The 72,089-nt window shown below is 37.4% G+C and overlaps 1 long non-coding RNA gene across 3 annotated transcripts; it reads right to left on the reverse strand.

The window, feature by feature from the left end:
• Nucleotides 1–7,687: 7,687 nt before the first annotated feature.
• Nucleotides 7,688–34,330, reverse strand: LOC115833159. Of its 3 annotated transcripts, XR_004028604.1 has the most exons (3): nucleotides 33,928–34,330; nucleotides 11,544–11,639; nucleotides 7,688–8,118 (listed from the first exon to the last, which is right to left on the reverse strand). It is a non-coding gene; the product is annotated as an uncharacterized LOC115833159 (long non-coding RNA). The 3 variants fall into 3 exon arrangements; XR_004028606.1 differs by lacking the exon at nucleotides 11,544–11,639; XR_004028605.1 differs by lacking the exons at nucleotides 11,544–11,639; nucleotides 33,928–34,330 and adding an exon at nucleotides 8,489–9,052.
• Between the last annotated feature and the right edge of the window lie 37,759 nt (nucleotides 34,331–72,089).

Here is a 72,089-nt window from a genome sequence, read left to right on the forward strand (position 1 = left end):
AGCTAGAAAAGAGGATTTTCATTACAAGGAAATGATAAATACTTGTGATCAATATACCAATTCTCCTGATTTGATCATTCCACTATGTATGCATGGAACATCACATTGTATCCCATAAATATATACAATTATTGTCAATTTAAAATAATATAACACTTAAAAAGACAAAGAAATTTAAAATAAATACAATAACATGGTAAGACCTGTATTTAAAGTTCTGGTCCAAATATATAGCAATGATTTTGATCATTACAGATGTTACTACAAATATTCAAACTGATACCTACTGAGAAGCACTCTAGGCTAAGCGGTTTGGAAATTCTGAATCCCCCAGAATGCTTCAATGCTTCTGATGAAAGCCCTGATATCTGGGATTCCTGTTGTGAGATCCTAGGTGAATAATCCTAACTGCAGGACTAATATTGGACATACTCAGAGACAGAGTTCATAAGGCCACCCTCACTTTTCCACATCAGGTGGAAAGAGAAAAATGAACTCATTACCATTCAAAATATTTGTCTGCTTGAAGTATTTCACTGTTACCCCTAACAGTAACACCAACTATAATTTATTTGCTCCAGAGACAAAATCAGGTCTTCACATATCCTTGAGGCAACTCTATGTGTTGCATGCACACATACACACACACACACACACACACACACACACACACACACAGACATTCATTCTTTGCTCAACCTGTTCATTATTTTATTGTCTAACCCTTTCATTATTTCATTGCTCTCCAACTTGAGGACACTTTCAAGACTGTCAAGCAGTTACTGACTTCTGAGTCTTTATTATCAAGGCAAATGAAATAAACCACAGTTTCCTGCCCCTGACACTTCACCATATGGTATTGATGCAGTGACTAGCCACAAAATGCCAGATGGCCCCAAGATATCAGTTATTCAAGAATAACATCATACCCACTCAGAATACATGTATAACTCCTCCCAAAGGGTGGTACTACTATTAATTATAAATTCCTCTATCCAGTACTGAAGATTTATGTCCAAAGCCTAGGACATATTTGTCTAAATATTTGGACATTTAGAAAAGCAATATTAAATACTCATGTCATATTGTGTTGTGTCATTGAAAATACTGGTGTTAGAACATATCCCACAGGTGTCTCGGGGGTTGGTAAATTATTATCTTAAGGCTCGTGTGGAGAGGATATCCAGTAGAGAAACTCCCTGGCGAATAAAAGCATTTATAAATAGAAAATCTCCTTCCAAATGGAACTCATCCATGTTGTTCGTTTTACATAGCTAGATCAGGAATGTATTTCTATGAAGGCACTGACTGAAAGTGGAAATCTACCAACCCGTTAATTGATTTTTATATTGAATAAAATTTTTTTACCATAACTATTTTTATTACAATAATTAGGAGCAGTACAGTTCATGACAAAAATATTACAAATCTCAGATCACTTCACAGCATGAAGTTATTTTAAATGCTTATACTCTTATAAACACTTAGAAGTTAATTTTAAGTTAAAAATGGTCATTTTTAATGTTTGATATGACCAACATTCCTAATTCAGCACAACGAAATGATGGAAAACGACTGGGTCACACTGCATATGTCCCACCAAAAAAAAAAAAAGCACAATGTACAAAATGTGCATGTTTCTATTGACAGCATATGAAAATAGTTAAAATACATGTTACAGGTAAACACGTAATATTAAGAAATAGTACTAGTAAAAAAATTGGCATGCAAAGAAAATGCAAAAAAAATTTCAACATGGCAACACAAGACAGTAGAATTGGTAACTTTTGGATAAAATATTTATATTGAATAAAATATTAACATAGTATATGCTACACAACTTTGCACAAACCTTCCAAAAGTGATTTTATGTCACTGAGAAGTGACCAAGAAACCTTGAACAAGAATCAATATTGATTTTCCAGGAATATTCCAGGAGAAAAAAGTCTGGGTTGAAGTAATCTCCTTTGTAAGATGAACGGCAAGACCCATACGACCGTATTAAAATGTTGCCACTACAATCTCAGAATTGTGATTGCCAGACACTAACATTTCTGCCAAATAATCTAAATTTTGATTAGTTAAACTAAAGGAATTTGTACAGAAATTTTTTTTCCAAGACATGAAAATGAAGAATGCAAATGAATAAAAATGTACTGAGGTGCATTGCTGGAGGAAAATAGCCAAAGTGAAATGACCGATATAGGGTCTTTATCAATTTACAATTGTATAGCAAGTTGTAAAGTAATGCAATGTATTGTCATTGTCACCAATTGTTGAATTATAAATTATTTTTCCCTAAAGTTCCCACTTTCCCTTTCCTATCTATTCAGCCAATTCAGGCAAATAGTCCATTCTGAGTTCTTTCCTGAGGATGCAGGTGTGACAGGGTAGGGTGCAAAAAAGAAACTTCCCCTAAGTCTCTGATTTATATGTTTCCAAAGTCTTAAAGCTAAAAGGGGTTTATTTTTAGGGGCAAAAATGAATTTGGGAGGAACCTATCAAGATGTGAACAGGAAGAGATTTTCCCAGAAGACTCAAAACATAGGGAATAGCAGAAGAAAAACAAATTAAGGTGGTTTAGAGACAGAACATTGACTCCACTCTCCAAATTAGAATTTCAGTGAAGGAGCAAGACACCAATTTAGTATTAAAGCCAGAAAATAAATTTGGATATTTGCCCCTCTTCTTAGATAATAAACCCCAAGAAGTGATACAGCCCCACATTCCATATCAAGGCAAATAGGGTCATAGATAAGTCCCACAATAAATCCTTTGCCAGAGAATAGCATGGAAGAAATGGAATGATGCCCCAGTTTTCAAGCCTAGCATGAAAGTGCCAGAGTGATCCATTAGACCTGAAGTCCAAGGTAGACAAGAATGAGAATTGTCTCGACAGTTTACTGCATGGATTAGTGAGCAAGGACCAAGTGGCACCATGGATTGGTCAGCAGATATCTGTGTGGACAGATGGCTCAAGGACAAGATCATGCAATACCTCACACTTACATAAGTCTCCCTTGAACTTAAACACAGCCCAGGGAAAAGAGAAAGAGTTTTAGTGTCTGATATCCTAGGGAAATGGAGGATTCAAAGAAAAATTCCATTGATATATAGAAAAATAATGTTTCTTACACACCTCATTTAGTTTGGACTGAGATTTGTACCTGTTATGATAGAAAATATAATTACCATTTATATCATAAATTACAGGGTATGAGTTAGCTTCCACATATCTGATTCCCAGATTTTCCTAATATGAACACAGTTAAACTTTCCTACATGACATGTGGACCCAACATATCTTCCCTCACATATGTTCTGTAGCTTCATATATTTTGTTCACAGTGTGCATTTCACTTCTCTTTTATTCCTGATTCTCAGAACAACTGTTCTGTGCAAAGCATGACAGCATAAAGGCCTCTCTGCCCTTCAAGGCCTGTGTTCTATTACGTCTTTTATATGAACTATCATTTATTGTACATCAACCATACCAGGAACTTTACAAGGACTACCTCTTCTTCACAAACATAAAAACATTCAAATTCAGCATCATAATCCCCTTTTTACAGACAGAAAGCATGGGCTTGGAAAGGCTAAGTAACTCCCTTACTTTGGTAAGGCAGGCAAGCTTCAAAATCTTTTCTATTTCTAAACCTCCAGCCCAAGTTGATTTTTAGATGGTAACCTTTTGAATGTATTGTCCGTTCTACCCAAGTGTCTCCATAATACATACTACTTAATTTTCATTTTTTACTTTTTTAAAATCATACAACTAGGCTCTTGTCCTAGTCATTACTTGTATATTAAATTTGCCTTTTAAGCCAAATTGGAAATCATCACAATTCACAGATGAGGCATCATTTAGTAAAAACTCTTTTTCTCTATTTTTAACTTTTTGTAAAATAGTATTGCTCTCCCAGAAATATTTAAGCTTGCCATGGTCTCAAGTGGAGTTGAAAAATGAAAACACATGGACACAGGGAGGGGAACATCACACATGGGGGCCTGTCGGGGGTGGGGGGGCTAGGGGAGAGATAGCATTGAAAGAAATACCTAATGTAGGTGACGGGTTGATGGGTGTCACAAACCACCATGGCACGTACATATCTGTGTAACAAAACTGCACGTTCCACACATGTACCCTAGAACTTTAAGTATAATAATAAAAAAGACATTTTTTTCCTCTTCTAGATGCTTACACTATCTCTCTTCTTGCCCCGACAACTAAGATTCTTAGGAGTGGCTGCATTCCCTGTAGTCTCTAGCTCTCCTCCTAGTCACTCCCCATCCTGCTGCAATCTGGTTTTCTCTCACTAAGCCACTAAGGGCTCATTTTACTGTAAAGACACATGCACACGTATGTTTATTGCGGCACTATTCACAATAGCAAAGAGTTGGAACCAACCCAAATGTCCAACAATGATAGACTAGATTAAGAAAATGTGGCATATATACACCATGGAATACTATGCAGCCATAAAAAATGATGAGTTCATGTCCTTTGTAGGGACATGGATGAAACTGGAAAACATCATTCTCAGTAAACTACCACAAGGACAAAAAACCAAACATCACATGTTCTCACTCATAGGTGGGAATTGAACAATGAGAACTCATGGACACAGGAAGGGGAACATCACACTCCGGGGACTGTTGTGGGTTGGGGAGAGGGGGGAGGGACAGCATTAGGAGATATACCTAATGCTAAATGACGAGTTAATGGGTGCAGCAAACCAACACGGCACATGGATACATATGTAACAAACCTGCACATTGTGCACATGTACCCTAAAACCTAAAGTATAATAATAAAAAAATAAATAAAATTAAAAAAAAAAGAAAGCTTGCTCTTATTATCCAAAAAAGAGCATCCTGGAAAGATAGAAAATTTTTAGAAATAAGCATTCTACTCTAGCCAGGCACTATAGAAAATAACTGTATGCTCCCAACCAAAGGCCAAGTTGGGCACCTTTGCTAACTCTAATGAGGCACCCCAAGCCTCCTACCAGAGTGATATCAAAGAAAGCCCAGATGGAAGCAGAGATTTTTATGATGCCAGGCAATGAGAAGACCTCACCTTCATCCCTGAGGTGTTGGCAGGGAGGCTGGACTTCCAGCCTCACTCCTCCAGTCCCCACTAGCTTATCAACAGAGGAAGTCTAGAGGAAACTTAGAACAAGCTCCATGATAAAAAGGACATCCTTGTCTCATAGTGACAGTGGAGCCACTCCTGCCTCTCCATGCCAGGGTGATGTCACAGAGAGCCAGGGAAAAGCCTGAAGTCTCCTGCCCATTCAGCAGTAATAAGAATTGCCTATCTTCAGGAGTCAACAGAGGCTGACTTGGGAACCGGGACTTCAATACTTGTAGCCCCACCTGGAAATAAGGAGACAGTGCCCCTTTCACCCACCAAAGCATTACCAGAAGAAGACTGTTATACCAGATAAATAAGATCCAGAGTCTCATAATACCTTAAATGTCCAGGTTTCTATCAAAAATCACTTATCATACTAAGAACTGGGAAAATCTCAACATAAATGAGAAAAGATAATCAGCAAACACCAACACCAAAATGACACAAAGGCCAGAAATATCTAACAATAATTTTAAAACAGCAATTATAAAAAAGCTTCAATAAACACTTATGAATGGGTTTGAGACAAACGAAAAACAGAAAGTCTCAGTGAAGAGATAGAAGATATAAAGAAGACCCAAATGGAAATTTCAGAATTGAAAAATACTATACCTTAAAAAAAATTAATGGATAGTCTCAACAGCAGAATGGAGAGGAAAAAAGGATCAGTGAAGTTGTAGAATAGAACTTTTCCAATTTGAACAACAAAGAGCAAATTGACTGGGAAAAGAACTGAACAGAGCCTCAGAGACCTATGGGACAATCACGAAATATCTAATATCTGTGTCACTGATTAGTCCCAGAAAGGAGGGAGAAAGAGATTGGGTCTAGGAAAAGTATTCAGAGAAAGAATCTGAAGATCTCAGCAATACTAGCTCCCTGCATTTTCCACCCCACACATCCTCAGAAGCTAGAGCCTGGCTTGCTGAATTTTAGAAAACCTCTGTTAGCCTCGTGATGCAGCAGTCCAACAGCAGTCAGTGCCATACCTTAAGCCCAACTCAAGAAAACAGATTTTGGCCAGGCACGATGGCTCATGCCTGTAATCCCAGCACTTTGGGAGGCTGAGGCGGGTGGATCACTTGAGGTCAGGAGTTCGAGATCAGCCTGGCCAACATGGTGAAACCCCGTCTCTACTCAAAATACAAAAATTAGCCAGGTGTGGTGACACATGCCTGTAGTTCCAGCTACTCAGGAGGCTGAGGCAGGAGAATCACTTGAACCCAGGAGGCGGAGGTTGCAGTGAGCCAAGATTGTGCCACTTGCAGTCCTGCCTGGGCGACGAGTGAGACTCTGTCTCAAAAAAAAGATTTTGATAAAAAGTGCATATGAGTTTAAAACTGCTTTTCTGACCCTAAAAATTTCCTAGTTCACTTTCTTTTATTCTGGTCCCTGACCATGATGCAAACCTGAGAAATCTACCAGAGACATAAAGTGGAGCTGTCAGTAGGACTGCACCCCAAATCAGGCAGTCTAGGCTGTGTTTGACTGTGGAGGAGAGGGAGGCAGGTGGGGCCACTCTGACCGGCAGATTTTATATCCCGAGAAGGGGTAAAGAACTCTGCCACCATCCTGCTTCCTCTAACAAAGCCCCTGACAGAGCAGTCATGAGTAATGCTTCAACCTCGAGACCACCTAAGAATTTTGTCTTTGAACAGTTAAAGAAGAGCTGTGATTTTCAAAGTTTCTGCCAACTCTTGGATTGTTAAATGTGCATTGCCAACCGGCAGTTTGTTTGAGAGAACATTTTATTGGGACTTTTTGTTACAAAAGACAATGTCTAGGGCAGAGTCTGGAAGGAGAAGGTTGACACAAAGGAAGCTAAATAGCTAAATTGTTCCATTTAACAAATGATCAGTAAGTTCCACATGCAGTAATAATGTGTGTTGTAAAAAGGTTTTGTCTGAAATGGGTGGGAGGTGAATTTAAGGACTTGAAGAAAAGGGAAAAAAGACTGTGGCATGAGAGAGCAGACCCACAAAAATAGTAGCAGGCCAGGAGCCAAAAAAAAAAAAAAAAGCATAAAAAATATGAGTCCCCTAGAGCAGAAATGGCTGATGACCTTAGGAAAGGTGATTCACTTATTCTATTTGAGGTCGTTTCCTTATTTGTGCTGTATGACCAAGCCTTCAGGTAAAGTAAGTTCTCTGTAGCAGCCCTGAGTTGATGATATAGAGGTTTTGAAGGAAAGGTACTCCTTTCTGGCTTGGAATGAATTGGTACAGGCAGGAGACAGGTACCAGGAGGATAACAGCTCCAGAGCTAAAGACAGTGATATAGGAAATGGATACTAGGAAGTTTGTCAAATGGGAGAATATATAAGCCAAGAGCATCTTGTACCCACTTCTTTTCACTCATTGACTCAGGGAAATAAGAGAAAGGGTATTAGCCAACTGCATCACTTATTGAATTTGTGGAGGAAGGGCTCATTTATTGAATTTGTATTTGAAAGGACAGCGTAACCTCAGAAGGCCAAATGACTTGGAGCTACTTGGCTCACAAATTTCTTCTTCCTGAACATTTTTGAAATCTTGCAACTTATAGTACTTGCCATTGAGCATCCCAAAGATTTCCAAGTAGATGTGGGGAATATTGTCCCTTAGGGTATGGCATGAGTTTGTGCATGTGTTCTGCTCAGGGTTCCCTGTCAACAAATGAGACAAATACAAAAATTACATAAATCTTGCCTAGTAAATAGAGGGAAGATATTCTAAGACAATGACAAAAAAAAAAAAAAGTCAGTCAAGTTGTCCTTGGCTGGACCTAACCATCAATGAGAAAATGCATGCACAGGCTGGGAGGAAAATCATATTGCATGTTATGTGGAAACAAAACAGAAAAGTACTGGCCTTATTAGAGTACCACTTAAGAACCCTGCTGCTTAGGCTGGTGTCTTGGTTAGAGTCTTCCCAATAGCAGAGCCTAAGACAAGGACTTAGACTTGGAGGCAGGTGGTTTATTTGGAAGGAGATATCAGGAAGCTGAAATAAATGAGCAGAAGAGTGAGAAGAAGGAAAGGAAACATAAGGCTGTGTTATAAATGTGGGTTTGTTTCTGCCAGGCCCTCTGAGAAGCAAACCAAACGCCCTGCAGTCATCCCCTTCCACCTCTCCCACTTCTCGCCAAAGACAAGAGGCTGAAAAATTTCTCCAACAGCTTCCCATTGTCCTTGGTTAATGATTGCCCCAGGACAAAAATCCCTGCCTCTTCCAGTGTCCTATTTCCTGAGCCAAATTCCAGGAAAACAGGAGATAGCTGCCAGCAAGAGATGAGTCTCCGAACTCTGAGGGATTGTCCACTGACACAGTGGCTGAAATCAGAGAGGGGCCGAGAGGAAGAGATGCAAAGTACCAAAAGCATCTGCCACGGCTCAGCATTGAAAGTGGTCACACAAGTTCACATGGTGTCCTTGTTTTCAGTTCCTATGAACTTGTAAGTGGCAGCCACAGAGTAGAATTCAGACTTCCTGTCTCCAGAGAAGTGAAGATTTTCTTCATCATGCCTCCTGCCAAGAATTCAACCTTCAGCAAATCAACTCATCCACTTTTCAATTGCATCATTACGGCTAGGGTTGAAAGATAATATCTGTCACCACTCTCAAGAAGTGTGTAATTCACTGATAGAAACAGACATATAAAGAGATCGATTTTAATAGCATAGTGAGGACAATGAGAGAGGTACATACACAGGCACAAGGCACTAGAAAAAGGCAGAGATGGCTCCCTGAGCCCAGCCTAGAAAGTGGAACACGAATGCCTGAAGGGGGCGTTACAGGTGCATAGAAGAACATGAAAAAGACCATAGTAAAAAGCAAATCACCATGCTGTGTGCTTCTGTTTTTCTCGTTTGTTTCTTCCAACTGTTTTTGAATTGACAAATAAAAATTTTATATATTTATGGTGTACAACATGGTTTAATTTTATGTGTACACTGTGGAATGGCTAAATCAAACAAATTAACATATGCATTACCTCACACTCAGTAATTTTCAAGTATACAGTATATTGTTATTAATTATAGTCATCATGATATACAATAGATCTCTTGAACTTATTCTTCCTGTCTAACTGAAATGTTCCTCCAACTTTTGGAACTGATGATAGCTTTTTCTTCATAGCTTTTAGGTGTAATAACTTTCATGTTTCATCCCATGAAGACAGACTATTTCTGTCTTTCTTATTTCTCTACTCCCACTACAAACTTAAGAGACTTTCCATATTTGGTAAATGATTTAAAGAATGAAGGAAGGAGTGATTTTTATAATCTCTTTAAATTCTATAACCTACAAGAATATTAGAAGCATTTCTTATTAGAAAAGACAGATTCATCAATTGGTGGCAAACATGAAACCCAGGAGGTTTCATACTGTATCTCTAAGACACTTAATATTTATCTTCCCTGAAACCATAAGGAATTGATGCTCCAGAAAAAAAATCATTTTACATGTGTTTTTGTCATCTAAAAAGTATGTTTTGAGTAGTTTATTTAGAATTATTTGGATATTTATGAATATTAAGGCTTTATTCATCACAAACAATATGGAAATAACGGGAAATATGAGAGTCCCTTTGCTTCTCTCTAAGTTATTAGCCTCTTCTTGAATATGTGCTCATGGTGCCTGGTGCCTGCAAGTGCTTTTTGTGAAGGTGGGTGGTTTTGATGCCCTGCTCATGACATTAGTTGAACCTGACCTTGGCAAGTACTGTTGACAGCAACAGTAGCTTGTCTACATTCCCAACTCAACAACAGCCATGTGCTTTAAGGTTAGGTTTTTTATTTTTACTTTTAATTTTGTATACTTTGGTAGCATTCAATTTATATGTCTGAATTATTTTTTAATTTACATACAAACTAGTATATCAGTTACTTATCCAAAGGAATAATTCTTGGTCTATTTTTAAAGCATTTTTGTTGAATTGGTGATAGATTGGTTCAGACACATCTATAGTTAAGAGGCCTTGGTTTAGTTCTGAATTACAGCAGGAAGTTGCAAAATACTATATAAGTTCAGGAAAGTAGTCTATTTTCATGGAGCAAATTTCAGCTAGCCGATTTTTCTAGAACAGTCAACTTGAAGATTTCATCCTTTCCACAAAAACTAATTGATTATCTACTATGGGTCAAACATTGTGCTACATGTTTATTCCAAGTATCAATAGGTTCAAAATTAAATTTGCTATTTATATTACATTGGAAAACATTTTGAAGCTTCAAAATGTATGCTAGGTCTATAAATATACTAGAATGAAGGACAGCAATCAGTCAGCATGAAACCATTCTTTTTGTATTCTATAGCTAACTGAACAAGAAAGGAAGAAAAGTGATGTCTGATTTTGCTAATATATTACATACCTATGAGCATCAGAAAAGAGGTCTAATAGTTATATTTATATATAGTTATATTCAATTTATAAATCAAAGATTTATCCTGGGAAATTGATTTCTATTTGAACACAAATGTATTAATAAAAATTCTGACATAAGTAGAATAGTTTCAAATTTACCAGTATCTTGACATGGTCCCTTTAACCACTCTATTTTTGATTATTTAAATTAAAATGATAAAGAAAAAGGGAAAAGAGATAGAATATTGGGAAAATACCATTGGAATAAAGACTTTTGAACAGATTTAATTTAAATGACTTTAAACCATTTTCGAGAATTATTCTGGTCTGATTCATTAATCTAATATTATTATAAATGATTACATTAATTTTACTAAATCCTTTTTATCAACAATTTGATCAACTTGGTAGATAGATGAAGAAAAACACAAAAATCAAATCTAACTAAGTTCAAAGTTGTGATCAGAACCTAGTCATGTCAGTTATTTATAATCATAGAGCTTTGAGCTTAGGAAATAAAAATATAGTTATGACCTTTAAAAATTGTTATGGAAAATATCCTGTCTCACCAATTTCTCCCTTCTTAGTATTCCCTATAGCCATTTTTTTCTACTTTGCATTATTTTAAGCTTTTATGTTTTAAGTATAGATGAGCCTTTTTTATTTACCAAAAACTCTCCTTTCTGCCTCAAACACCTTTTTCTCTGTGTCTCTTTCTCTCGTTCACTTTTACATACACACATGCCACACATGCAGTCTTCTTATTTTCGGTCCCATAATCAATGAACTGTGAAACATTTGTTCTTTGTCACTTCCCTTTTTCACTTTTTAGAAAAGGAATATTATATCTGTTTCTACATAAGAAAGTCAGTGGAAATTTGAAGTAAACTTCTAGATGACTATCCATAGGATACATTCTTTTAATATCAAGAAAACCAAAGCACATGTCAATTTTATACCCTTAATTACTCAAATTTTGCCTTCACTATACTTACTCCAAATGATACTTGTGAAGAAAAGGCAGCATTTGGAGCCTTTCTTCTCAATGATATTGAACATACCTTTTATCGTGGAGCTGCTGGAGAGAAACAGTAGAATTCTCCTGTTGTTGAATCAAAATCAAATTCCATTTTCCAGAGACTGTTTCGTATTTGTTCCTAAAATAATGACAGCTCCTCACATCCAAATAACACACAGAAAAAAATATACATGCAATTGCCAGGAAGAACTAAAAATTTTTTCAAAACCTTTCTGGGTTCTCTAATTTCTATTTAGAAAGTCACTGAAGCGACAAGACTTCAAATAAGGAAATTCCCCACTGATTGTAAGTTTTGTAACTTATACTGGATTGGAGAAGCCTGAAGAAGCTGGGATCCCTGGGGACGCACCCTAAGAGGTTATCTCTTCTGCAGTAGTGACTTTCCTCTCTACATAGAGAATGTTCTTTAGGACTGACAAGCCCTGATGAAAATAACCTGGATTTTAGATATCATACAAAAGTGCCATGCAAATCCTCTTCCCTTCTATTCTTTCTATTCCTAGCTTCATGGAATCAACCTATTTCCAATCATTTTTCTCTACAATCTTATAACTTTAACTATAAAAGGAGACACCATCCCATTGTTTATTTTGTGTTTACTTAGAAACTTCTATGATTTCTAATTATTTACAAAGAAAAGGAATCACTCTTTTAAAATATGCAGAGTGTAAACATAAAGAACAATGAGCGAGAGAAAGGAGACAGAATATCAAGAAATGCACAGCCGGAATAAAAATATCTTGAAAAGAATGAACCTATCTATAATTATGCCCACTTCTTCTGTAGTTATTTAAAGATTACCCCATGAATTGAAAGAGGAAGCTTAGGTGATTCATTACAGTAAGAAAAAGAATAATAAAACAGAGTTATGCTAACTTCCTTTTGGGTCTCCCACCTTCTACATCTCAACTACTACCTAAATGTATATCACAGCATCATTAGCCTAGTCTTGTAATTCACAATGGCCATCTTCCCCCACTCTGGGAAGACTTGATCTATTTAAAATGGGCTTCAGCCTTTCCAAGTTCTACCTCTTTTTACTGAATTCCTTGGTGTTTCCAGTATAGAGACAACAGAGGAAATATGATGGGTTCAAAAGCCAGATACATATTTTCCCAACTGTAACTTCTATGAATCCCACAATCCCCAAAGTATAAAACCCACATTCACATCTTGTGATCCTTGCAAGTGACTCCCATCTGGGAATAAGGTATGGGTAAAGATGAATGAGAAGAACTTAGCAAGAGTCAGGGCTGCACCTTCACATGCTTTAGAGGCAATGCCAATCATTGGTATCTGGTCACATATTTGGTATTTAATACACTTATTTTTGTTTTTTGGTTTTGGGCTTTTTTATGATTAATTCATTTTATTTTTTTTTAATTTGTCAATTTTTTATTTAAATAGGTTTTTGGGGAACATGGGGTGTTTGGTTACATGAATAAGTTCTTTAATGGTGATTTCCAAGATTTTGGTGCACCCATCACCCAAGCAGGGGTACACTGTACCCAACATGTAGTCATTTATCCCTTGTCATCCCCTACCTTCTCCCCTAAGTCCCCAAAGTCCAATGTATCATTCTTATGCCTTTGCATCCTCATAGTTTAGATCCCACATATGAGTGAAAACAATGGTATTTGGTTTTCCATTCCTGAGTTACTTTACTTAGAATAATAGTCTCCAGTTCCATCCAGGCTGCTTCAAATGCCATTATTTCATTCCTTTTCATTGCTGAGTAGTATTCCATGGTATATCATTCAGGCTGGTTCCAAATTTTTACAATTGCAAATTGTAATACACATATTTTTGATAGAATAAAGAAGTGAAGAAATGAAAGTACAGTAACAACACGTCAAATAAAACAGATACCTGGAGGCAGAAATATGGCATCTTGGAGACACATTTTTTTTTGGATAGACTAAGATAAAACATTGATACTGCTGACTTGTCTCAGCTGTAAGTCAGCCACTTCTGGCCCTCATCTCTCTCTTGGCAAAATTTCTGCTAACCTTCATTAGTTTTCAAATTTTCTCTTGTTAATGACTTCAAATTTTTCTCATTATTAAATAATTTAGTATAGTGTCTGATCAAAATCCTTCTTTGAATTGTGATAGAGAAATCAAAGCAAAAAAATAAAAGTCATTTGCAAAATCACTGTGGTGACTCAGCTGTCGAAAATAATTCAAATTGGACTTTCGATATACTAACATATAGCCCCAAATAGTATCAAAATTATTATTTGACCACCGGAAGAGGCCAACTAAGTATCCCTATCCATAATAGAATTTAAGTCATTTCTTAACCAGAAAATACACAAAACAAGTCTATGTACTGAGATTGAGCTGTATACTAAGTAGGAATAAGGGAAATTTAGTCCTTTTGTTCAGATCTATGAAAAATTGCTTCCTTTTTGTGTGGATCTGTTCCAAAAAGTGTTTTATTTGACTTTACCAAATCTACCATTTGTTTGAGATTTAGTCTGGATCTTTTCAAATGAAAAACATGAAAGTTTAAGAAAGCTTTGCTCAATACCACACAAAGCAAAATATGTCTTCAACACAGAATTTACTACTCAAGCATTTTTTTCTAGTTAACTACACAAATCAGATTTACTGGATTTTAATGAAAGTAATTATATTGAGAATTAACAACATTCTTCAAATTGTGGCTCATAAAATGTTTGCTAAATATCCCATTTAATACTTCAATTGAAAATTTCCTATTCATTTCTTAACCAGTTATGGAGAAACACATTACATTATATTAAGTTCAAGTGCCAAGTAATTAACAAAATAAATAAATAAACATTTGTTTAGTATGTCTGTTTTATACGACCCTCAATATTTAATCACTTAAATCTCACTTCTAATTATGTCTATTAATATTATTAAACAAACTTTAGCCTGACAATAAATACAAATTCCCAAGTAAGTATTAGACCACTCTAGGGTATAATAGTATTTCTAATCTGATGTTTACCTATGTTTTGTTTTTCATCTACAACAGTGACTTTTTTTTTAAGTGGACACAGTAGTTAATTGTGAAGTATTTGAATTTCACACAAGAAATATAAATGTGGGTGCTGACCTCAAAGCACATAGAAGCTAGGGATGACAGGGTTTTCACATAGTTTAAGGCAGATTCTAATCTGAATGGTACAGCCAAAAAATAACTTTTTTAAGGGTAGAAGTCTTTGTTGACTGAAAAATAGTTAAGCTCAAAAAAAGGGTGAAAGTCGAGCTTATCTACTGAAGACAATGAGACAACGACAGGAATTCTAGGGGTCCCATATTTGCAGATACGGAGGTTGGGTACAAGTTAAAAGGTCACAACACAGATGTAGATGTGATGCTTTTCATCATCAAGAGCATGGCAAAAACTCTAAGTAGATAAAACTCTGTGAAGGGATTGGTGTAAAAAGGAGAAGAGAAAGCTAAGGACCAATCCTTGAGAAACTCCAATGACTGTGATGTGGGAGGGAAAAGCGGGACCCGTGAAGAAAAGATTGAGGATGTTGTGGTGACACATAATAGAAGACTAAGAAGTTTTTCAAAGACGAGGTTCTCAAGAAAATCACATGCAGCTGAATGACCCAAGAGGTGGAAGATTTTAAAAGGCCATTTATTTTCACTAGCAATATGTCACCAATGAGCCATTTCAGGAATCTATGTTCCAGTAGGCTAAGATTCAATTTCAAAGTTTACAAATAAAACGAAATGAAAGAAATGACAGTAAGCGTAGACTACTCATTATAAGAGTTGATCATGAAAAGAAATAAATTTTAAGTTTATTAAATAAGCATCAATATCCAAAGAAAAACGTTGATTTGTTTAAGGCAAGTGATCCCTGGGCATGACTGGTAACAAGAAAGAATTTAAAAAGGAAAGACTGAGGACCCTAAGAAGAGTGGAGTGTGGCAAGGTGTGGGAGCAATGTCTGAAAAGCCACAATCAAGGATGTGTCCCAAAGCAGAGAAGAAAGGTTGACTTTAAAAATTAGAATAAAAATAATACTGGTTAACATTTATTGGGCAGTGATTATTTGCAAAGAACTGTTTAAATGCTGAATGTACATTATCTCCTTAAATACTTATGAAAACCTTACAAGGTAGATATCATCATTCCCACTTCCCCTACAAAGAAATTGAAACTAAAATAAATTAGTTCCCCATGATGTCCTAGAAAGTGTGAGGTGGTGTCCAAACACAGACCTATCTGACTCAAGCTCATGCACTGAAAATTTCTGTTTCTGATTCATTGCTCAGTGTCATAAGGTATAAGAACACAATTCTAACTTTGTTTGAGTGGTAGAAGTTATGTTCTTAAAGCTAATATACTAACATATAATTTGAACACTCACAGCTTCTAATACTGAAAATACACATTCTTCATCCAATGTTTGCTGTATAGTGTACGCTCAGAGGGGGCTCTGAAAGTGGAAAGGGATAAATTCTTACTCCAAGGGCAATTCCTTCTAATGAGGAGAAATCCCTTGATTTCCTTTGGTGGGGTACACAAACAGAGAAAGACATTAAATAAGATTTATTTTTATAATTGTATTTCAAAGAGAAAAAAAATCTCTTCTATTATGCCACCTCTTTTGTGAATATTGGAGTGGTGTATAAACCTTGAACTTACATCTCTCTTCTGAGCCAACTCTAACCACACTAAGTCCTATCACCATGAGGAGCTTGAGGAACAAACATTATTAAACTGAAGAGAAATGTTATCTCAATCATCATTCTGTTGCTAAATCCAAAAGATTCTTTTCAGACTTTTTCACTTCTCTGTAGAATAGGAAGCTGCTCCTCATCCCTTCTAGTCGTTCTCACCTCCCTTTGTTTTATTGACTATAGTCATTTAATAAACCTACATGCTTTTCACATACTTTTCACAACCTCCTCTTCCTCCACCCACCCTCTAAATGTTGGAGCTTCTTTGCTCATCTTCTCCTTTCTCTTTCTTCACACTGTCCCTAAAAGGTCTCTTCCTCTCTACTGACTTGAACTACCACCTCTATGCTGATAAGTTCCAGAAGCATATCTTTAGCTTGGACCTCTCTGCAGAGCTCCAGATACATATGTACAATCCTAAACCTCCCTCTCTGGGTGTCCTGTAGAGGTACCCCATCATTTTCACAATAAACTGTTCCTCCTGTATAGCCATTCACTTGATCACTCAGTCAAGACTTAGTTATCATCTTTGAGGGTGTTTTCTTCTTTATTCATCTCCTCTTCACATTCAATTCAACCAGTAAATTCAGTAAATTCTGTTCTAAGTATTCCTCAAATCTTCTCTTCCTCTTCATCCTAATGATCACTGTCTTATTTCAGGAGTCATCTTTTCTTGCATGGACCAGTTTTTAACAGAAAACTCTGGTGTCCCTGCCTCCAGTCGTGGTCACTTCCAAATCTGATCTGCACATGGCCTCCAAAGTGATATTTCTAAAATTCAGATTTAATCATATTACTCTTATTCATAAAATCATCAACATCTTCCCATTGATTTATAGAAAAATCCAACCTGTTAAGGGTGCTATAAATGATGCCATACAAGGCTCCTACCCTTTACTCTCATCCTCAATCACTCCCGTATTCTCATTCTGGGTCCCAACTTTACAAAAATGATGTGTTGTTTCCAGAATGTGCACACTCCCTGCCCAATGCCTGAAATATGGCTGCCCTCCATCACTGTGGGTTGCCTGTTACTCCCCCACCACAATTACCTTCTCCAGAATGCCTTGTCTCATCCTGTCAACCCAGCTTAGGTGCCTTCTCTATAGCCTCTTAGAGTCTATACTTTCTTTCATCGTAACCTGCTCGGTTGATTACTAACAGGTTTACCAGTATCATTAGAATCTCAGTCACTTAAAGGTAAATAATGGTATCTGGAAGCAGTAGAGTATATTAATTAAGAGAAGCAGATTTGAAACAAAATAAACTTGGATTTGACTCCTGAAACATCCACTTACTTAATAATTGTTTATGTGCAGAGGGGGCCAGGCAGGTTCATGTCTCTGAACTCTAGCCTCTGTATCTATAAAATATACCCGATCATTCCTTCTTTTGAGTGTTTTTTCTTTTAGGATTAAAATGAAATAGTACATAGTAAGGCCTTGACGTAGTACTTGAAGCATGTTAAAGTGATATTGTCTTATCCCATTTTGCCCAACATGTAGCCACCTAGCTACTACATCGTAGGTATTTAGAAAGTACATACATTTGTTACCAGTGCCCCTTAATAGCAGTGCCTGATGAAGTCATAATGCAATGGAGAGCAAATAGAACAAGTGGAGTCTTCTGACTCCTAATGCACTTTACTGATTCTAGAAAGAATAAATGAGAGGCTATGCAAAACCTCAAGCTCAGCTAAGGAATATATTTTGTTGAAGGTTTGTGCTTCCATTTTTATGGTGATTGGAAAGGGACTGAGCTAGAAAGGAACTGAGCTAGAAAGGAGCTCAGTTCCTCTCCAATCATCATAAAAATTTACATTCCATAGTATGCAACATCTTGTCAGGAAAAAGAAACATAATCCTTCAAATGCAATCTTTGCTCACAATTATGAGATACTGTCTTTATGGGTCTAAATCAGAAATACTGTCTTCTCACAGACTCTGGATGTGATCTGTGCTCATCCTTAATCCTTGGTAAAGTTCCAGAATGGCTCTGGATCCTACTGACATCTATTACTAAGGATAATGCATGAAGGAGATGAAGATATCTGTTCTCAATAAACAGAGAAAACATTACTAAAGAAAATGTAGATCAATTCCATATATCCTTATCCATAGATAAGGAAATGCAAGATATTAGAGACCTATGAAAAATTGCTGTTCAGACATAAAGATGAATCTTTTTATTTCAGATCTTTACCACTTAAGTTTAGCCTAGTATTTTTTAAGGCCAATGAAACAGTTGGTGAAAAAGAATAAATGCATTTGTGATCTCCAGTGTGTTCTCTCCATTCTAGCAGAAAAAAAAAATCCAAAAACACGTGTTCATACAGCTACAAGTACAAGGCTTTTCATAAGAAATAAGATTTGAGGTCTAGACTAATTCATTTTATAGCTTCACAACTGAATTTTGTAATGTAGCCACAGGACCATACACAGCAGAAGCTTAGATTAATCCTTTCCAAAAATAAAAGGAAAAAATCCATGTGAATCACTTCTAAATGCCTCTGTATTGCAAATGAATGATGTTTGGGTGTGCATTTATACTACTTGTCTAAGGTAAGACCTATTTAACAAGATATAGTTTATACCTCATTAAAGCAACATCTACTTCTCTTGCTTGGTTACTGGTCTTTCACAGCCAGTCCAATTGGCCAATATAAAATACATTTACATTCTGAAACCTAAGTTCCACAAGAGAAAGAACATTTTTCTTTTTAAGTAGATGTATTTCATTATCTTTAGAGTTTATATTATATACATGACATTACCCCCATTTAATTTTTGTGCTGGTCAGGGATTATTCAGTGATGAAAAAAGTTTTCCCAAATGAGGGCAAATAAAAACATTTTTTTTGGAAGACTATAAAGGACAACTTCATAGACATTCACAAGTGAAAAATAAAATACACCCAGACCTCTTATAAATATATTGGGAACTGGAAAATCAGAAACTGAGATCATCTCTCTTAATTCGCATGATTTCTCATCTCCTTCTCACTAGTACAATTTACCTCCTGATTTCTGGTACAATCCATTGAACCCATTGTTTTCACTCAATGTGAGTAAATGTCATACAAAAGTTTGCAGGAAGACGCTGCTTCAGGCCATTTTCTCTAAAAGAGAATTGTAAGTACAGAGGTCATTGAAGTTTCATGAACTTCTTTATCCTTTTTGATCAAGTAGCAGATTACCTCTAACTAGTCCACAGCTTCCACATGGAAGATGGACAAACATATAGAAATGGGGAAGAAAGAAGAACCAACACACTTGTCAGCAAATTCAACCAAAGTCAGCCTCTTTTCAATGGGCTCACGGGAAATGAAGTGTTTCCTGGGACACAGAGGAGGGAGAGAAAAATCTCCCGTTATTGGGGATTGAACCATAAGAAAATGTTGTTTTGTGGCCCCAAATGGCCAAACACCAACATAGTATGTGATCCAACTAAATCACAATGGTATAATCAAACAAGTTATTCTGATTATTACCAATAGAGACACTAAAATTTTGGCTGTGTATCAAACCATCTTGCTTTTCACATCTTCTCAATGTATTTATTTTGTAGCACATCTGGAACAATCCTTTTATTTATTAATGAAGATCGTCTCAATTGCCAAAGTCTATATTTTTCTTCCACTTAATAAAAAATATCCAGAGTTCCCGGTTATGGGCTCATTAGAGATTATTCTCTCTTAATCATATTTCATTTAAAAAAAACTAGTCAGTTCATTGTTCTAAAAAAAAATGCATGTTCAGAAAAAATACAATCACTGAAAGCCCAAATTTCCAGTACAATTTAATAACAAAAAAAGGAGGGAGTCGAGTAGGATAGTCACATGGTTCCTGTTATCCGCCCCCAAGCTTAAGAAACAGGGAGGTCTAAAATGTAGAGTGGAAGAGTAAAAACAGCATGACCTGCTTTCAGTTCCAAGTTCTTCCTTCTACAGATTGTGCAGTCTTAGGCATGTTGATGAATCAAATCAACCTCTCTGGCTGCACATGGAAACTGAGGAATGAAAATACTTCTGAGGTAGGGTTGATGTGAGCATTTGTTGAGACAATGCCTTGATTTGTTGAGCTTCTGCTATGTGCCAGCACTTTACTACAACAGAGATGCAATAGTGAAGGAAAAGAGAAACACAAGCCCTTTAAGACTTCTTGGCATTTCTGATCTGGCAGGTGGACACAGACAATAATCAAAGGATTATATGAATAAATCCCAATTATGGTAAATTCTCTGAAAGAGAATACTGTCCTGAGAATGAGGGGTGGGAAGGAGAGGGGCAAGTAAAGAGAAAAGATTGAATGGCCAGAAAGCATATGATTGGACCAAGGAGAAGACAAAAGACCTGTATAGCTAAATGAGGAGAAGCCAGATGTGAAATAGGGCGTAGAAATTAGGGTCCAGAAATTAAAACTTTATCTTAGATTTTCTGGGACAATAATTTTTGAACTTTACTCAATAAAATGACAAACAATTCAATATTTTTAAAGAGTAATGAGATGATGAGGCTTGAAATTCAAAATGCTAGCTTTGCTACAGTGCAGATAATAAATTAGAAAAGGGTCAAAAGGATGCAGGAAGCTAATCTATTGATCCAGGTGAGGGACAGGGCAGCCTTGAATCATGTACTGGAAAAATGATGTTTTACTTTCTAGATTCCTCCTCTCTGAGCAGGGCGTCTCTGAAAGAAAGGCAGCATCCCCAGTCAGTGGCTTACTGATAAAACTTCCAACTCCTTGGGACAGAGCACCTGGGGGAAGGGGCAGCTATGGGGGCAGCCTCAGCAGACTTAAATGTTTCTGCCTGCCAGCTCCAAAGAGAGCAGCGATCTCCCAGCACAGCGCTCAAGCTCTGCTGAGCTCCTCAAGTGGGTCCCTGACCCTCGTGCCTCCTGACTGGGAGACACCTCCCAGCAGGGGTCAACAGACATGTCATACAGCAGAGCTCTGGCTGGCATCCGGTGGGTGCCCCTCGGGGAGGAAGCTTCCAGAGGAAGGAACAGGCAGCAATCTAGGCTGTTCTGCAGCCTCCACAGGAGATACCCAGGCAAACAGGGTCTGGAATGGACCTCCAGCAAACTCCAGCAGACCTGCAGTAGAGGGGCCTGACTGTTAGAAGGAAAACTAACAAATAGAAAGGAACAGCATCAACATCAACAAAAAAGATGTCCAAACGAAACTCCATCCGAAGGTCACCAACATCAAAGAACAAAGGTAGATGAATCCGTGAAGATGAGGAAAAACCAGGCCAAAAAGGCTGAAAATTCCAAAAACCAGAACACCTCTTTTCCTCCAAAGGATCACAACTCTTCGCCAGCAAGAGAACAAAACTGGACGGAGAATGAGTTTGATGAATTGACAGAAGTAGGCTTCAGACGGTAGGTAATAACAAACTCTACTGAGCTAAAGGAGCATGTTCTAACCCAATGCAAGGAAGCTAAGAACCTTGAAAAATGGTTACAGGAATTGCTAACTAGAATAACCAGTTTAGAGAAGAATATAAATGACCTGATGGAGCTGCAAAACACAGCACGAGAACTTCGTGAAGCATACGCAAGTATCAACACCTGAATCAATCAAGCAGAAGAAAGGATATCAAAGATTGAAGATCAACTTAATGAAATAAAGCATGAAGCCAAGATTAGAGAAAAAAGAATGAAAAGGAAAGAACAAAGCCTCCAAGAAATATGGGACTATGTGAAAAGACCAAACCTGTGTTTGATTGGTGTACCTGAAAGTGACAGGGAGAATGGAACCAAGTTGGAAAACACTCTTTAGGATATGATCCAGGAGAACTTCCCCAACCTAGCAAGAGAGGCAGACATTCAAATTCAGGAAATACAGAGAACACCAGAAAGATAAGTCTTGAAAGAGCAACCCCAAGACACATAATCGTCAGATTCACCAAGGTTGAAATGAAGGAAAAAAGTTAAGGGCAGCCAGAGAGAAAGGTCGGGTTATACACAAAAAGAAGCCCATCAGACTAACAAGGAATCTCTTGGCAGAAACCCTACAAGCCAGAAGAGAGTGGGGACCAATAGTCAACATTCTTAAAGAAAAGAATTTTCAACCCAGAATAGCATATCCAGCCAAACTAAGCTTCATAAGTGAAGGAGAAATAAAATTCTTTACACACAAGTAAATGCTGAGAGATTTTGTCACAACCAGGCCTGCCTTACAATAGCTCCTGAAAAAAGCACTAAATATGGAAAGGAAAAACCAGTATTAGCCCCTGTAAAAACATACCAAATTGTAAAAACCATCGACACTATAAAGAAACTGCATCAACTAATAGGCAAAATAACCAGCTAGCATCATAATGACAGGATCAAATTCACACATAACAATATTAACCTTAAATGCAAAAGGGCAAAATGCTCCAATTAAAAGATACAGTCTGGCAAATTTGATACAGAGTCAAGCCCATCAGTGTGCTGTATTCAGGAGACCCATCTCATGTGTAAAGACATACATAGGCTCAAAATAAAGGGAGGGAGGAATATTTACCAAGCAAATGGAAAGCAAAAACAAAAACAAAAACAAAAAACAGGGGTTGCAATCCTAGTTTCTAATAAAACAGACTTTAAACCAACAAAGATCAAAAAAGACAAAGAAGGGCATTACATAATGGTAAAGGGATCAATGCAACAAGAGGTATCTATCCTAAATATATAGACACCCAATACGGGAGCACCCAGATTCATAAAGCAAGTTCTTAGAGACTTATAAAGAGACCTAGACTCCCACACAATAATAGTGGAAGACTTTAACACCCCACTGTCAATATTAAACAGATCAATGAGACAGAAAATTAACAAAGATATCCAGGACTTGAACTCGGCTCTGGACCAAGTGGACCTAATAGACGTCTATAGAACTCTCCACCCCAAAGCAACAAAATATACATTCTTCTCAGCACCACATCGCACTTATTCTAAAATTGACCACATAATTGGAAGTAAAACACTCCTCAGCTAATGCAAAAGAACAGAAATCATAACAAACAGTCTCTCAGACCACAGTGCAATCAAATTAGAACTCAGGATAAAGAAACGCACTCAAAACTTCACAACTACATGGAAACTGAACAATCCGCTCCTGAATGACTACTAGGTACATAACAAAATTAAGGCAGAAATAAATAAGTTCTTTGAACAATGAGAACACATGGACACAGGAAGGGGAACATCACACTCCAGGGACTGTTGTGGGGTGGGGGGAGGGGGGAGGGATAGCATTAGGAGATATACCTAATGCTAAATGACGAGTTAATGGGTGCAGTACACCAACATGGCACATGTATACATCTGTAGCAAACCTGCACATTGTGCACATGTACCCTAAAACTTAAAGTATAATAATAATAAAATAAAATAAAAAGAAAAGAAATGAAAAAAAAATAAGTTCTTTGAAACCAATGAGAACAAAGATACAACGTACCAAAATCTCTGGAACACAGCTAAAGCAGTGTTTACAGGGAAATTTACAGCACTAAATGCCCACAGGAGAAAGTGGGAAAGATCTAAAATTGACACCTTAACATCACAATTAAAAGAACTAGAGACCAAGAGCAAACCAATTTAAAAGCTAGCAGAAGACAAGAAATAACTGAGATCAGAGCAGAACTGAAGGAGATAGAGACACGAAAAACCCTTCAAAAAATCAATGAATCAAGGAGCTAGTTTTTTGAAAACATTAACAAAATAGACAGACCTCTAGCCAGACTAATAAAGAAGAAAAGAGGAACAATCAAATAGACACAACAAAAAATGATACAGGGAAGATCATCACTGATCCCACAGAAATACAAACTAACATAAGAGAATACCATAAACACCTCTATGCAAATAAATTAGAAAATCTAGAAGAAATGGATAAATGCCTGGACATATACACCCTCCCAAGATGAAACCAGGAAGAAGTCAAATCCCTGAATAGACCAATAACAAGTTCTGAAATTAAGGCAGTGACTAATAGCCTAACAACCAAAAAAGGCCCAGGACCAAGGCAGTGATTAATAGCCTAACAACCAAAAAAGGCCCAGGACCAGATGGATTCACAGCCAAATTCTACCAGAGGTACAAAGAGGAGCTGGTACCATTCCTTCTAAAACTATTCCAAACAACAGAAAAAAAGTGAATCCTCCCTAACTCATTTTATGAGGCCAGCATCATCCTGATACAAAAACCTGGCAGAGGCATAACAAAAAAAGGAAAATTTCAGGCCAATATACCTGATAAACATCGATGCAAAAATCCTCAATAAAATACTGCCAAACTGAATCCAGCAGCACACCAAAAAGCTTATCCACAATGATCAAGTTGGCTTCATCCCTGGGATGCAAGGCTGGTTCAACATCTGCAAATCAATAAACGTAATCCATTACATAAACAGAACCAATGACAAAAACCACATGATTATCTCAATAGAAGCAGAAAAGGCCTTCGATAAAATTCAATACCTCTTCATGATAACACTCTCAGTAAACTAGGTATTGATGAAACATATCTCAAAATAATAAGAGTTATTTATGACAAACCCACAGACAATGTCATCCTGAATGGGCAAAAGCTGAAAGCGTTCCCTTTGAAAACGAGCACAAGACAAGGATGCCCTCTCACCGCTCTTATTCAACGCAGTATTGGAAGTTCTGGCCAGGGCAATCAGGCAAGAGAATGAAATAAAGGGTATTCAAATGGGAAAAGAGGAAGTCAGATTGTCTCTGTTTGCAGATGACATGATTGTATATTTAGAAAACCCTATCATCTCAGCCCCAAAGCTCCTTAAGCTAACAAACAAGCAACTTCAGCAAAGTCTCAGAATACAAAATCAACGTGGAAAAATCACAAGCATTCCTATACACCGATAATAGACAGAGAGCCAAATCGTGAGTGAACTCCTATTCACAATTGCTACAAAGAATAAAATACCTAGGAATACAACTTAAAAGGGATGTGAAGGACCTCTTCAAGGAGAACTACAAACCACTGCTCAAGGGAATAAGAGAGTACACAAACAAATGGAAGAACATTCCATGCTCATGGATAGGAAGAATCAATATTGTAAAAATGGCCATACTGCCCAAAGTAATTTATAGATTCAATGCTATCCCCATCAAACTACCATTGACTTTGCTCACAGAATTAGAAAAAAACTTTAAATATCATATGGAACCAAGAAAGAGCTGGTATAGCCAAGACAATCCTAAGCAAAATGAACAAAGCCGGAGGCATCATGCTACCTGACTTCAAACTATACTACAAGGCTACAGTAACCAAAACAACATGGTACTGTACCAAAACAGATATTTAGACCAACAAAACAGAACAGAGGCCTCAGAAATAACGCCACATGTCTACAACCATCTGATCTTTGAAAAACCTGACAAAAACAAGCAATGGGGAAATGATTCCCTATTTAATAAATGCTGTTGGGAAAACTGGCTAGCCATATGCAGAAAAGTGAAACTGAACCCCTTACTCACAACTTATACAAAAACTAACTCAAGATGGATTAAGGACTTAAACGTAAGACCTAAAACCATAAAAACCCTAGAAGAAAATCTAGGCAATACCATTCAGGACAAAGGCATGGGCAAAGGCTTCATGACTAAAACACCAAAAGCAATGGCAACAAAAGCCAAAATTGACAAATGGTATCTAATTAAACTAAAGAGCTTCTGCACAGCAAAAGAAACCATCATCAGGGTGAACAGACAACTTGCAGAATGAGACAGAATTTTTGCAATCTATCCATCTGACAAAAGGCTAATATCCAGAATCTACAAGGAACTTAGGCAAATTTGCGAGAAAAAAAAACAGCCCCATCAAAAAGTGGGCAAAGGATATGAACAGACACTTCTCAAAAGAAGACATTTATGTGGCCAACAAACATAAGAAGAAAAGCTCATCATCACTGGTCATTAGAGAAAGGCAAATCAAAACCACAATGAGATACTATCTCATGCCAGTTAGAATGGCAATAATTAAAAAGTCAGGAAACAACAGATGCTGGAAAGGATGTGGAGAAATAGGAGCGCTTTCATACTGTTGGTGGGAGTGTAAATTAGTTCAACCATTGTGGAAGACAGTGTGGCAATTCCTCAAGGATCTAGAACCAGAAATACCATTTGATCCAGCAATCCCATTACTAGGTATATACCCAAAGGATTATAAATCATTCTACTGTAAAGACACATGCACATGTATGTTGATTGCAGCACTGTTCACAATAGCAAAGTCTTGGAACCAACCCAAATGCCCATCAATGATAGACCGGATAAAGAAAATGTGGCACATATACGCCATGGAATACTATGCAGCCATAAAAAAGGATCAGTTCATATCCTTTGCAGGGACATGGATGAAGCTGGAAACCATCATTCTCAGGAAACTAACACAAGAACAGAAAACCAAACACCACATGTTCTCACTCATAAGTGGGAGTTGAACAATTAGAACACATGGACACAGGGAGGGGAACATTACACTCTGGGGCCTATCAGGGGTTGAGGGCCTAGGTGAGGGATAGCATTAGGAGAAATACCTAATGTAGATGACGGGTTGATAGGTGCAGCAAACCACCATGGCATGTGTATACCTAGGTAACAAACCTGCACATTCTGTACATGTATCCCAGAACTTAAAGTATAAAGAAAGGCCTGGCGTGGTGGCTCACACCTGTAATCCCAGCACTTTGGGAGGCTGAGGCGGGTGGATCATGAGGTCAGGAAATTGAGACCATCCTGGCCAACATGGTGAAACCCCGTCAGTACTAAAAAAAAAAGAAAAAAGAAAAAAGAAAAATTAGCCAGGCTTGGTGGCATGCACCTGTAGTCCCAGCTACTCAGGAGGCTGAGGCAGGAGAATCGCTTGAACCCAGGAGGCAGAGGTTGCAGTGAGCTGAGATCATGCCACTGTACTCCAGCCTGGGCAACAGAGCGAGATTCTGTCTCAAAAAAAAAAAATCCTCAATATATTACTCATCTTTTAACATCTTTTACTCTTCCTTTTTTTAAAAAAAAATCTCTATTTCTCTATGTACGCTATAGAGAAAACATTTTTGCATTTTCTTCAAATCCCCTAATTCTCTTTTTAATTATGCCCAGTCAAGTTATTATCCTATTATCCTGTTGAATTTATTAGATCAACTATAAGAAAAAAAACTGATATATTGATGGGTTGGGTTGAATGTGGAGAATAAAGGGAAGGGATAAGAGGTAACTCAAAGGTTTCATGCTTTGGAACTAGATACAAGTTTGAAACACTGAAAAAGAACAAGACGTGTGATAGGAGGCCTTGGAGATTGTGATATTTTGGGGGACATGTTGAAAATGGGATGTTTCTGAGACATACAAGTGGAAGAATCAAGCAGGCACCTAATTATTCATGTCTGGAGCTCAGTAGGAAAGCCAGTACTACAAAGACAAATTGTGAATTCTATGAAGTCTCTGTATTAACTCAGGCTTTACATGAAAGTGTAAAGAGATTTCCTAGCAGGGAGAGCATAGAGTGTGGAGAGAGACAAAGATTGAGCTCGACCCGGGGAAGGACTGAATGTGCAAAGGAGTCAGAGACAGAGCATCTGGGGAGGTAAGAGCAAACCAAAAACAATCATGATAAAAATTCATCATTTTAAAAAGGAGACTGTGGCTGCAACCACCACTAACATTTCTTCCTCTGCTGTCTCCATGTTGTAAAAGGAACATAAACTCAGATTGCCCCAGAGCTGTGGTGGGCAGTCCAGGAGTGCCAAGCTGGGCTCTATAGCCAGCACTCAAGTGGGAGAGGAGCCTACACTCAGAGTATTGAGAGGGGCATGGCTGCAACTGTGAGAAAATATAAGGAAGCCACATGACTGAGCAAGAGCCCACCAACTGATCAATACACCTAAGTACCACCTACTCGATCACACCTCAAGGCTTCAACACCAAAAATACCTCATTAACGGACTCCTTTGAGAAACGAAAGACAAAAAGCCGGCTACAAATAAAGACCCTGCACAAAGGCTCAGCTCCATGAAAAACATGCAGAAAAGAAGTCTATTGACTATAGCAATCTACACTACAGTTAAAGGAACATCCACATGCAGAGATGAAAAAGAACCAATGCAAGAATACTAGTAACTCAGATGGTCAGAGTGTCATATGTCCTCCAGATGATTGCACCTGTTCTCCAGCAAGGGTTCTTAACCCTGTTGAGCTGGCTGAAATGACAGTATTCAGAACATAAATAGAAATGAAGATCATCGAGATTCAGGAGAGTGGCAAAGCCCAATCCAAGGAAACTAAAAACCACAATAAAATGATACAGAAAATGAAAGATTAAATAGCCAGTAGATATAAGAACCTGACAGAGCTGACAGAGCTAAGAAACACACTACAAGAATTTCACAACACAATTACAAGTATTAACAGCAGAACAGACCAAGCTGAAGAAAGAAAATTAGAACTTGAAGCCTGATTCTCTGAAATAAGACAGTCAGACAAAAATAAAGAAAAAAGAATGAGAAGGAATGCACAAAACCTCCAAGAAATATGGAATCGTGTAAAGAAGCCAAATATACGAATCACTGGCATCCTTAAAAGGGATGAGGGGAAAGCAAACAACTTAAAAAACATATTTTAGGATATCATCTATGAAAACTTCCTCACCTGGCTAGAGAGGCCAACAGTCAAACTCAGGAAATACAGAGAACCCCTGCAAGATTCTCCCCAAGACACATAATCATCAGAATTTTCCAAGGTTGAAATGAAAAACAGAACGATAAAGACAGCTAGAGAAAAACGGCAGGTCACCTGCAAAAAGGGAACACCATCAGGATAACAGCAAACCTCTCAGCTCTAACCCTACAAGCAAGAAGAGATTGGGAGCCTATATTCAACATTTTTAAGGAAAAAATCTTCAACCAAGAATTTCACATCAAGCCAAACCAAGCTTCCTAAGCAAAGGAGCAGTGAGCTGAGATCACGACACTGCACTCCAGCCTGGGTGACAGTGAGACTCCATCTCAAAAAAAAAAAAAAAAAAAAAGCAAAGGAGAAATAAGATCCTTTTCAGATAAGCAAATGTTGAGGGAGTTTATTACCACCAGACCTGCCTTACAAGAGATCTTGAAAGCACTAAATATAGAAAGAAAAGACCGCTACCGGCCAATACAAAAACACTTAAATACACAAACCAGTAACACTATAAAGCAACAACACAAACAAACCAGCATAGTAACCAGCTAACAACACAATGACAAGATCAAAACCACACATGTCAATACTAACCTTGAATATAAACAGGCTAAATGGCTCCATTTAAATGGTACAGAATGGCAAGCTGGATAAAAAGGCAAAATTCAATGGTATGCTGCAAGAGACCAGTCTCACACATAATGACACACACAGGCTCAAAATAAAAAAAAAAAAAAATGGAAGCAAATCTACCAAGCAAGTGGAAATCAGAAAAAATCAGGGGATGAAATCCTAATCATAGACAAAACAGACTTTAAATCAATAAGGATTAAAAAAAAAGACAAAGAAGGGCATTACATAATGTAAAGAGTTCAATTCAACAAGAGTTCAATTCAACAATTTAAATATCCTAAATACATGTGCACCCAACACAGGGGCATCCAGATTAATAAAGCAAGTTCTTAGAGTCATACAAAGAGACTTAGACTCCCACACAATAATAGAGACTTCAACAGTCCACTGAAAGTATTAGACAAATCATTGAGGCAGAAAATTAACAAAGATATTCATGACCTTAACTCAACATTGGACCAAATGGATCTGCTAGACCTCTACAGAACTTTCCACCCAAAAACAACAGAATATACATTCTTCTCATCACCACATGGCACACACTCTAAAACTGACCACATAATTGGACATAAAACAATCCTCAGCAAATACAAAAAAATTACACCAAACACACTCCTGGATCACAGTGCAATAAAAATAGAAGTCAAGACTAAAAAAAAAAAAATGCCCAAAACCATGTAATTACATGGAAATTAAACAACATCCTCCTGAATGACTTTTAGGTAAACAATGAAATTAAGTAAGATATCAAGAAATTATTTGAAACTAATGAGAACAAAGCTACAACATACCAGAATATCTGGGATACAGCTAAGGCAGTGTAAAGAGGGAAGTTTATAGCACTAAATACCCATGTAAAAAAGTTAGAAAGATTTCAAATTAACAAGCTAACATCACAGATGAAAGAATTAAAGAAGCAAGAGCAAATCAATCCCAAAGCTAGCAGAAGACAAGAAATAACAAAAATCAGACCTAAACTGAAGGAAATTGAAACCAAAAAAACCTTAAAAGATCAATGGATGAAGCTGGAAACCATCATTCTCAGCAAACTATCGCAAGAACAAAACACCAAACACTGCATGTTCTCACTCATAGGTGGGAATTGAACAATGAGAACACATGGACACAGGAAGGGGAACATCACACACCGGGGCCTGTTGTGGGGTGGGGTGAGCAGGGAGGGATAGCATTAGGAGATATACCTAATGTTAAATGACGAGTTAATGGGTGCAGCACACCAACATGGCACATGTATACATATGTAACTAACCTGCACGTTGTGCACATGTACCCCAAAACTTGAAGTATAATAAAAAAAAAAAACTGTGCTGGGTGTGCTACTAAACACCCAATCTTGCAAGACCATCATTAAAGTCTCACTTTCGCTGTTAAAAAAAAAAAAAAAAGATCAATGAATCCAGGAATTGGCATTTTGAAACAATTACTAACATAGGGCACTAGCTAGACTAATAAAGAAAAAAAGAGAATAGATCCAAATAAACACAATTAGAAATGATGGAAAGGATATACCACTGGCCCCACAGAAACAAAGATAACCATCAGAAACTACTGCAAACGCCTCTACACACACACACTAGAAAACCTAGAAGATATGGATAAATCCCTGGAAACATACACCCTCCCAAGGCTGAGCCAGAAAGAAATTGATTCCCTGCACAAACCAATAATGAGCTCTGAAACTGAATGAGTAATAAATAGCCTACCAAGAAAAAAAAAAAAAGGACAAGATGGATTCACAGTAGAATTCTACCAGATGTACAAAGAGAGCTGGTACCATTCCTACTGAAACTATCACCAAAAATTGAGGAAAGCGGACTCCTCCCCAACTCATTCTATGAGGCTAGCATCATCCTGATACCAAAACCTGGTAGAGACACAATGAAAAAAGAAAACTTCAGGCCAATACCCTTGATGAACATTGATGCAAAATCCTCAACAAAATACTTGTAAACAAAATGCAGCAGCACATCAAAAAGCTAGTCTACCACAGTCAAGTAAACTTTATCCTTGGGATGCAAAGTTGGTTCAATGTACACAAACCAATAAATCTAATTCATCACATAAACAGAACTAAAGGAAAAAAACATGATTATCTCCATAGATGCAGTAAAGGTTTTTGATAAAATTCAACATCTCTTCGTGTTAAAAACTCTCAATTAACTAAATATTAAAGGAACATACCTCAAAATAATAACAGCCACCTATAACAAACCCACAAACAACAGCATACTGAATAGGGAAAAGCTGAAAGCATTCCCCTGGAAAACTGGCACAACACAAGAATGCCCTCCCTCACCACTCCTGTTCAACATAGCATTGGATGGTCTGGCCAGAACAATCAGGCAAGAGAAAGAAATAAAGCATATTTAAATAGGAAGAAAAGAATTAAAAGTATCCCTTTTTGCAAATGACATTTTTTTATATCTAGAAAACCCCATAGTCTCAGCCCAAAATCTCCTTCAAATGATAAACAACTTCAGCAATGTTGCAGGATACAAAATCAATGTACAAAAATCACTAGCATTTCTATACACCAAAGACAGCCTAGCTGAGAGCCAAATCAGGAATTGAATCCCATTCACAATTACCACAAAAAGAATAAAATATCTAGGAATACAGCAAACCATGGAGGTGAAAGATCTCTACAATGGGAATTCCAAAGTGCTGCTCAAAGAAATCAGTGATGACATACACAAAAAATATAAAAACATCCCATGGTCATGGACAGGAAGATCAATATCATTAAAATGGCCATACTGCCCAAAGCAATTTACAGATTCAATGCCATTCCTGTCAAACTACCAGTGACATTCTTCACAGAACTAAAAAAAAAAAAAACTATTTTAAAATTTATATGGAACCAAAAGAGAGCCCAAATGGCCAAGGCAATCCTAAGCGAAAAGAACAAAACTGGAGGCATCATGTTACCCAACTCCAAACTATACTATGGGGCTACAATAACCAAAACAGTATGGTACTGGTACCAAAACAGACACATAGACCAATGGAACAGAATAGAGAGCCCAGAAACAAGCCCACACACCTATGACTGTCTTTGACAAAGCCGACAAAAACAAGCAATGGGGAAATGACTCCCTATTAAATAAACGGTGCTGGGATAACGGGCTAGTCATAAGCAGAAGATTGAACCTAGACTCCTTTTTTACATCATATACAAAAATCAACTCAAGATAAATTAAAGATTTAAATGTAGAACCCAAAACTATAAAAACCCTAGACAACTTAGGCAATACCATCCTGGACACAGGAATGGGCAAAGATTTTATGACAAAGACAGCAAAAGCAATCATAACAAAAGCAAAAATTAACAAATGGGATCTAATTAAACTTAAGAGCTTCTGTACAGCAAAAGAAACTATCAACAGAGTAAACAGACAACCTACAGAATGGGAGAAAATGTTTGCAAACTATGCATCTGACAAAGGTCTAATATCCAACATTTGTAAGGAACTTAAACAAATTTACAGAAAAAAGCAAACAATCCCATTGAAAAGTGTACAAAAGACATAAACAGATACTTTTCTAGAAAAGACATACATGCAGCCAAAAAGCATATTTTAAAAAGCTCAGTATCACTGATCATTAGAGAAATGCAAATTAAAACCACAATGAGATATTGTCTCACACCAGTCAGAATGGTTATTATAAAAAAGTCAAAAACTTACAGATGCTGGCAAGGATGTGAAGAAAAAGGAACACTTATACACTATTGGTGGTAACGTAAATTAGCTCAACCATTGTGGAAAGCAATATGGTGGTTTCTCAAAGAGCTAAAAGCAGAACTACTGTTGGACACAGCAATTCCATTACTGGGTATATACCCAGAGGAATATAAATCATTCTACCATAAAGACACATGCATGTAAATGTTCATTGCAGCACTATTCACAATAGCAAAGATATGGAATCAACCTAAATGCCCAACAATGACAGATTGGATCAAGAAGATGTAGTACACATACACCATGGAATACTATGCAGCTATAAAAGAGAATGAGATAATGTCTCTTGCAGAACATAGATGGAGCTGGAGGATATTATCCTAGGCAAACTAATGCAGGAACAGAAAACCAAATACCACATGCTGTCACTTATAAGTGGGAGCTAAATGAGGAGAACTCATGCACACAAAGAAGGGAACAACAGACACTAGGGTCTACTTCAGGGCAGAGGGTGGGAAGAAGGAGAGGAGGAGAAAAAAATAACTATTGGGTACTAGGCCTAGTACCTAGGTGACAAAATTATCTGTACAACAAACCCCCATGACACGAGAGTTTACCTATAAAACAAACCTGCACATGTACCCTCGAATCTAAATTAAAAGTTTAAATAGTAGAAAATCACAAAATTTAAAAAAAGAAAATAGCCATACTTACCATGCTTATGGATTTGCTGATGTTCATACTTCTTAAGGGTAGAATATTTTCAACAACTGGGAGAGGAATGGGACCAGGTAGGAGCTTCCCTTTGGCATAGCTTCCATTCCATAGAAAAAGAAGAATCAAACAAGAAGGACGAAACACCCAATGAAGCGATCCATTGATGTGCTTTGTGTAAACGCAATGGAAAGCTTAGAGTCCAAATATTTTATGAGCACAAAGTGTAAGATAATCACCAAACATAGACTAAGCCTTTGAACTTTGGATAAATATTTTTAAATCTTTGATAGACTTTAATCTACTGGCAGAAATAAAAACAAAAATCAATTTGGTATTGATCAATTTCTAAGTTTTCACTGGAAATTTCAACTAAAGGTAACTCATTTTTATAAAAATATGAACAAATTAAAACCAAAATTAGTAGAAAGAGTGAAGTAATAAAGCTCAGAACAGAAATAAATGAAATAAAGATTTTTAAATAATTTATAAGATCAACAAAACAAAGTTATTTTTTGAAAAGATAAACAAAATTGACTAACATTTATCTAGAATAACTAAGATAAAATTGAAAAGACTCAAATAAATAAAATCAGAGATGAAAAAGAAGACATTTTGACCAACACTGAAGAAATACAAAGGATCATAAGAAGGTATTATGAGTGGCTATATGTAAACAAAACTGAAAACATAGAAGAAATGAATAAATTTTGTTACACATACAACCTACTAAGGTTAAATTATCCTTTCTGATTTAAAAAAATTGAATATTAAGGGCAAAAATTTTGTAGAATGTCCGGGACATTTTTCATTTGGATTAATTCACCCTGAATTAAAATAACAGCAACTAAAAGTCATCTGAGGATTCAGTGATAATTTGAATTGCATTTTAGCTCTAAAGCAATTAATTTTCAAAACTGTCAGTTTTAGAAGGAAACACTATCAAATGGACATGCTGCCTAGGATGGTGCCTTTAGAAGAAGGTGCTGAGTAAACATATGATGAATTAATACATGCATTTTGAAATTGATAGTTGCACAGACTATGTATTGTAAACTGGAGTGTTATAATATGGGAGCTCAATGTATTCAGTTGAAATTCCTGACTTAGCTATGTATTGTTTGTATAAACTTGAACATTTACTTAATTTTGTTAAGCTGCAGGTCCTACTGTAAAAATAAGGGTAAACATTTAAGTACCTCTCAGGATTTTTTGAGAAGTAAGTAGGTGGCCCACAATAAATAATTTGCATTGTTTTTGGTCAGCAGTAGGCTTTAAAAATCAAGTACTATTATTAAATAGTAAAATTAAGTAAATCTGTATGCTAAATATTAATTTCATGCTTCAGTTCATTTTATTTTGTAATATTTGGATTTTAATGTGTCAACTAGTCCCCAAAGGAGTGGAATACAAAATTTGAAGTCTTCTTTGAGTAAATGAACTGTATAAATCTCAATGCCAAGTTTGTTTTAAAAATTGAATTGCTGTGCGACCGACAAATGTCTTGCAAATATCTTTTAGTCTTTCATTTTCCCCGTTTCAGTGTTTTCACTCCCTCCTCTCTCTCCTCTCTGGCTCCACTTACACACATTTTAAGAAATAAAAGCAATATATTAAAAACGAGGCTGGGTCCTGCAGGGAGGGGTGCTGCTGAGATCAGGTAAAATGACTAAAAGGGATGCCAAGTGCTTTGCCAGACACATGTTGGTCATTCACCAACTGACGCAAAACTCAATGCAAGTGGTTGAACTCTTAGCCACAGAACATACTGAGACTCTACTGCTGATCTTCCTGTGGTAAGACACAAAGGGAAGCCCAAAGAAGAGAGTTACATGTTCCCTCCCTGTGAAATTCATCCCTTTTCAATAATCCCTTGGGGAACTGCCCAGCCCCTCTTCTGTCCAGTTTTTGGTCAGGCAAGACCTTCTTTAACATTTATAGAGATTTACTGTCTCAGATACTATTCTAAATGCTTAAGTATATGAAATCATTTAACCGTTAACACAATCCCATGTGGAAGATCTAATTACTACCTCATTTTACAGATGAAGAAAATGAGGCACAGAGAGGTTAAGTTTCTTGCCCTGCATCACAGTGAAGTGGCAGAGCAGAGATTCAAACCTAAGCATTCTGATGCAAGGATTTGTGCTTTCATCATCTTACCATCTCTGCAAAGCCTTCACCAATTGCCTCAAGCATATTGTACTGTAATTCCTCGATACTCACTTGGAATACATTTGTTTTCATAAATGTCTAGAACATCACTGTCCAATAGAAATAAAATGTGAGTGATAAATGTGAGCCACATACATAATTTTGAATGTTCTAGTAGCCACATTTTAAAAAATTAAAAGGAACAAGTGAAAATAATTTTAAAGCTATACTTTATTGAACCCAATTGTGATGTTTAGTTTTATGTGCCAACCTGGCTACCCTATTGTGTCCAGTTGCTTGGTTGAACAAAAGTCTAGATGGCACAATAAAATATTTTTCAGATGTGATTAACAATTAAATCTGTATAGTAGATTACACTCCATATTGTGGGTGGGCCACAACCAATCAGTTGAAGGCCTTAAGAGCTAAGACTGTAACATAGAGGCTCGTGTGGTGGCTCATGCCTGTAATCCCAACACTTTGAGAGGATGAGGCAGGAGGATCACTTAAGCCCATAAGTTCAAGACCAGTCTGGGCAACATAGTGAGACCCTCCCATCTCTAAAAAAAAAAAAAAATGTTTTAAATTAGCCAGGCATGGTGTCACGTGCTGGTCGTCCCAGCTATTCAGAAGGCTGAGGTGGGAGAATCACTTGAGCCTGGTAGGTTGAGGCTGCAATGAGACATGATTGCACCACTGCACTCAGCCTGGGCAAAAGAATGAGATCCTATTTCAAAAAAAAAAAAAAAGACTGTAACATAAAAAATTTACCTGTATTATCTTTGCTAGGACTTTGTATTAGTCCATTTTCACACTGCTATAAACAACTGCCTAAGCCTAGGTTATTTATAAAGGAAAGAAGTTTAATTGACTCACAGTTCCACCTGGCTGGGGAGGCCTCAGGAAACTTACAATCATAGCAGAAGTTGAAGGGGAAGCAAGCACCTTCTTCACAAGGTAGCAGGAAAGCAGATGTAGGGGACTGCCAAACACTTTTAAACCATCAGATCTAGTGAGAATTCATTCACTATCATAAAAAGAGCATGGGGAAACTGCTCTTTGATTCAATCACCTCCCTCAACACAGAGGAATTACAATTTAAGATGAGATTTGGGTGGGGACACAGAGGAAATCCATATTATTCCACCACTGGCCCCTCCAAAATCTCATGTCCTTTTCCATTTCAAAACCAATCATGCCTTCCCAACAGTTTCCTAAAGTCTTAACTCATTCCAGCATTAACCCAAAAGTCCAAGTCCAAAGTCTCATCTGAGACAAGGCAAGTCCCTTCCACATATGAGCCTGTAAAATCAAAAGCAAGTTAGTTACTTCCAAGATGCAATGGGGGTACAGTCATTCCTGTTCCAAATGCCAAAACAAAGTGGCCATAGGCCCCATGCATGTCCAAAACTCAGCAGGGCATTCATTAAATCTTGAAGCTTCAAAATAATCTCCTTTGACTCCATGTCTCACATCCAGGGCATGCTGATACAAGAAGTGGGCTCCCAGAACCTTGGGTAGCTCCACCCCTGTGGCTCTGCAGGATACAACCCCCACAGCTGCTTTCACAGGCTGGTATTGAGTGCCTGTGGCTTTTCCAGGAGCAAGGAGCAAGCTGTCAGTGGATCTACCTTTCTGGGGTCTGGAGGATGGTGGCCTTCTTGTTATAGCTCCACTAGGCAGTGCCCCAGTGAGAACTCTGTATGGGGGCTCCAACCCCACATTTCCCCTCTAAGTTGCCCTAGTAGAGGTTCTCCATGAGGGCTCTGCCTCTGCAGCAAACTTCTATCTGGACATCCAGGTGTTTCCACACATCCTCTGAAATCTAGGCAGAGGTTCCCAAAGCTCAACCCTTGTCTTCTGTGCACCTGCAGGCCCAACACCACATGGAAGCTGCCAAGGCTTGGGGCTTGCACTCTGAAGCCACAGCCTGAGCTGTACCTTGGCCCCTTTTAGGCATGGCTGGAGCTGGAGAAGCTGGAATGCCGGTCACCATATCCCAAGACTACACAGAGCAGCAGGGCCCTGGGCCTGGCCCATGCAATTATTTTTCCCTCCTCTGCCACTGGGCCTGTAATGGGAGAAGCTGCTGTGAAGATCTCTGACTTGCCCTGGAGACATTTTCCCCATTGTCCTGGCTCTTAACACTCAGCCTCTTGCTACTTATGGAAAATCCTGCAGTTGGAATGAATTTCTCCCCAGAAAGTGGGTTTTTCTTTTCTACCACATGGATGGGCTGCAAATTTGCCAAGCTTTTATGATCTGCTTCCCTTTTAAGCATAAATTCTGATTTCAGATCATCTCTACATGAACACATATGACTGTACACATTCAGAAAAAGCCAGAATAGGCATCTTCAATGCTTTGCTGCTTAGAAATTTCTTCTGCCAGACACCCTAAATTATCTCTCTCAAGTTCAAAGTCCTACAGAACTCTAGGGCAGGGATAAAATGCTGCCAGTCTCTTTGCTAAAGCATAGCAAGAGTGACCTTTATTCCAGCTTCTAACAACTTCCTCATCTCCATCTGAGACCTCCTCAGCCTTAATTTTATTGTCCATATCACTACAATTTTGGTTAAAATCATTCAACAAGTCTCTAGGAAGTTTCAACCTTTCCCACATCTTCCTGTCTTCTTCTGAGCCTTCCAAACTCTTCCAATCTCTGCCCATTACACAATTCCAAAGTCTCTTCTACATTTTCAAGTATCTTTATAGCAGTGCCTCAACTCCCAGTACCAATTTCCTATATTAGTCCATTTTCACACTGCTATAAAGAACTACCTGAAACTGGGAAATTTATGAAGGAAAGAGGCTTAATTGACTCACAGTTCTGCATGGTTAGGGAGGTCTCAGGAAACCTACAATTATGGTGAAAGGCAAAAGGAAGCAAGCACCTTCTTCACAAGGCAACAGGAGAGAGTGGTGGTGGGGAGTGCCAAACACTTTTAAACCATCAGATCTAGTGAGAACTCACTCACTACCACGAGAAAAGCATGGAGAAAACCGCCGCCATGATCCAATCACCTCCCACCGGGTCCCTCCCTCAACATGTGGGGATTACAATTCAAGATGAGATTTGAATGAAGATACAGAGCCAAACCATGTCAGGCTCCCATAACAAAACAGCACAGACTGAGTGGTTTAAACAAGAGAAATGTATTTTCTCACAGTTTTGGAAACTGGAAGTTCAAGATCAAGGTATTGGCAGGTTTGGGTTCTCCTGTGGCTTTTTTTTTTTTTTTGGCTTGCAGACAAGGCCTTTTCTCTGTTCAAGAACATCCCCGGTGTCCTATTGTATCAGCCCCCCACCCTTACAGTCCCATTTAATCTCAATTGCCTCTTTAAAGGCTCTCTCTCCAAATACAATTTCACTGGGGGTTAGAACTTCAACATATGAATGTGGGGAAGAGACACAATTCAGTTCATAACACTGCCTGAGTTACCAGCCTGCCTAGTCGGCCCTGTGGATTTCTGACTCAAAACTGCAACATCAGCTCTTACCTTAATCTCCAGGCTGCTAACACAGTCTACAAATATCAGAGTTGCCAGCTTCCATAATTACAGGAGCCAATTCCTTAAAATAAATTCCTTTCTCCTCTCTCTCTGTCTCTCATTCTTTGTGCGTGTGTGTGTGTGTGTGTGTGTGGTATATATGTAACAGGATATTATGTATATACACATGTATATACACCTACATATATACACACATATATTATGTGTATATACACATATGTATGTGTATATGCATACATATGTATATATACATATACATGTGTGTTTACATATACGTAAGTATATGGCACATATGTGTGTATTTATATATACATAATGTGTGTGCATTTACATGTACATATATGTATATACACGTGTATGTGTGTATAAATAAATGTATATACATGTGTGTATGTGTATGTATCCTATTACATATATAAATTAAATATATAACATTTAATTATAATCTCCTATTAGTTCCACTTCTCTGGAGAGCCCTGATACACCAGTGTATCTTAAATGTTATTATTCCTACATGTCATCAATATAAAAATTATTAATGAGATATTTTATGTTTTATGCATACTATGTTTCTGAAATCTTGTTAGTATTTTGTGCTTTTAGCACTTATCAGTTTGGACTGGCCACATCTCAAGTGCTGGATAATCACATGTGGCTAGTGGCCATCATATAGGGCAGTGAAGGTCTAGAGCAGACAGGCAAGGTGAAGCAGAAAGAAGAACAAAAATGAAGACAGACCAGGGTTTTAACTCCACCCTGTCACTGAGGCTCAGTGAATGCTAGCTATAATTTCTATGCTCCTAACCGGAGAACCTCCCTGAGCCTTGGTTTTCTCATACATAAATGAGGGATAATAGTACCTCTCTTAGAGAGCTGTTATAAAGATTCATTGGAAAGCCCCTCACAGAGTGCTTGGTAAAGGGTAGATGCTCAATAAATATCAGGCACTTTCTTTTCCTCTTAGTCTTCATATCTGTTTTCCTGCCACCCCTCTTCAAGGAAAAAGTCTGCTTATTTTACCTTTGTTTCCCCAGCCTGGCCTAGTGGTAGTGCTCAGTAAGTCACTGTAGAATTAATGAGTGGTCTTAAGTTACTATAGTGGAATATATCCAATTGCTAATTTAGATTTTCCTTTAATAAATCATCCTTTAAAACACTTTGGCAAGACTTGCAAGTTGTGGAGCTGTTGACATTGTAGCTGGTGGTCCAGTGGAGAGATGGTCCAAGGTTTAGTTCGGGGATTGGAGGGAAGAGCCTGTTAAGGGAAAGGAAATGTGGCAGCATCACAAACAAAACAAACCAGATGGGATGAACCACAGGCATCTGTGTCATAAGAGTACAACAAAAATTTTTAATTCAGTTACTGAAGATAAATTTGAAAAGTGTTAATGAGATGTATCCTCATGAAAGGAAAAAAATAGGAAACACATTCACCCTGGGTCACAAAAATCTAGTTTAGATGAAAAGAATTTGTCCTGCCAGTGAGTACATTAAAGATGTGATTCATTTGCAAAAGTAAAATTTCCTGGTAATATGACATATTATGAAGGCATATGATGTATCAGTCTGGGTTCTCTAGAGAAACAGAACCAATAGGAGATATGGAAATATGATATATTATATGGAAATGGCTCCCATGAGTATAAAGCTGACAAATCCCAAGATCTGAAGTCAGCAAGCTGGAAACCCATGAGAGCTAATGGTTCCAGTGCTCAGGCTGGCAGGCTTGAGACTTAGGGCAAGCCAATGTTTCAGTTAGGGTCCAAAAGCAGGAAAAAAAAAAAATGTTCCCTCTCAAAGGCACTCAAGCAGAAAGAGCTTCCTTTAACTCATGGGAAGATGAGCCTTTGTCCACTTCAGGTTTTCAACGAACCAAACCATGTGGGCCCACCCACATTATGGAGGGCAATCTGCTTTATTCAGTCTATCAGTTTAAATATTAATCTCATGCATCCAAAAACACCCTCACTGATATACCCAGAATAATGTTTGATCAAATGCCTGGGCATCCCATGGCCCAGTTAAGTTGATGCCTAAAATTAACCATTACACCTGATAAATACTCATGACAGATTTCTTTCAGAGCTTACCAAGTCAGTAAAATTTGCTTGCAACAAATAGGTCTCCTTTTCTCCCTACTTTGCTTCTTCTCAAGTGAATTATTTTCTTTCCCTCATCCTCATACAAGCTATTGGAGAAACACTTTGGAATGGGAACTAACATCGGCAGCACACCACCACCCCATGCCATGCTTATTACCAGGTACTCATCACACTGTGTCCCCGCCAGAAGCTAGAGAACAGGAGAAGTCATCCAAGTGGCAACAACCTTGGGAAGCCATTGCAGCCCTAACTCTCTTGCTCAGCCTTGTCAATTCAAAAACTCAATCTCGTCAGGGTGTCAAATTCGGTCAAACTTGGGAATTATAATTCATGGAAACTCGATTCAAGAGACTTCTGTACAAATAAACAAAAAGCCATCTTATTAATTACAACAAGAAATACAATTGCCAAGGGGGATCTCTAGCTAAAGCATCCCTTTCTTGTAAAATTATATCGGAAGTCAAATTAGAATTGAAATATTAGGTTAGGGCAAAAGTAATTGCAAATAATTGCGTCTTTTGCCTTTCAAAGTAATGGCAAAAACTGCAATACTTTTGTACCAACCTAATGTTGATTGCTTGACTTGAATCTAGAGTAAGTGGAAGGTTGATTTAAACAAGATGCTCAATTACACCAAGCGAAGAATGGCTGATGCTGCAATTTCAACAATCATCAGACAGGAAAAAACTTGGAACCCAATTTTGCTAGATTTTTCTGCCATAATGTACCTCATAGATTCTTTGTTTTATTTTTTCATATGCCAGGTGAACCAACTCCCTATCTGTATAACACATTATTTGTTTCACAAATATTTAACAAGTTGCAAGTCAAATCTTACAGGCCCATAAACTATTTTATCTCATTAAGATGACCCATCTTGCTGCACTCAATTTCCATAAGCTTTCAAAGAAAATCTCACTGTTTGACTTTCTTTTCATTAATATCCATTTAATTCTTACAACAATTCTGTTCTGGTAATCAATTGCTGATTAATAAGTGATCACAAAATGTCATTACTCAAAATAGTAAGCATTTTTATTAATATCATTATTATTCTCAGCATATTCTCAACATCATTTTCAGATCAGGTTACTGGTATAACAGACATTGGAATATTATAACATTTTTAAGTGATGTTTTGAAGCCCTCTTGACCATTCTTGGAAGAAGTAACTTTTCTATTCTCTACTAAACATTCTTCACATTTCATATTGGCTACTGCAGATATGCAGACATTCTTTTTATTCCTCAACACTTAAATACTCATACACCTCTTCTGTTCTTAGAAATGCAGGGAATAACTGCTTCATTGGTTTGTTGGACTATTCCATCTTAAAATGTTAATGAAAGTTAAAACAGGTGATATCCTCTCTTAGACAAACCATTCTTCAATGCCTTAACCTAAAGGAGTTGGTATATTTGAAATATAATCATCAAAGCAAGGTTGGTAGAGAAAAAAAACTGGTCTGGGAAGAGGAGATTTGAAGGTGAAGAATTAATTTATTCATTTAAAAAACACATATTACCAGGCATGGTGGCTCACCCCTGTAATCTCTGCACTTTGGAGGATGAGGCAGGGTGGAATGCTTGAGCTCAGGAGTTCGAGACCAAGTTCGAGCAACATAGCCAGACGCTGTCTCTACAAAAAAAAAAAGAAAGAAAGAAAAGAAAAATCAGCCCAGCATGGTGGCACATGCCTGTACAACTCAGGAGGCTGAGTGGGGAGGATCATCTGAGCCCAGGGAGGTTGAGGCTGCAGTGAGCTATGAATGTGTCACTGCACTCCAACCTGAGTAACAGTAGTGACACCCTCAAAACAAATACATAAAATAAAATTTAAAAACACGTATTGACCCACAAGACATAATTATTTGTTAAGAATGACCATTTGGTGACAAGCAGCCCAAGGAGGTAAATTTACTCTTAATAAGTCTTTTTTAACTTTTTTTTGAGACAAGGCCTTGCTATATGCCACCCAGACCATAGTGCAGTGGCGCAATCACAGCTCACTGCAGCCTCCACCTCCCGGGCCCAAGCAATCCTCTCACCTCTCAGCCTCCCAAGTACCTGAGACTACAGGCATGCACCATCACACCCAGCTAATTTTTGTATTTTTTGCAGAGATGGGGTTTCGCCATGTTACCCAAGCTTGTCTCAAACTCCTGGACTCAAGGGATCTGCCCACCTCAGCCTCCCAAAGTGCTGGGATTATGGCGTGAACCAACTCACCTGGCCTAAGTTAACGATTTTTAAAATCACATTAATCTTTATAAAGGTCTTATAATCCCTGGCAAAGTTCCCATGCTACAAGTCCAGCTTAATAAAAAATGAGACGGCCATTTAGGCATCTAGCCTTAGACCTCATACCTCATGATACTAATACTTTAAGGCTCTCATAAGGGGAACTCACACAAGTCTTAATACTTCACAGTTACTAGAATGCTGAGACCTCAGATGAAATTTTTTTATTGTGGCTTTCTACAGAAAACCATGAAGTACAAAAATTTGCTTTTAAGCTACTGTACTCATTTATTCAACACATATTTGTCAGGCGTTGCTATGTGCCAGGAACTGAGGTGCAGGGAACACAGCCAGAGCAAGCATGACCCCTGCCCTAAGAAAATTTGCAGTTTGAATAAATGCTCTCAGACCTGCAGTCATTCTGGGACTTTCCACACTTTCCTTCCTTTCTTTTCTTCTTTCTTTCTTTCTTTAGTGTTACCATCAAATTGCTACTACGGTGTAATACTCAAGAGAACAAATTCTAGAATTAAAATGCTAGGGTTCATAACCTAGTTCCACCAAGAAAAACAATTTTAAAAGAGTCATAATAAATAAATAAATAAATAAATAAATAAATAAATGCCAGAAGAAATCAATACTTAATAATTGAATAATTATAAGTATAATAATTATTATTTCATCAATGCTCTTACGTGAAGCAAAACTCTGACAGTAGACACTCTAAAGTTCCAGAGAAACTCTCAAAGAGCATTTTTTTGTTTTGATACCAACTACATTGCTTTTCCTTAAGAAATGGTTTTTACAATATTCTCAGACCACAATCCTTCAATATTTTAAAAATCATTCCATTAAACTTTGCTTTTCTATCTCCCTTGTGAACTCTTGGCCAGTGAGACATAGTTTCATTTTCACTTTTTCAAAATGATAGTATGAAAAAACAGAAGTGAAAGTATGAATCATAATATAATCAGGAGTTCATACTGAGATACCCATTTATAACTCAGAAAACCACGGGGTATTTCCAAACTGATGTCATTCATAGAAAGAATACCATGTGTTGTGGAAGAATAAGAAAAATTACCTAAACCAACTGGGGGATTTAGAATACATGTGGGATATTCCCAGCTAATTATTTTCATTAAAAAAAGTTTTTTACAAAGATCAACTATGTTTCAAATACTTACAGTGACAGTCATCTTGGAAATTACAAACTGGATTCTGGTTATACTTTTTAATTATGATCAGTGAGACAAAGGACATGGAGATTTTACTTTAGAGCACATAATGCCATTATAACTGCATATAACTCAAAGTTATTTATATAGCTCAAGGTTTTATATATATAACTAAAGTTTTATTTTCCTTAAAGAGTTATATAAATACTAAAATAGCCATGAAATCCCATGTAGTTGTTTTACTTATAAGGAAGAATTTTTATAGGAAAAACTGTGAGCCCTGCTCAAATTATTAAAATTGGGCCGGACACAGTGGCTCATGCTGTAATCCCAACACTTTGGGTGGTCGAGGCAGGCAAATCACTTGAGGCCAGGAATTCGAGACCAGCCTGGCCAACATGGTGAAACTCCATCTCTACTAAAAATACAAAAATTACCCAGACATGTTGGCTTGCGACTGTAATCCCAGCTCTGAGATCACGCCACTGCACTTTAGCCTTGGTGACGGGGTGAGATTATGTCTCCAAAAAAAAAAAATTATTATAATTTATTATTTTTATTGTATTATTTTTGGGGGGGAAATACATATAAATCCCATTTTTCCAACCAAACAATTAAAAATGATTTTTCCCTCTCTCTACTACATTCCACTACATTAAAATTTTTTAAGAACTTAAAAATGTTACGGTATACATGGCATAAATTAATGATCTTACAGAGATGAAACCTTTCCCAGGAAATATTCTGTTCTAGGTTGCATACGCTGGCTTGGAAAACACTTTGGCTGTGTTAGTTCTGCCATATTTGCTCCTATAATGGCTGCTTTGTCAGTTGTTTTGACAGATCCTAATATCCAGTTGTAAAGACAGGCCAGCTATACCTCTTTTCAATCTGAATGTCCCTGTTGCCTAATCAGCCAACATCCCTGACATGGAAAAGTCATGCCACTCACTAATCTTGGTAATACCCTGGTATGTTCTTTGGTTTCTGAGACCTATCCAAGAGTCCAGTGATAGACCACAATCTCCTGTCCTAACACCTGCTATGAACTGCTTTGTGTTCCTGAATCTTTCAGTGGGGACACAGGTGAATCTGCCAGTAGGATGGTCTGGCCCCATGTAATTTAGAAGTAGATTTTAAAATGTATCAGACAATCAAGTTTCTCCGCATTCTATATACCAAGAGGAAGTCCACATGGATTAAAGACAAAAGTAACCCTTAAAAATTTTAGGAGAAAATGTAGGAGGCTCTCTCATAACATTAAAGTTAGAAAAGATTTATCAAAATACAAAAAGGTATATCAGTTGTAACAAATGTACCATTCTGGTGTGGGATATTGAAAATGAAGGAAATTATGCCTATGCAGGGGTGGAGGTAGGTATAAGGGAAATCTATGTATCTTCTACTCTATTTTACTATGAGCCTAAAACTGCTCTTAAAAAATTGAGTCTATTGAAATAAAGAAATAACAGAGCAAACCATTAAGTACAAAAAAAAAAGAATAAATTTAATGACATTATCATTTTAAATTTCTATATATTCAACACTATAAATCAAGTTAGAAGGCAAGCAAGTGACAGAAGATATTTACAAGACATTTGAAAAATAGTTGCAGTCGAATATTTTAAAAATCCTATAAATGAGGAAGCTATAAAAAGCCCAGTAGATAGATAAATATAAACCTTCAGTTCACAGAACAGAAGCTCTATATGGCCAACAAAGATATGTGGAAAAAAGCTGTCACTTGCTGGTAATAGAAATATGCAAATTAAGACAAGATACTCTTTCATGTCCATCAGATTGGAAAATTTTCAAAAGTCTGACAATGACAAGTAATGGTAAGGAAGTAGGGGAGACAGGAAACTTACAAATTCTTAATGACTGATAATTAATGAACATTGACATTTCACTAAGGCAGTGTAGCATACATTTGCAAAGAAAAATATAAGAGGTTGAAAGAGTACACTGGTATGATTTGGAAAACATTTTTGCACTATCTAGTAAAGTTGGAAATTCAGGACTCAGCAAGTCAACTTCTGAAGCATAAAATCCAGAAACACTTTTGCACAGGGACACAAGAATGCTCCCTGCAGCACTTTCTTTCTTTTTTTTTTTTTTTTGTAATTCCAAAATGTCTGCCATTGGGAGAATGGCTCCTCTTAGTTTCATCTGCCTCAACACTAAGCATCCACTTTCTCTTTAGGATCTTTCCATCCCTTTCTTCATGTAGTTGGAAGTAGGGCACTGACCCTATCTACTTGCTCCCACTGACATTCCTCTCTCCTCCTCCCTACACTCCCCTATTCCCATGGGGTTCTCTTCCTACCTTGGAAAGTTCACCTTCCATCCTGTTTCTGGCCAAGACACATCACCTAGGCCCACAAATCGTCCTTAATGTTTCCTGTCCTGGAAATGTTGCCTGACTTCTTCAGATTTAAGGAACTGAAAATTAACAGCCAGAAACATTACCTATCTTACAGTTCCCAGGGCCAGTTACGTTCCTGAATGAGGAGGAACAGGCAGAGAAAAATGTGTATAGAGAGAATAAAAAGCATAGATTAATAACCTCAAATATTATCTTACCATATTCTTCTCCTAGCAAATCTTTGGACAGTGACACCCCCACACGCAAATTGGTGCTTGGTTCTGTGGGTAGAGGAAGAAAGGGAAGCCTGGACATCTGGTGAATTTCTTGGCTCACCTGAAAGTTTCTGTTTATACCTGGAGTAGATGCACCCTCTTTCAACAATATCCCTTTACTGCCCTCATCCTCCCCACCTTGGGAACTTGGCACAAGTATGGGCAGAACTTCCCCTGAACATAATTAGGGAGAGAGGTGCCCTGCCAATAAAAAAGACAACTGTACAGGGGAGGGCCCTGTCAATAACTGCAGGTGACTTGGCTGTTCCAGCCATGTTTTCTTCCTCCTCAGTCACCATCCTCCTCCAAATCTCTGTGCTCAAAAAGTCAGAGACAGCCACTCATTTGCGTTTAGGGGAGTGGAGTGAATCTGGCTGTCATATTGGTGTCCAGCCCTTCTCTCACCCATCATCCGTCAACAGGATGGTGTTCCTCTTCTTTTCTTCTCTGTGCCTTTCCATTTCTGATATAATAAGTGAATATACAAATGAGTGTAAAGTCAAAAATCCTCCCATACCCCCCTTAATTTACATATGTGAAGAACTGGGTATGTACTTGACCCCATTTTCTCTTTGGTCAGCACATAAGCTGTTTTTAGGTGTTTTTTGTTTGTTTATTTGTTTTTTGTTTTGAGATGGAGTCTCACTCTGTCTCCCATACTGGGGTGCAGTGGCACGATCTCTGCTCACTGCAACCTCTGCCTCCCAAGTAGCTGGGACTACAGGCATGCGCCACCACACCCAGTTAATTGTCATATTTTTAGTAGAGATGGGTTTTCATCATGTTAGCCAGGGTGTTCTCAAACTCCTGACCTCAAGTGATGCACTTGCTTCGGCCTCCCCAGGTGCTGGGATTACAGGTGTGAGCCACCATGCCCGGCCCCACGTTTTTAGATTTTGATTTTTTTAATTTATTGGTATTATTCGTTTCACTCTGATTTTGCTTTTCTAAATCTCACTGTGTATTGTGAACATCCCTCCCATTTGGGACATTTATGTGTCCCAATACATCTAAATATGATTCTCTTTAAGAGCTGCATCACTTTCCATTGCGTGTGTGTGTGCAAGAACATGCACAAGTGCCATGATTTAATCCATTACCCATTGACGGACATTCAGACAGCTTATGATTTATTGTTACTACAATGATACAAATAGTATTATGTCTATACATGTTCTATATCAAGTGTGATTTTAATATGTAAGAATTCAATAATTTGAATTCCTGTGTAACGTATAGATGTTTTAATTCAAATAGTTGCTGCTAGATTTATTTTCCAAAACAAATTGAGGAATTCACCCTTCTCTCAAAAAAGTGAGGGAATGCTTATATCCTTGACTATTTGCCAGCATTGGTTGTTATTGCTGGTTTGAACATTTGCCAGTCAGACAGGTTAAAAAAAAAATATATTGTAATTCCAATTCAGTATGAGAATAGAGTAAGGGTAATGATGTCAGTCCCAAACAAAGCAAACAGTGCCCAAGAGCCTGAAATATTTGGTTGTACACTGGTATCTCTTTCTCTGCTTGACCCTGGCTCAAAACCTACATTCCTCCATACAGAGGTCTAAGAAAGTTGGAAGGATCCAGTGTTTTCCTTAGTAGTGTTTTCTTTCAGTTCAACAGGATTATGTCAACTGTTATTACAAGGAAAGGCCATCGACACACCAGTGTAGAAAGGAAAAGGTGGGTCCACTGACTAAAATTAATAAAAGGGCAAACACACATAGAAACAGCTTTAAAACCTAACAGTCACAATAATACCAAGGAAACTGGCAGGACAGGGCTAGCCTCAATGCTTATATACTCAGGGTATCTCCTGAACTTTTACCGCCTAATTTAAGAAATTAACCACAAGATAGCCTTGCAAAGGTCTAACAGGGGTATTGATATCAGAGTGGATTTTAAAAGTGTATTAACTATAATCTTACTTTTAGCCTATTTGATTCTACTTATTTCAGAATTATTAATGACATTTGTGGATATATATATACACAATCTGGACTCTCAGACTATAAGCTTAAAATCAGGAGACTCTTTTATATATTTTTATGATGCCTCAAATCTAGCATAGTATCAGGTACAGAGTATATGCCCCGAGTCTAGCAAAGAGTCAGTACAGTTCTGTAAATGTTGATTGCAGAAAATGAAAGACCATCAGCATAATAAACCACTGGAAATACTGACACAGATCTGTTGACAGATCAGTGCAACGGACTGTATTGTGTTCCAATTCATACGTTGAATTCATATGTTGAAGCCCAAAGTTCATATGTTGAAGCCCTAATGCCTTATGTGACTGTATCTGGAGATAGGGTCTTTAGGAGGTAATTAAGGTTAAACAAGGTCATAAGGGTGGGGCCCTAATCTGATAGTACAGTGGCTTATATGAAGAGGAAGAGAGAGAGAGACCTCTCTCCTTCTCTCCAGGCATGTGCACCTGAAGAGAGGCGATGTGGGCACACAAAGAGAGGGCAGCCATCTGCAAGCGAGGAAGCAGGCTCTCACCAGGAACCCAGCTGGCTGGCACCTTGATCTTGGACTTCTCAGCCTCCAAACTGTAAGAAAGTAAATTTTTCTTGTTCAAGTCAACCGGTCTATGGTATTTTGTTATGACTGCCCAATCAGACTAAAACAATCAGAAACCCCATAACAAGTCTAATGCTTTTGATTGGTTTAATGACAATGAATGAAAAAAAAGAACAATTACTTTTTTCAAATCATTCTGTAGTATAGTCATCATCCAAGAATGAATTATAGCACAATACATGGCATGTATGAATTTAAGAATAAGGACTAAACCAAAGGCTTGAGAATAGAATGTAACAAAGTAGGGAAGTGAGAAAAAAATATTAAAATGTGCCATAAGTCACATTTAACAACAACAAAAAAAGATTTTGTTCTATGTGGAAACTTTTACTCAGCCTACATATTATTTGACTCTAAATTTGATTAGCTGTGATAAAGTTCGAGAAACATTTTAGCCCCATTTTCTTAGAGTTCATCAAAGATTGCTAAAAAATCACCTAAGTGTTGCTCTTAAGCTGTAGCCCCAATACGTTTTTCTAAACTGGAATACAGAAACTCATCCAGTGTTTCTTATGAAGCACAGGATCCCACCAAGAAAAAGAAATGTCATTTATTTCTCATATTTGTCTCATATTACATTTTTTATAGAAAGTTGGTTAGAAATTTGCAACCCAAAATTAGCAAGAAAAGTCTATGATAACCTCACCCTCACTATAGATTCCTTGAATAAAGGTTGCCTTTATAGAGGGATTAACTGAAAAATTTGAAACCTGCTTTACATATTTACCATTATGATGCCTAAAATGAACATACCAGTGCAGATTCAGAAATCTAGATCAAAGGCACCTTTTCACATTTTACTCATTTTTTAAGTAGTAAATAGAAGGATGTTCTAAGCAATTAGCACAGAGATGCTTGACATTTTCACAGCAATCCGATCAACTTAACAGGGACATATTTGCAATGGCTTGGTTCTGAAGGTAACAACTTTTTCTCTTCTTTTCTCTTTTTCTTTTTTTTTTCTGTTCGAAATTCAGAATTACCTCTCTCAGTTGCTAAAGTGATACCCTTAATTTCTAGGGCATTCTGACATACTTGTCAGCACCATCTCTCCAACAACTTTAAAAAATTGTCACAGGGATAAATGAACTTTTGAAAACTAAAACTCAAAACTTTATTCTGTTATCCTTTATATACTTTTTTATTGATAATCATGAGCCTTATTAATTGGATTCATCACCTTTCCCTGTGGCCAAAACTTTGAAAGTAGAATTTTGAGTTTTATTCTTTATTATATCATTTCACTCTAAAATATGTTCAAATAGATTTTTCCACACTGTGTAGTATTGTACTATGTAAAGAACGTTTGTAACTAGGTCAACATACACTGTTTCTAGGCACTACTAAGGAAATAACTGTGTTATACCCATAATAGAAAATTACCAGAGTAACAGGATTAAAATGACTCATTAGGCCCTTGATTAGGGTGCTCTGTGCTACAGGTAGTGCCAAATCGAGGGCTCTGAAGACTCATGTTGTGAAAGTGTCCTTGAGAGGTCAGAGGTCACTCTTTCAAAATACAAAGACTCTTTCAAAAAACAAATGAGTGAGTGCATTGGATCTTGAGAAAATGGGATATGGCCCCTCTTTCTCTCTGAGAATGAACATGCAGTTTGAGTAGTCTGAATCTTGGTGGAAACAGAGGAAGCTGGTCTACACAACACCTTTCTCTGCATAATCTAGAAAGATAAAGAATAACCAACCACTGCCCTGCAGGGTGAGAGCCACCAGAGTGAGACTGACAGGAGGACATTTGGAAGAAGCACCTGGATCCGAAAAGGAAGAATCCATACATTTTCCATCCCTGTGCCTGAGAAAAACGACTTTCAGAAAGATCAAGAATTTGGTAGCCTAGAAAAGAGGGATCTCTGCGTTATATACAAATTCTGATACAGTGTCCTACATGAATATTTTATTCATTCATTCAGGACTTCTTATTGCTGTCTGTGAACTAGATACTAGAAAAGGATAAAATACTGAGCAAGCATGTATGACTCCTGTCCTCATACAGCTCATATCCAACTAAGACATGTAAATCTGGGCACCATTCTGTATGTCTTTCCTTATCTACACAAAATTTGTCAATGCACCCTACTTTCTCTGTCTTCAAAATAGATCCAGAATTTGGCTGTTTATCACAAAACATCAACTTGGTGCACAACACAATAATTTTTGCCTGTATTATTGCAACTACCTCCTACCTAACCTACTGTTTTATAATAAGTTTGTCCAGTTTCAGCATATTCTCCAAAGAACAGACATAGAGATTCCATGAAAACATAATCTTACTCCTCTATTCACAACCTTTCAATGGCTTTCCATCTCACTCAGAATAAAAACTAAGAGTCCTTACCATGGTATACCAGGACCTACATGCGCTGGCCCCATTACTTCTCTGACTACATCTCCTCCTCCCTCCTCCCTTATTCATTTCACCGTAACTAAACTGGGCTCATCACTCATCACTGTTCTTTGAACAAAGCAGGCAAGTTCCTTGCTCAGAGTATTGCACTTCATACACCCTCTTCCTGAAATGTCCTTTCCTCTGCTATCCAAATGATCTCAGAGAGCAATGGAGTGCACATGTAAAAGCTTAAAATTTGCATTTTTTTAAATGTTTTTCAACTTGAACTGTTCATTATTTGGTACTGACCTCATGCCCAATTTGGTTATATTAGCAAAATTCTTTATTATACAAATGCTATACAAGTGCTTTAATCCTGGCTTAAAGTCTTTTTCTCCACCTAGAGGGCATATATTCTGGCTCTAATTCTAACTATCAACACTGTATACTTAATAAATATTCACATTTGTCAGACCTTAATTTTAACATAAATCATAATTAATACAGCCTCACTGGTGGCATCAATTAAATCCACAAATGCCAAAGTTGAACTAATTTTATTTAAAATTCTATCAATTCTAGATGCAATTTTGCACACATATTTGTCTCCAATACCTCACAAAACCCTGCTGATTAAAAAAAGGATACAAGTATAAAATAGAACAGTCATATAAAAAAGATAACGTGGCAGAGAAATGGAGGTGTGTGTGCATACTTTACCAACAAATAAGAAATGTCAACATATTTCTGAAAGATCAAAAATAAATGGAAGTGGGTTGATAAAACAAGCAGGAAAAGTTACTGCAGTAAACTGCTAAGTATCTGCAAAGCTAAAAGCCAATCATATAGATGAAACATCTTGTATCATGATTTTCTAGGGCAGTCTTTAACTTATTTTCCTAGAATAATTAATAGAAGCCCCCACTTATCTCAAAATATGCCTGTTTAGAAGACAATTAAATGACCATTATCCCTATGGAAATTCAGTTTTAGTTTCATAAGAAGCAAGAAAAATGTACACTGATTACAGTACAGGTGTTCTAGAAAGAATACTAACCCACCTGGCAACCTTCATCAGCTTCTTCCACCCCATTCAGAGTCATGTGTTTTTGTCTCCTGGGTAAAAAATAAAACAAACGGCTTTTCTTTATAAACTGAATGTCTAGGTAAGCGAATGTTTTGAAGGTGAATATTGATGCCCACAGTAAATCTCTCCTCATCTGGAATTTTGAGACCCACAGTCTAGCAGCCTACTCCTTTTCATCCTGAAGTGAAGAATGCCACTTCCCACTCAAATCTGCCACACACAGAGAGAGCTTGCCATCACATCACCACTGCACCAGGAAGGGGAAGCTGCACTAGTAAGCCAGTCCTCTTCTCTTAAATATGAGTGGCCAACCAATGATCACCAGGCACATAAAGTACACCAGCTGCCTGAGGAGAAAGATCAAAATACCAAACAAAATGACTGGCCGCACAGGAAACTCCACTAATTAGACAGTATTTTTATTATTTTACACAGATAGTTTTTGTTTGGGTTTGCCTACATGTTCTAAGTTACCCAGTATAGGGTATTTTGTTACAGCAGCTCGAACAAAGACAGGCAGTAATATGGTTTAGCTGTGTCCCCACCCGAAATATCATCTTGAATTGTAATCCAACTTGTAATCCCCATGGGTTGTGAGAGGGACCTCATGGGAGGTGATTAGATCATTGAGGCGGTTCCCCTGTGCTGTTCTCATGATAGTGAGTGAGTTCTCATGAGCTCTGATGGTTTTATAAGGAGCTTTTCCCCCATTCACTCTGCATGTCTCTCTCCTGCCACCATGTGAAGAAGGATGTGTTTGCTTCCCCTTCTGCCATGATTGTAAGTTTCCTGAGGCCTCCCCAGACATGCTAAACTGTGAGTCAACTAAACCTCTTTCCTTTATAAATTACCCAATCTCAGGTATTTCTTCATAGCAGCAGGAGAACAAACTAATACAGGCAGCTATTACTGATATTTCAGATTTACTACAGAAAAACACACTTGTCATGTATTGGTAGAACTCAGTGTATTAAGTACTTACTTTGTGTATGTTGGATGTTAACTTTTAAGAAGATTTTATATTAGAATTTAACTTTCATTGTTATCATTTGGTGGTTCATTCAACAATATTCAGTAGTTGTCCATTATATACAAAGCCATGGCATAGATACACAATGTAACCTTAAAAAATGTATAGATTACCCTGATATGTTCCAGGAGGAATTTTAAAAGGGTGCAACCAGTTTAAAAAATAGTTTGGCAGTTCTTCAAAAGGTCAATCATATAAGTTACTATAGGACCCAATAATTCTACTCCCAGGAATATGTCAAGAGAAACAAAACCATACGTATATTCAAAAATTTGTATGTTTATGCCAGCATTATTCATAATAGCAAAAAAGTGGAAAAATTTCAAACGTCCATCAACTGACGAATGGATAAATAAAATGTGGTGTATTCACACAATGGATACTTACTTGGTGACAGAAAGAAGTGAAGTACTAATACCTGCTACAACATGGATGAACCTTGAAAATATTTTGCTAAGTTAAACAACATATTGTATGATTCTATTCACATGAAATATCCAGAACAGGTAAAATATAGACACAGAAAATAGATTAGTATGTGCCAGGGCTGAGTCAAGGAGTCCATTCCCTTACTTTCAACTTTCCCTTGAGATTAGCATGAGAATGAAATTAAGAAATTCTATGTTGTGAGATCATTAATGCAAGATGTCAATGAATCATAATGTTGATTGTGTAAGTCGGGCAAGATTTTAATGCCCCAAAAGTTATTTTCCATCCATTAAATAAAAGGAAAGCACTAGTATTCTTTTTGCTTTGTTAAATTATTATCCTTTTGTTCTTTTATTTGTATTATATGAAACTTCAATAAATTACTAGAATAAAACACATTACTCAAAAAAAAAATAGGTGTGGAATTTTAGGTCAGAAGTCAAGTACATTATCCTGACTTCTGAAATGTATCACCAATTACTCCCCCAAAACTTTGGACCAATTTATATGCCCACCAGGGGCTCAAGAATGCTTTCATTTTTCTGAAGGCTTAACTACTCTAGGTATTATTTTTGCTTATCTAAACCAAGATTTTAAAAACCAGATTCTTTAAACAGAGGTTGTAATGACAGAGAAAGTAAATAACAACAAATTATAATGACAAATTATAATGACAAATCATCTGAGCTACTTTAGAGTATCTGTACCTTCATTCAAATCCAACTCTCACTATATGTGGTTAAATCAAGCCAGGATCTGATTATATTTATGATTTTGTCAGATTGTAGCATTTAGAAAAATGGTTAGCTTGTTCTTTTGAAATATCATGGTGAATACCATGAAGCAATGAATTTTGCTACCACAACATCTTTTTATATATTTCCCAATGTGACAGGTAAAATGTTAGAATATAATAATTTCTCATTGTCCTGCCTTCTGAGTTAGGAATAAATGTTTTTAAACATTGTTAAGCAAATTGGGTCTTTTGATGTAAAGTATGATGTATTTATGACCTATTGCTACCTTATAATTACCACAAACTTGGCTACTTAAACCAATCAAATTTATTATCTCACAGTTCGGTAGCTCAGAAGTCTGGTGAGCTCAGCTGTTTTCTCTGGCCTGGGTTTTATAGGCTGAAATCAAGTTGTTGGCAAGCTTGACTAGTATTTAGAGGCTCTGAGGGAGAATCTTCTTCCAAGCTCATTCAGGTTGGCTGTCAGAATCCAGGTATTTGGGCTTCAGAGGTGAGGTCTTTGCTTCTTTGTAGGCTGTGAACCAAGAGCCTCTCTCAGGGATGTAAGGTGGCCTGAATTCCTCCATCTCCAGATAAGCTAGTGTGCTTTGAGTCATTATTACACTTGGACTCTCCTTCACTTCTCCTTCTACTGTACCTCTTCTGCCTGCAGCTAGAGAAAGTTATCTGCTTTTAAAGGATTACGTGATTAGAATGTGTCCATCTTATATCAAGTATTTTTAATCAGATTAAAAATACAGAGATCAATAAGATAGTAATCCTGCCCCCAAGGAACTCACACACAGTTTAATGGACATATTACTTTTTTTAATTATACTTTAAGTTCTAGGATACATGTGCAGAGCATACAGCATTTGAAATATGTTGTGGATTTACTTGTTGCTAAGTCCCTAATTGCTCCTCAAGCACAGGGAGTAAAAAAAAGTTGGGACACCACCTTCATGATCTCATCTAAACCTAATTGCCTCCCAAAGTCTCCACCTCCTAATAGCATCCCATTGGGGGTTAGTGCTTCAACATATGAATTGAGGATGCAGTCCACACTACCTAGTTTGTAAGATTGCTTGAGAATTAAATTGAGTTCTGCATATAACCCAGAGCCTGATATAATAAGGGCCCACACTGGATAGCAATGATTACTGGTAGGGGAAGTTAGTGGGTGAGGGTATGTCAAGAAAACAGTATGAGCTGTATGAGCAGAGGTGGGAATGGATCATTTGTGTTCAGGCAATGGCAAGCAGGTAAGACCAGCTGGGATGTAATATTCATGTCAGACAGAGGAAGGAAATATCAGAAGATCTGAATGTGCATTGGGAAGAACCCTGGATTTCCTTGGACACCTTTTTCTTCCTAATTGTCTAATGTTTCTGGCAATTATTGGCCTCTACTTTCTCTCAAAATGCCCATTACTTCCAGAAGAGCAACGGGAGTATTCAAACAACTAGCCAGCAATCATAAAAGTGGAAATTACTTTAGCTGCTCATTCAAAGCATGTTCTAAATATACTTGAGCTAAGGAAAGTTGAATATTCCCAAGGCAGATGTGCAGTGATAACCCTAGCTCCAAGAACTCCATTACTGTCTCAAGAGGATGTGCACAATGAGGCTATGCAGAGAACCACATTACAGAGAGGCACTTCAGCTTCCTTTTCATTAACCTCAGAATGCGAGCTGCCTATCATTATGCTTTGAAATTGGCCCTTATGGATTTGCGGTTCGCGTTGGAAACATCCTTATTTTAGTAGATAGATCTATTCTTTCAACTCTTTTTGCTTTGTGTTATTACGATTAAATATGATAGAATTATGCAGTAAACAAAGCAGGTAAGCTTCAAGTAGCTGAGGTGCAAGAAAATAGGGTACATTTACAATCAGGAAATTGATAACATTCGTTGGTTCAACTGGCAGGATAGTGGTGTTCTAGATCCTTGCTGCTACTCAAAGTGGGTTCAGAAACCAGCAGCAAGAGCATCACATGAGACTTGTTAGAAATGCAGTGTCTCAGACATCATTCCACACCTACTGAATCAGAATTTGTATTTTAACAAGGTCCCCTGGTAATTTGTATGCACACTAATGATTGAGAGGTACTATTAGTTAATAACTGAGAGGCACTCACAATTGTGTTGTTGCTTTAGAAAGGCCCTCCCAATGCTTCCCTGCCCTCCCAACTCCCATCAGTTAGGAATCAAATTCAGCTGCTAGTCACACATTTGGGGTTTTATTTTTCCGATGTATGAAAAGTCAGTAGTTAGTACACAGCTGAAAGAGAAGCCCCACAATGCCATCAGAAACTCAAGTTCATGCCATCTTTATGATCAGTGATCCTAATATATGTTTGTCACCTAAGGTCACAAGAAGAAAGCTCCAAATCTTGTCTGAGTTCCAGACAAAAATGAAAGAAGTGTAAAATCAAAGTGCCTGATACAATTTGGCTCTGTGTCCCCACCCATATCTCATCTTGAATTATAATCCACATTTGTTGAGAGAGGAACCTGGTGGGAGGTGATTGGATCATGGGGGAAGTTTCCCCCCATATTGTTCACGTGATAGTGAGGGAGTTCTCATGAGAGCTGATGCTTTAAAAGTGTTTGGCATTTCCCTCCTCATCCTCCCTATCTCCTGTCACCTTGTGAAGAAGGTGCTTGCTTCCTCTTCACCTTCTGCCATGATTGTAAGTTTCCTGAAGCCTCCCCAGCCATGAGGAACTATACATCAGTTAAACCTCTTTTGTTTATAAATTACCCAGTCTCAGGTAGTACCTTTATAGCAGTGTAAAAATGAACTAATACACAGAATTGGTACCAGAATTGGGGCACTGCTATAAAGACACTTGAACATGGGGAAGTAACTTTGGAACCAGTAATGGGCAGAGGTTGGAATAGTTTAGAGGGCTCAGAAGAAAACAGAAAAATGTGGGAAAGTTTGGAATTCCCTAGTGGCTTATTGAACGGTTTTGACCAAAATGCTGATAGTGATATGGACAAGGAAATCCAGGTTGAGGTGGTCTCAAATGGAGATGAGGAATTCATTGGGAACTGGAGCAAAGGTCCCTCTTGCTATGCTTTAGTGAAGAGACTGGCAGCATTTTGCCCCTGCCCTAGAGATCTGTGAAAATTTGAACTTGAGAGACATGATTTAAAGTATCTGGCAGAAGAACTTTCAAGCAGCAAAGCATTCAAGAGGCCAATTCTGACTTATTCTGAAAGCATTCAGTTATATATGTTCACAAAGACATGGTTTGAAATTGAAACTTATGTTTAAAAGGGAAGCAGAGCATAAAGGTTTAGAAAATTTGCAGCCTGTTCATGTGGTGAAAAAGAAAACCTCATTTTCTAAGGAGGAATTCAAGCCAATGAGCTGAATATCAACAGCCAAGACAATGGGGAAAATGTCTCCACGGCATGTCAGAGACCTTCAAGACAGCCCCTCCCATCACAGGCCCAGAGGCCTAGGAGAGCACAATGGCTTTTTGGGCCAGCCCAGGGCCCTACTGCTCTTTGCAGCCTCCAGACATGGTGCCCTGCAAGGCAGCTGCTCCAGCTCCAGACATGGCTAAAAGGGGCCAAAGTACAGCTTCAGCTGTTGCTTCAGAGGATGCAAGCCCCAAGCCTTGGCAGCTTCCAAGTGGTGTTGGACCTGTGGGTGCATGGAAGACAAGAATCGAGCTTAGGGAACCTCTGCCTAGATTTCAGAGGATGTATGAAAACCCCTAGATGTCCAGGCAGAAGTCTGTTGCAGGGGCAAAGCCCTCATAGAGAATCTCTTCTATGGCAATGCAGAGGGGAAATGTGGGGTTGGAGCCCACACACAGAGTCCCCACTTGGGCACTTCCTAGTGGAGCTGTGAAAAGAGGGCCACCATCCTACAGACCCCAGAATGGTAGATCTACTGACAGCTTGCACCATGCACCTGGAAAAGCCAGAGGCACTCAATGTCATCCTGTGAAAGCAGCCATGGTGGCTATACCCTGCAGACCCACAGGGACAGAGCTGCCCAATGCTGTCAGAGCCCACTTTTTACATCAGTGTGACCTAGATGTGAGACATGTAGTCAAAGGAGATCATTCCAGAGCTTTAAGATATAATGACTGCCCTGTTGGGTTTCGTACTTACGTGGAGCCTATGGCCCCTTTGTTTTGGCCAATTTCTCCCATTTTGAATGGAAACATTTACCCAATGCCTGCAACCCCACTGTATCTAGGAAGTAACTAACTTGCTTTCGATTTTAAAGGCTTATAGGTGGAAGTGACTTGCCTTGTCTCAGATGAGACTTTGGACTTGGACTTTTGGGTTAATACTAAATAAGACTTTGGGAGACAGTTGGGAAGGCATGATTGTGTTTTGAAATGTGAAAAGGACATGAGATTTGGGAATGGCCAGAGTAGAATGATATGGTTTGGCTCTGTGTCCCCAACCAAATCTGATCTCAAACTGTAATCTCCATGTGTTGAGGGAGGGACCTGGTATGAGGTGATTGGATTATGGGGGCAGTGCCCCCCATGCTGTTCTCATGATAGTGAGTGAGCGCTCATGAGATCTGATAGTTTTATAAAGGGCTCTTCACCCTTTGCTCTTTGTCTCTCTTCTGCTGCCTTGTGAAGAAGGCCCTTGCTTTCCCTTCACCCTCTGCCATAATTGCAAGTTTCCTGAGGCCTCCCCAGCCATGTGGAACTGTAAGTCAATTAAGCCTCCTTTGTAAATTACCCATTCTCAGGTAGTATCTTTATAGCAGTGTAAAAATGGACTAATGCACCCACAATTACTAGAGATCCTATAATCAACCCCTTATCTCATGATGATCATCATGACCGTTTTCCCTGACTGAGCTCTGACCAATATAATCCCAACAGTGAGGTCTTTCCAAGCCCATTGTACAACTGAATCAACTCAAATACAAGTTAGATAAACATACAAAAATGTTTATGCATTCAAGTATAAAAAAAGTGGGTACTGAATATTTAGTTCTCATATAATTTCAGTGAGATGAACTATCCCTTGATATTGATATACAGTAATTTTCATTGTTTGGTTGTACACCATATGTTTTGATCTTCCACTGGTCTCTCCCCACTCAAATATATCTTCCCCACAATGGCCAGAGTAACTTTATAAAACAGAGATTTAATAATGGCTGTTCATTCGTTAAAATCCATTGGTGGCTACACACTGCCTGCTGGATAGAATTCAACTTATTACACCACAAACAAACATCTTTCCTGAAAGTCCCAATATTTCTTTAGAACAACAATTATCATGGCTGTCCCCCCAAGTACTCTAATCTCCTTTAACACCAAGCTCATTCCTCTTTTTCAAACATCTTACCTTTTCCCACGACCATGCCTTTTCATATAATATAACACACCATCTGTCTAGTCCTTCCTCCCTTCCCTGACTGGTGAAATCTTACTAATCCTTCAAGGTCCAACCCAAATAGTAACTCCTCAGCAAAGTCTTTTCAGCCCTGCTGGGTTAACAGGTGTCTCCAGTGTATGTGTGTGACATTGTTTCAAAATTTATTTTGCATAAGTATCTACGGACTTCACTCTGTTTTGAGAAGTAGTACCACCGACTAGCACAGTAGCTGACACATCATAGGAATACATTAAAAGCTGACTTAATTAACTAATCTGCTCAGACATTCTGAGAAAATGTTCCTCTTCCTCAGCAGTGTTAGTTTTGCTCTTTTCAGGTCATTCAGACACATAATGGAAGCTGGGTTCAAATATACATGTGAGGTTTTAAATACTGCATGATACAATTTAGATCAGTGTCCCCACCCAAATCTCATGTTGAAATGTAATCCCCAATGCTGGAAGTGGGGCCTGGTGGGAGGTGATTGGATCATGGGGATGGTTTCTCATGGTTTAACACCACCCCCACTTGAATTATAATCCACATTTTAAATAACATCCACATTGGTGCTGTTGTCATGATAGTGAGTTCTCATGAAATCTGGTTGTTTAAAAGTTTGTAGCACCTCCCACCTCTCTCTCTTCCTCCTACTCTAGCCACGTGAAGTACCAGCTCTCCCTTCACCTCCTGCCATGATTATACATTTCCCAAGGCCTCCCTAGAAACCGAGCAGATGCCAGCATCATGCTGCCTATACAGCCTGTGGGATCAAGGGCAAATTAAACATCTTATCTTTCCTTTATAAATTATCCAGTCTCAGGTATTTCTTCTTTTTTTTTTTTTTGACAGAGTCTCACTCTGTCACCCAGGCTGGAGTGCAGTGGCATGATCTCAGCTCACTGTAACCTCAGCCTCCTGGGTTCAAGTGATTCTCGTGCCTCAGCCTCCTGAGCAGCTGGGATTATAGGTGCACGTCACCACACCTGGCTAATTTTTGTATTTTTAGTAGAGATGGGGTTTTGCCATGTTAACTAGGCTGGTCTCAAACTCCTGACCTCAGGTTATCTACCTGCCTTGGCCTCCCAAAGTTCTGGGACTACAGGCATCAGCCACCATGGCCAGCCTCAGGCATTTCTTTATAGCAGTGCAAGAATGGACTAAACCAGTGCACTAAATTTTTTTTTTAATTTGTGAAAGTGAAAATATTTGCTGTGTGACCATAAAAGAGGGGTGTTCAAAAAAACTGGTCATGTTGACTTTGAGTAGATTTAATCCATCATTTAAAACCTTTCCCAAAAGCTAGCTGGTCACAGTGACTCATGCCTGTAATCCTGGAACCTTGGGAGGTGGGGGCAGGAGGATCACTTGAGCCCAGGAGTTTAAGACCAGCCTGGGCAGGATAAGGAAACCCCATCTCTACAAAATTTTAAAAATTAGCCTTGTGTAGTGGCATGTGCATGTAGTCTCAGCTACTTGGAAGGCTGAGGTGGGAGGAATGCTTGAGCATGGGACGTCAAGGCTGCAATGATCATGCCACTGCACTCCAGCCTGGGCAACAGAGTGAGACCCTGTCTCAACAACAACAATGACAAAAATCTGTCCCACAAAGAAAACTCCAGACCCAAGAGAACTCTTATCAACATTAAAGGAAGAAATGATATCAAACCCACACACTCAGAGATTAGGAAAAGAAGGGACACTTCTCAACTCATTTTATGAAGCTAACATAATAATGATACATGCAGGAAAAGTAAAGATCAATATACCTCATGAATGTAGATACAGAAATCCTAAAAAAAGAATAGCAAGTAGAGTCAAATAATATATAAAAAAGATAATACAGCAAGAAAAAGTGGAATTTATCTCAGCAACACAAGATTGTTTTAACATTTGAACACTGATCAATATAAATTAACATATTGACAGAATAAGGTGGGAGGGAAATGAATATATCCAAGGACGCAGAAAAGGCATTTGACAAAAAGTGACACTTGGTCATGATAAAAACTGACAGCAAAAAAAAAAAAAAAAAGAAAAAGAAAAGAAAAGGAATTAAATGAAAAATTCCTAATCAGGTAAATAAAAGTCCCTTAATCTGATAATCTGATAAAACCACATCTACAAATTACCTACATTACTATTATATTAACGGTGAAATATTGAATGCTTTCCTAGTGAGATACGATATGGTAGGGAAACATAACAAAGATGTCTACTTATTACCACCTCCATTTAATACTTAAATTCAAATACATGCAATAAAGCAAGGGTGGGAAAGTGTATAAAGATTGGAATGAAAGAAGTAAAAAGGTCATTATTTGCAGATGACATGGTTGTATACACAGAAAATTTTTTAAACTATTACAAACCATTAGAATTATTAAGTAAACTTAATAAAACATCTAGCTACAAGAATAATATGCAAAAATCAATTATGTGTCTCCTATATTAACAACAATTAGAAAATAAAATTTTTGAAATTCACAATGACACCATAAAAAATGCTTAGGAATAGAAATAAACCTAAGAAAAGTTAAACAAAACCACTAAAATAAAAATTATGAAACATTGCTGACAACATTTAACTTCATGTTCTAAAAAAAAAGCTAAAAATTTTTTTAATTGTATTTGTAATTGACAGATAATTACATACATTAATAGAGTAAAATGGGATGTTATAATAAATACATACATTATGGAATGATTAAATCAGGCTAATTAGCATAGCCATCGCCTCATATATTATTTCTTTGTAATGAGAACATGTAAAATCAACTTTTTAGGCAATTTTGAAATATACAATGCATATTATTAACTGTGGTCCCCAGACCATGCAATAGATCACTAGAACTTATTAATCCTGTCTGATTGAAACTTTGCACCCTTTGATTAACATCTCCCCTTTCTTCCCCATCCATCCAGCCCTCCAGGCTTTGTAACCACTATTCTACTCTCTATTTCCCAGTTAAACTTTTTTAGATTCCACTTATAAGTGAGATCATGCAGTATTTTTCTTTCTGTGCCTGGCTTATTCAGTTAGCATAATGTCCTCCAGGTTCAACCACATCATCACAAGTGACAGAGTTTCCTTCATTTTTAAGACTGAATAATAATCCTTTGTGTATATATACCACATTTTATTTATCCATTTATCCACTGATGGGCACTTAGGTTCTTTTCATATCTTGGCTATTGTGAATAATGCTGCAATTAACATGGGAATGCAAATATTTCCTTGACATATTGTTTTTAATTCCTTTGGATATATATCCAGCAGTGGAATTGCTGAATCATATGGTAATTCTGTTTTTAGTTTTTTGAGGAGCCTCCATACTGTTTTTCATAATGGCTGTACTAATCTGCATTCTCGCTAACAGTGTACACAGGTTCTTTTTTCTCCATATCCTCGCCAGCATTTGTTATCTTTCACCTTTTTGATACTAGCCATTCCAATAGGTGTAAGGTGATATCTCACTGTGGTTTTAAGTTGCATTTCCCTGATTAGAAATGTTGAGCTTTTTTTTTTGGCCACTTGTATGTCTTCTTTTAGGAAATGCCTATTCAGGCAGGTCTTTCACCCATTTTAAATTAGGTTTTTTGTTTTCGTGCTGTTAAGTTTCCTATATATTGTGGATATTAGCCTATCAGATGTATGATATGCAAATACTTTCTTACAATCTGTAGGTTGTCTCTTCACTCTGTTGTTTCCTTTGCTGTTCAGAAAGAAACTTTTTAGTTTAGCACAATCCCATTTGTCTATTTTTACTTTCGTTGCCTGTGCTTTTGAAGTCATAGCCAAGAAGTGACTGCCCAGACCAATGTCATAGAGCTTTTCTTTATGTCTTCTTCTAGAAGTTTTACAATTTTAAGTCATATGTTTAAGTCTTTAATCCACTTTGAGTATATGGGGTGAGATAAGAATTCAATTTTATTCTTCTGCATGTAGACATCCAGTTTTCTCTTTACCATTTTTCGAAGACACTGTCCTCTCCCCAGTGTATTCTTGGCACCTTTGTCAAACATCAATTGATCATAAATGCCTGGATTTATTTTGGGGCTCTCTATCCTGTTCCATTGGTCAGTGCGTCTGTTTTATGCCAGTACCATGCTGTTTTGATTACTATAGCTTTGCAATGCATTTTTCAATAAGGTAATGTCATGCATTTTGACTTTTTTCTTTTTGCTCAAAATTGCCTTGGTTATTTGGGGTCTTTTGTGGCTCTATAAAAAAATGTAGGATTGCTTTTTCTATTTCTGTAAAAGGTGATATTGAAAGTTTGATAGAGATTGCATTGAATCTGTGGATCACCTTATGTAGTGTGGGCATTTTAACAGTTTTAATTCTTTCAATTCATGAACACAGTATAGCTCTCCATTTGTTTGTTTTGTCTTCAATTTATTTCAATGTTTTATATTTTTCCTAGTAGAGATCTTTTACCTTGTTGGTTGAATTTACTCCTAAGTATTTTTATGCTATTGTAAATGAAATTGCCTTCTTAATTTCTTTTTCAGATAATTTGTTATTAGAGTATGGAAATGCTACTAAATTTTGTATGTTGATTTTTTATTCTGCAACATTACAGGATTTGTTTTTCAATTCTAACAGTTTTTTTAGTGGAGTCTTTCTAACAGTTTTTTTAGTGGAGTCTTTATTGTTTCTATATATAAGATCATGTCATCAGCAAACAGACAATTTCACTGCATTCTCGCCTATTTGGATGCCTTTTATTTCTTTTTCCTTCCTAATTGCTCTGACTAGGACTTCCAGTACTATGTTGGATAGAAGTGGTGAGAGTGGGCATTCTTGTCCTTGACTGGCATGCCCCCAGGCTAATGCAGCAGACTTGTACATACCTCCCAGGCCTGTAGCCTTACCGTCTGCCTCTAGCAGATATGCTCCCATGTTAGTCAAGCTGACATGCACCTGTGTCCCAGGCCTGAGAAACATGCCCAGGGGCCACCCAGGATAGTCAAACAGCTATGTAAAGCATCCAGGCCCCAATCCATAGGCCATCCCTGGCAGGTATGCCCCCCAGGCCAGCCAAGCCACTACACAACTATGCCCTTCCTGGCCAAAGTAACAGCCTCATGACCCCAACCCAAGTGAGCCAATGCCAAGTTGGCAAACCACTGTGTGCATTAATGCTTCTCTGGCCTGAGAAACAGTTCAGTAAACCCACCCCCAACAAAGCTGCACCACCACCACCATAAATTCTCTTAGTATAGGCTACTGGGACACTTGCAAACATCACTAGCCTAGTTTACAACTGAAAAAACTTAATGGAGACTACACTACTGTATCCACCTTAAACTAAAGTCAATTCACCCCCACTGAACTGACACCCCAAGACTCATGTATACAAATACATTTTTCCCTACGAAAACCCTGTAAATTTGGAAGAGGTGACTGACTATTCCACCAGATGCACAGAAATCAACATGGAAACATATCAAACATTAAAAAGAAAAAAATGACACCTCCAACTGAACACAATAATTTTTCAGTAACAGACCCCAATCATAAGAAAATAAACAAAATGGCAGAAAGGGAATTCAACATAATGATCTTAAGGAAACTCATTGAAATATAAAAGAATATAGACAATTCAACAAAATCAGGAAAACAATTCATACTTTGAATGAGAAATTCAACAATGGGATAGATATTTAAAAAAAATAGAAATCCTAGAGCTGAAGAATCAATAAATACAATGCCTAAATACAATCAAGAGTTTCAACAACAGACTAAACCAAGCAAAGGAAAGAATTTCTGAACTTGGGGACAGTCTTTTGAAATAACACAGGCAGACAAAAAAAGAAAAAAATTAAAAAGGAAAAAAGAAAATGTACAGGATTTATTAGACATCAGTAAGTAAACAAATATTCACATTATGGGTGTTACAGAAGGAGAAGAGTATGCAGAAGGTGTAAAAACTTATTTACTAAATTATTATAACAGCTGAAGACTTCCTAAGTTGTGGGAGAAAGAAGGATATCTAGATCAAGGAAGCTCGAAGAACCTCAAATACATTCAGATCAAACAGGGCCCCTCCAAGGCACATTATAGTCAAATTGTCAAAAGACAAACACAAAGAAAAAATTCTAAAAACAGCAAGAAAAAAAGCATCAAGTCACATATAAGAGAATATGCATTAGGCTAACAATAGATTTCTCAGCAGAAATTACAGGCTTGGAGAGAGTGTGATGCTACAGTCCAAGTACTGAAAGAAAAAACAGATAGCTAAAAATTATATACCTAGCAAAGCTATCTTTCAAAAATGAAAGAGGGATCGAATAATTCCCAGATGAGTAAAAACTAAGGGAATTTTTTACCACTAGACTGGCCTTACAATAAATGCTCAAAGGAGTCTTACATCTGGAAGTAAAAAGATAATAACCACCATTATGAAACATGCAAAACTATAAAATTCACCAGGAAGGCCAATACACAAAAGAGAAAGAGAAAGGAATCAAAACTTATCACTACCAAAATACCACCCAACCACAAAAATAAACAATAATACAGGAAGAAAGAAAGAATATACTAAACAATCAGAAAAAGAAACAGTAAAATGACACAAATAAGTTCTTACCTATCAATAATAACCTTGAATGTAAATGAATTACATTTCCCGTTTAAAAGATATAGATGAGCTGAACAGATTTCTTTTAAAAAATATCCAACTACATGCTGCCTATAAGAAATTCATCTCAGCTGTAAAGACACACATAGATTGAGAGTGAAGGGATGGAAAAAGATATTCCACACAAATAAAAACAAAAGGTGAGCAGGAGTAGCTATACCTATATCAGACAAAACAGTTCAAGTCAAAAACTGTGAAAACGAGGCAAAGAGCAAAAATATATAATAATAAAAGGACCAATTCAGCAAGAAAATATAGCAAATGTAAATATATATGCACCCAACACTGGAGCACTCAGACATATAAAGCAAATATTATTAGATTGAAACAGACAGATAGACCCCAATACAATAATATTAATAGTTAAGGACTTCAATACTCCACTGTCAGCATTGGACAGATAATCAAAAAAAGAAATATTGGATTTAAAATGCACCATAGAGCAAATGGACCTAATAGTCATTTATAGATCATTTTACCCAACAGCTACAGAACACATATTCTTATCAGTGCAAGGAACATTCTCCAGGAAAGACCACATGTTAGGATATGAAACAAGTCTCAATTTTTTTACTGAAATCATATCAACTATCTTATTTAACCACAACAGAATAAAACTAGAAATCAATAATGAGGATCATTCAAAACTATACAAATACATGGCAATTAAACAACAGGCTTCTGCATGAATAATGGGTGAATGAGGAAATTAAGGATGAAATTCTAAAATTCCTTGAAACAAATACAAATAGAACCCAAACATACCAACACCTATGGGAGACAGCAAAACTTGCCTTAAGAGGCAAGTTTAGGCTGAACACGGTGGCTCATGCCTGTAACCCCAGCACTTTGGGGTGCTGAAGCCAGTGGATCACATGAGGTTGGGAGTTCAAGACCAGCCTGGCCAACATGGTGAAACCTCATCTCTACCAAAAAAAAATACAAATATTAGCCTAGCCTAGGTGACAGAGCAAGACTCTGTCTAAAGAAGAAAAAAAAATACCAGAGACTGGGTAATTTATAAAGGAAAGAGGTTTAGTTGACTCACAGTTCCACATGGCTGGGGAGGCCTCATAATCATGGCAGAAGGTGAATGAGGAGCAAAGTCACATCTTACATGGTGGCCTGGCCAGTATGTGAAACCTCATTTCTACTATATGAAAATTAGCCGGACGTGGTGGCATGTGCCTATAATCTCAGCTACTTGGGAGTCTGAGGCATGAGAATTGCTTGAACCCAAGAGGCAGAGGTTGCAGTGAGCCAAGATCATGCCATTACACTCCAGCCTGGGCGACAGAAAAAAAAAAAAAAGAAAAAGAAAAAAAAGAGACAGTAATAGTGATAAATGTCTACACTAAAAAAACTAGAAAGATTTCAAATAAACAACTTAATGTTACATCTCAAAGAACTATAAAAGCAAAAATAAACCAAACCCACAATTAGTCGAAGGAAAAAAAAATAAAGATCAAAGCAGAAATAAAATTGAGATAAAAAATACAAAAGATCAACAAAACAAAAAGTTGGCTTTGTGAAAAGATAAACAAAAGTGACAAACCATTAGCTAGATGTAAGAAAAAAGAAAGAAGATCTAAATTTAAAAAAAAAATCAGAAACAGAAAAGATGTCACAACAGATACCACAGAAATACAATGGATTATTAAAACTATTATGAACAACTATACACCTGTAAATTCAAAAATCGAGATAAAATGAATAAATTCCTCAACACATACAACATACCAACATTAAAGCAAGAATAAGTGGAAAACCTGAACAGACCAACAACAAGCAATGAGATTGAATCCATAATAAAAAGTCTTCCAGCAAAGAAACATCCAAGACCAGATGACTTCACTGCTAATTCTACCAAAATTTTAAAGAATTAATATCAATTCTTCTCAAATTGTTTCAAAAAATTTGAAGTGGAAGAAACTCTTCGTAACTCATTTGATGAAGCCAACACAACCCTAATGCCAAAACCAGAGAAGGACACAACATAAAAAGAAAACTACAGGCCAATATTCCTAATCAACACAGACACAAAAAAACCTCAGCAAAATACTAGCAAACCAAATCCAACAATACACCAAGAAGATAATATGTCATTATCACTGGGATTTATCCCAGGAATGCGAGGATGGTTGAACATATGCAAACCAATAAACATGAAACATCAGTAAACATGATACACCACATTAACAGAATGAAGGATAAAAACCATATGATCATCCTAATAGATACAGAAAAAGGATTTGATAAAATTCAACATCCCTTCTTTATAAAAACTCCTAATAAATTAGGGATGGAAGAAGAGTACTTCAACACAATAAAGGCAATATATTACAGACCTACAGCTAACATCATACTAAATGGGAAAGGGCTGAAAATGTTTTTACTAAGAACTAGAATAAGACAAGGATGCCCAGTCTCACCATTCCTATCTAACATAGTACTAGAAGTCCTTGCCAGAACAATTAAACGAGAGAAGGAACTAAAGCACACTAAATTGAAAAGGGGGAAATCAAATAGTCTGTTTTCAGATGACATGATCTCATACACAGAAAAACCTAAAAACTCTACCTAAAAACTCTTAGAACTACTAAATTCAGTAAAGTTGCAAGATGCAAAATTCACGTAGAAAAATCAGTAGCATTTCTATGCACAAACAACAAATTAGCTGAAAAAGCAACCAAGAAGGCAATCTCATTTACAATATCTACACGCAAAAAAATACCTAGGAATAAATTTAACCAAGGATGTGAAAGAACTCTACAAGGAAAACAAAACACTGATGAAAGTAAGTGAATAGTATACAAATAGAAAGACATCCCATGCTCATAGATCAGAAGAATTAATAGTATTAAGATGACCACACTAAGCAATCTGCATATACAATGCAATCCTTATTAAAATATTAATGACAGTCTTCACAGAAATAGGAAAAAAATATTAAAATGTGTATGGAACCACAAAAGATTCCTAATAGCCAAAGCAATCCTGAGCAAAAAGAACAAAGCTGGAGGCATCACACTAACTGACTTCAAAATATGCTACAAAGCTGTAGTAACCAAAATAGAATGGTATTCGAATAAAAACAGACAACTAGACCAACAGAACAGGATAGAGAACCCAGAAATTCACCCATGTATCTATAGCCAACTGATCTTTTACAAAGGTGCCAAAAACACTCACTGGGGAAAGGGCAGTCTCTTCAATACATGGTTCTGGGGAAAATGGATATTCATATACAGGAGAATTTAACTAGACCCCAATATCTCACCCTATACAAAAATCAACTCAAAATGGATCAAAGACATAAATGTACAATCTAGAACTATAAAACTGTTAGAAGAAAACACAGGGAAAATATTTTATGAATAAGACCTCCAAAGCACATGCAACAAAAGCAAAAATAAACAAATGGGATTATAGCAAACTAAAAAGCTTCTGCACAGCAAAGGAAACAAGCAACAGAGTTAAAAGACAACCCAAAGAATGGGAGAAAATATTTGCAAACCATTCAACTGGCAAGGAATTCATATTCAGGATACACAAGAAACTCAAACATCTTAACCATGACAAAAAAAAATTTTAATAGGCAAATGATCTGAAAAGACATTACTCAGAAGAAGACATGCATACAAATGGTCAAAAAAAAATACATGAAAAAATGCTCTAAACATGAGAGAAATGCAAATCAAAACCACAATGAGTTATCATCTCACCCCAACTAGGATGGCTATTATCAAAAAGACAAAAAATTACAAATAACTAGAATAGCTTTATTTTTTTAAAAATCAATATGATGAAATAGCCAAAAAAAAAAAAAAAGACGAAGAAGAAGAAAATGAGATAAACAAGAGAAAATATCAACCACATGCACTTGGAGAATCCACAGTGGTACAGAATTCAGGGACATCCCCTCAATGCCTTCGTTTTAATGTCTGTATATGACAGTTTCCCACTAAACTGCAAGCTCTATAAGAGCAGGGAGTCTCTCTTCCTATCATAGTATGACCAATACAACTTAACCACAGGCCGGGCGCGGTGGCTCACGCTTGTAATCCCAGCACTTTGGGAGACCGAGGCGGGCGGATCACGAGG

This window comes from Nomascus leucogenys, chromosome 25 (assembly GCF_006542625.1).
Source record: "Nomascus leucogenys isolate Asia chromosome 25, Asia_NLE_v1, whole genome shotgun sequence".
Taxonomy (NCBI): Eukaryota; Metazoa; Chordata; class Mammalia; order Primates; family Hylobatidae; genus Nomascus; species Nomascus leucogenys.